At 43.1% G+C, this 72,089-nt stretch overlaps 2 protein-coding genes across 5 annotated transcripts in view; one reads left to right on the top strand and one right to left on the bottom strand.

The window, feature by feature from the left end:
- The window catches only part of LOC110491193 (transcription initiation factor TFIID subunit 6), a 12,043-nt gene extending 3,986 nt beyond the window's left edge, over positions 1-8,057 (bottom strand). Inside the window, exons 1-10 of one of the 3 annotated variants that reach the window (XM_021564551.2) lie at positions 7,836-8,057; positions 3,766-3,926; positions 3,491-3,577; positions 2,932-3,085; positions 2,621-2,677; positions 2,355-2,471; positions 1,975-2,096; positions 1,054-1,131; positions 436-537; positions 41-223 (exon numbers count right to left, since the gene is read on the bottom strand). In XM_021564551.2, coding sequence (XP_021420226.1) covers positions 41-223; positions 436-537; positions 1,054-1,131; positions 1,975-2,096; positions 2,355-2,471; positions 2,621-2,677; positions 2,932-3,085; positions 3,491-3,577; positions 3,766-3,921 — 1,056 coding nt within the window. In that variant the 5' untranslated portion in view covers positions 3,922-3,926; positions 7,836-8,057. Of the gene's footprint in view, positions 1-40; positions 224-435; positions 538-1,053; positions 1,132-1,974; positions 2,097-2,354; positions 2,472-2,620; positions 2,678-2,931; positions 3,086-3,490; positions 3,578-3,765; positions 3,927-6,147; positions 6,203-6,742; positions 7,063-7,835 lie in introns of those variants that run through there. The other 2 variants (XM_021564543.2, XM_036950173.1) reach the window with 2 other exon arrangements.
- A 5,855-nt stretch (positions 8,058-13,912) lies between these two features.
- On the top strand, positions 13,913-61,552 carry LOC110491182 (Krueppel-like factor 5). Of its 2 annotated transcripts, XM_021564533.2 has the most exons (5): positions 13,913-14,233; positions 30,078-30,085; positions 41,833-42,727; positions 43,024-43,083; positions 60,943-61,552. In XM_021564533.2, the coding sequence occupies exons 1-5, from the start codon at positions 14,068-14,070 to the stop codon at positions 61,119-61,121; spliced, it is 1,308 nt and encodes a 435-aa protein (XP_021420208.2). In that variant the 5' UTR covers positions 13,913-14,067; the 3' UTR covers positions 61,122-61,552. The 2 variants fall into 2 exon arrangements, with proteins under 2 accessions (XP_021420208.2, XP_036806059.1); XM_036950164.1 differs by lacking the exon at positions 30,078-30,085 and having other exon boundaries at positions 13,913-14,199.
- Positions 61,553-72,089: the final 10,537 nt, after the last annotated feature.

Raw genomic sequence — 72,089 nt, 5'->3', positions numbered from 1 at the left:
TCCCAGTAAAAGGTGATCAATCGGACGCATCTCCACATACCTTGGTGAAGGTCTTGGTGATGCGTGACTGGATGTTGTTGGTGGTGGTGCTGAAGGTCTTACAGCTCTGGGCCATCAGACGGGCAGCGAAGTCCCTCAGAGCCCAGTGGTTGTCCACGTCAGGCCGCAAACACAGCTGCTTACTCACTATACACGTCACCACCGCTGGGATCAACTCATGCAGCTAGGCCACCACCAGGGAATCAGGGAGAGGAGCAAGAGAGGGACACATCAAATGGCAGGTGTTATGATCAGCAGTTGAGGTCTGTCTGTGTCAAAATGCTCCAGAAATAATTTGGTTTTCAGTTTACTGTGTGTAATATTGACCTGTGTCATGTGTTTAGTTTTAGTTTTCAGTAAACTGTGTATGATATTTAGTTGTGTTAGAACTCTTACATATTTCTCTAGGTAGAGTGTGGGGTTGTCCATGAGGGCCTTGACCATCCTCATCAGGTAGATGAGCAGGGCCAGGTTGTTCTGCACCACGTTCACACGGACCTACAGGAGGAGAGGAGGACGTAACAGAGAAGAACAAGCTAAAGGTCACAGGGCCAGGTTGTTCTGCACCACGTTCACATGGACCTACAGGAGGAGAGGAGGACGTAAGAGAGAAGAACAAGCTAAAGGTCATAGGGCCAGGTTGTTCTGCACCACGTTCACACGGACCTACAGTAGGAGAGGAGGACGTAAGAGAGAAGAACAAGCTAAAGGTCACGGGGCCATGATCCCTACTGCACTGAAACACTTAGGCTCTATCTAAATAACTTGAAAATGTATTCTCCTCATCTCCTTTCTCTCAGCTGCAATGATTGGAAATGATTGGACAGGTGAAAACAATATAGTGTAAGCTCATCATTAGGTTAGCGTTCACCTGGTCAGTTCTTTCAGATCAGTGCAGTGAATAAGATGAGGATGAAGAAAGGGAAGATTCGTTTCGACAATTGAGAAATAGTGTAGAGATTAGAGATTGACAGAGTAGAGACTAGAGATTGACAGGAAGGAAGAGAACCTCACCCCCTCAGAGATAAATGTGCTGAATCTGGGGAGCATCTGGTAGAGCCCAGGGTCTGTAGCAATACTCTGTAGAGCCTCCTGAAGAAGACAAGAGAGACATACTGGGTCAGAGAGATGGCATTATAACGTGGCAACAATAAGAAAACCATACACACAGAAATACAGTCATGACCCAAATGATTGGCACCCTTGATAAAAATGAGCAAAAAAATACTGTATAAAATAAATAATATTCATAATTAGCTATATTGTATGCAAAAAAATGAAATGAAAATGATTTATTATTTATATTAATACAATTTCTCAAATAAAGATATTTTGTTTAACAAGTAAAACGTATTTTCTATCAAAAAGATAGGGGTCCAAATGATGGCACCCGTTTTCAATACACCCTCCCCTTAAGGGCACTATGCCTGTTTCTACCATGTTTTATGAGATTACAGAATTTAGACCATCCCCCCATACATAATCTGTGGACTGCTCTCTTTAATTCAAACCACAGCTTTTCAATGTTGGTTCAAGTCTGGAGATGGCCATTGCAAAATCACATTCTTCTTTCGACGCCAAACCCACTGGTGTGCTTGGACAAAGAGCTCTCTTTTCATGTCATCTGACCATAGCACCGGTTCCAATCTAAGTGCCAATGCCCTTTAGCAAAATGCACGCATTTACATTTGTTGGATGACATTAAAATATAGCTCAATTGGTCACGCACACCTGTGGTGGTTTTGAGAGAAAGATGTGATAAGCAGAAAATAACCCAAAACCTACGATAAAATATGGTGGTGGATCTCTGATGTTATGGGGCTAGTTTGTTTCCACTGGTCCTGGGCCCTTGTTAAGGTCTACAGCATCATGAACTCTACCCAGTACCAGGACATTTTAGCCAGAAACCTGGTTGACTCAAGACACAAAACTCACAGCTCTCTTGGCCTCACAGGACCCGACGCAGGCCTCCGTGATCTCCTTGTAGTAGAGCTGCTGTTCCACTGAGAGCTCGTGAGTACTGCGGGGCTTCATCCTCATCAGACCCTCCTTCTTACCTGGGAGGGACCAAACCAGAGGGACCACAAACATTGATTAAATAAGAATAGCTTTTCTAGTATCCTTTTCACACTACCGTGCTGAGCCAAGCTGCACTTCACTGGCTTAGTTACACATCTACCATAGCGGCTTGAACCGTGCTGGAAAGGACAATGTGAAAAGAAAATATCAGAGCCAACACAGTATGGTTCAGTTTGACATGTTATGTGTCACATACAATTTTAAGATGGCGTACAGACACATCAGAAGCTCCTGACCTTTAGCCTCTGCAGATATAGCTCCCTGGCCCTTCTGGATGGAGCCCTCCTCCTCCTGACCAGGCTTGACCACCTTGAGGGGCTCTGTAGACTCAGCCTTCTGCTGCTCTTTGGGGGCTGAGGGAAAGAGAAGGGGAAAGAAGTGAGATGGTATATACACAGTGACAATATACACATGATGGAAATGTGGTTGTTTAGAGAAGAATGCTGCTTTACTCAAGTAGATGATAGAGAAGGATGGAAACAGACACAGACAGACATCTCACCTGGGGGTGGGTTTTCTGGTATAGCAGGCTGGACACCTTCAATACTTAACCAGTGAGCTGAGGAACAGAAAACAAGAGAGGAGGTACAACCAGAGCTTGTATAACCAACAAACCCAAACACTTGTTTAAAGATAATACCATCATATGACATATGGATAACAATGGAAGTGGATCTAATAAAATACAATCAACATCAAAGTAAGTAGGTGTATACCTTTGAAATGTTTGAATGCGTCAGTATCATTCTGTGTGGAGGTATATGTTTTTGTCAAATCAATACAACATTTTTACAAAACAAAATAGAATTATACCTTTGAGTGAAACGTCAAGTGGGACTCTAGGGAGGGGTGTGTTGATGATGTCACTAAGGTCCACCTCCTTCTCCTCGTAGAAGTGAAGCTCCCTCCCTCCTCCGCTGGCAAAGCGGAACGGGATGAACTCCTGCGACTGGAACCCATACAGAGGCTGTGGAGGAGAGGCCTCTATGAAACCGAGCACTGGGATGACTAATACTGTTCGCATAGATACACACTGAAACTGAAATGGTGCATGTATATGTGCAGTGACTTGAAATGTACAAGTCATGTGTAGTGACTGCCATCAATAAGTATGCCACCAATTGACTGATATCAATACATTCTGTCACACTAGCAACCCAAAACAGGTTAAGTTGAATTTGTAGTGGCTTTAATCATTTATCTGAAGATCGCTTAGCAATTGCTCTACTGACATTTTTAACCAAGTCTGTTTATGTAAATAACATCTAAAATGTTGCTTTCAATAAAGCCTATATATTTCATTGAGATCCTGTGAAATGTTCTCCAAAGAAAGAACCATTTCTCCATGATGACGTAGTATAGTCCCCCTCACCTCTACATTCTTCAGTTTAAGAGCATGATCTATGTCGCTTGTTGTCAGTTTACGTCTCTTTCCGTGGTGCATAAACTTCAACGCGTCCTGGAAGACAAAGGGAGGGGGAAAACAGAAAAGGATCACATTTCATAACATAATTACCCTGTGTACATTGGTATTGATATGAACTGAGATGCAACATGTCAGCGTGAGTCATCCAAAAAGAACAGATTCTCATTTTCCGCAAATCACTTTGCTACGGTGTGCCCTATTGAACTCGGCCCTGCTCTTACCTGGGCGATCTCCTTTATTCTGTAGCTGACCTCCTCGCTCAGGGCGGCACAGCTCTCCTCCTGTAGCTGCCCCACTCCTATGGACTCTGCCATGGCCTTCATGGACTCAGTGGGCAGAACCACAGTGCACTGCTTCGGCCTCCGCTCCTCCGCCATGGTGGCTGTGGGATAGAGGGATAGTTGGGAGGTGAATGAGGGACGTCAAGCTGAAAGAAAACTATTTTTCCTATGTTTTGGGTTCTAATGACCGTGTTATAACTCACTTCCAGCTGCATCTTAGAAAACACACATTCTGATTCATTTAAAACGACTCATCTTGTTTGGGTTCTAATGGCCATGTTATAACTCACTTCCAGCTGCATCTTAGAAAAACAAACATTCTGACTCATTTAAAACGACTCATCTTGTTTTGAACACAAAGCATGCCTCTGAATCCAGGCTATATCCCAGGCTGTCACTGTATCTAATGTTAGGCTTCTGGAAATTCATGAATGGATGGTGAACGCAAGATTGCATCAATAAAACATAAAAACCTCATGATTAGAGATATTACCGATCAGATGACTGACCACCAGCTTTCCCACTCTACTGTAACGTCATTAAAACACATATTTCACCTCTCATTGAAGGCAGCACAAATATACTAGCTGCCAGTCAGCTTATGTTCCCTCATTCTGTCAGAATGGGCAAAAGCTTAGCATGCATGTGTCTTCAACTTTACATAATAATAATAAGACATTTAATTTGTAAAACTGCTTTTCAGTAGAGTTATCTAGTGAAGACATCAACACTATGAAATAACACATATGGAATCATATAACCAAAAAAGTAAAACATTATATACAATAAAAATACCATACATTTAGAATCAATGGAGGTAAAATAGCAATAGTGGGCTAGGTGCGAAATACATTTTACATTGGGTCTAGGACTATGAAAGTCTGTAGTAGTGGGTTTTAAGTCCCGTTTTAAAAGTTCAGTGTGACGGAGCAGCTCTCAGATGGTCAGGGAGAGCATTCCATAGGCGAGGGGCAAGGGAGCAGAAGGCTCGGTCCCCCATAGTTCAGAGACGTGTCTTGGAGACTTGATGCAGCAGGGAGTTGCTGAAGCGGAGAGTGTGAGGTGGCTCGCTGATTGAGATGAGGTCACTGATGTAGGTGCACCTCAATCCATTGAAGGGTTTAAATCCAAGGATGAGGATTTTGAAGTCAATCCTGTAGTTGACCGGTAGCCAGTGGAGTTGGGCCAGGATCGGGGTGATGGAATCTGACTTCTTGGTCCTGGTCAAGTCCCTGGCAGCACTGTTCTGGATTAGTTGGAGCCTCTGTGGTGATTTAGCTGGGAGGCTCCCAAACAACACATTGCCGTAGTCCATCCGAGAGAAGATGAAGGCATGGATTAGGTTATCTGCATCTGGCTGGGAGAGTGAGGGTATGACCAAAAAATATAAATGACTAAAAAATATAAATGCAACATGTAAAGTGTTGGTCCCATGTTTCATGAGCTGAAATAAAAGATTGCAGAAATGTTCCATAGGCAAAAAGCGTATCTCTCTCAAATTTTGAGAGATTTTGTTTACATTCCTGTTAGTGAGCATTTCTCCTTTGCCAAGATAATCCATGCACCTGACAGGTGTGGCATATCAAGAGCTGATTAAACAGCATGATCATTACACAGGTGCACCTTGTGCTGGGGACAACAAAAGGCCACTTTAAAATGTGCTGTTTTGTCACACAACACAATGCCACAGATGTCTCAAGTTGAGGGAGCGTGCAATTGGCATGCTGACTGCAGGAATGTCAGCGAGAGCTGTTGCTAGAGAATTGAATGTTCATTTCTCTACCAACGTCGCTTTATAAAATGTGGCAGTATGTCCAACCGGCCTCACAACCACATGTAACCATCCGGCTTCTTCACTTGCAGGATCGTGTGAGACCAACCACCAAGATAGCTGATAAAACTGGGGGTTTGCACAACCAAAATAATTTCTGCACAAACCGTCTGAGGGAAGCTCATCTGGTCTTGATCTGGTCATCTGGGTCTTGACCTAATTGCAGTTCAGCATCGTAACCAACATCAGAGGGCAAATGCTCACCCACGATGGCCACTGGCACGCTGGAGAAGTGTACTCTTCACAGATGAATCCCAGATTCAACTGTACCGGGCAGATGACAGACGTATGGCGTTGTGGAGACCAGCGATGTCAACATGGTGAACAGAGTGCCCCATGGTGGCGGTGGGGTTATGGTATAGGCAGGCATAAGCTACAGACAACAAACACAATTGCATTATATCAATGGCAATTTGAATGCAGTGATACCGTGATGAGATCCTGAGGCCCATTGTTGTGCCATTCATCCACCACCTGGCCTGCATACTCACCTGACATGTCACTCATTGAGCATGTTTGAGATGCTTTGGATCGATGTGTAAAACAGCGTGTTCCAGTTCCCGCCAATATCCAGCAACTTTGCATAGCCATTGAAGAGGAGTGGGACAACTTTCCACAGGCCACAATCAACAGCCTGATTAACTCTATGAAGGAGATGTGTCGTGCAGCATGATGCAAATGGTGGTCACATCAGATACTGACAGGTTTCCTGATCCACACCCCTACCTTTAAGGTATATGTGACCAACAGATGCAGTCATGTGAAATCCATTGATTAGGGCCTAATTTATTTATTTCAATTGACTGATTTCTTTATATGGACTGTAACTCAGTAAAATCTTAGAAAATGTTGCATTTATATTTGTGTTCAGTGTAAGATGGAAAAATAGTGTTTTAGATATTTGTTTTATGTGGGAATCAAAGGACAGAGACGGATGAAACTTGACTCCTAGGTTGGAGATGACAGAGGACACGTGGATGGCCTGGCCAGTGATTGTAGGGCAGATGTTTGCAGCACTGGTAAACTGTTTGAGTGTCCCAATAAGCAAAGCCTCAGTCTTGCTACTGTTCAATTGGAGAAAGTTACCTTTCATCCATGCCCTGATGTCCTCTAGGCAGCTGCTGAGTTTTGCTTGGGCAGAGATGGTGTCCGGTTTGGTTATCGAAAGCGTGGAAGTCGATGTTATAATCTCTGACGATTTGGCCGAGAGGGAGCATGTAAATTATAAACAGGATTGGCTTGGAGTGGGTCTTGTCAATTGCCTGAGAGTCAGCCTGCAGAACTGGCAAGCGATCTTGGACCCTGGTGTCCATGTTGTACTGCTCGCAGTTCAATTTGCTGATCATTTTCCTACCACCTCGTCTGCATGTTTTCTGTAGACTGAGCTCCTTCCACACACTGTAAAAAAAATACTGTTTTTTTAACGGTAACTTACTTGTAGCCAGTTACCTGTAAGTTCATGTTAAAAAGTACAGTATGTTACCGTAAATTCCAAAGAAACGTTGGTTTAACAGTGCTGTACTGTTAAACCAATGTTTATTTGGAATTTACTGTACTGTTAAACCAAAGTTTATTTGGAATTTAGGGTAACATACTGTACTATTTGTTTACAGTAACTTACAGGTGACTGTCTGCCATTAAGTTACTGTAAAAACAACAGCATTCTTTTTTTTTTACAGTGCAGGGTTGTTCTCATCAGTTCAAAACTCCTTGTGTGTAGTGGAGGAAAATTGCTGCCATTTCTTAATCTTTGAACGAGCCTTCGGTCCAGGAGATAAAATAAAATGAGAAGAAGCTCAAGCCTGGTATTTGAATCCAAACAATTAGCCAATTGATTGATTACATAGGGTCCACAGCCTATAAAGCTACGTTAGGCTTCTTCGTTAAAACTCAAAGAGAGCGAACGGTAGTCATCGAAATGTAATAACAACTTGCAGGCATGCAGGCTAGTTAGCATAGCTAGCTACTAGACCGTTCCAGCCTAAATTACCTACCCGGTCTGAGATTTTACCCGATAGTTTGCAAGCGATTTACATATCAGAACCAAAAACAACATATGCAGCAGATTCTGCGATATGTGTTATTCAAACAATTTGTATACAGTTCCGTGCATGTTGTTGATGTAATGGTTAGCTAATGCTAGCGAGCCAAGTTGATTAGCCTAGCATAGCGCTCTTACCTTCCAAAGTTACCAATACGGTCGTAATACAGCAACAGGAGAAAATACAAAATTATTCAAAACAAACAAATACTATTTAAATATTTGACAGTGGTTCGTTTGCCAACCTAACTAATTACAGTATTTATTTATTTGTAGATTTATTTTTAACTGATTTAGCTATGGTTTGCAGCTCCGAACCCTTTTTCAGAAAATCCGCCATCTTGTTTTGTTTTTCAAGGTCCTCAAACATGTTTACTTGAATGTAATGTCATCCTATATTTTGAACCGTGGTAAATTTGTATCTATGGTGGTATACATTTTTATGAAGTTGGTCTTATTGTAAAATGTAGTTCCAATAATTATTTCCCTAGAATATACTATTTTTTTAAACGATTTTAGAAATATTTCATACTACACATCTGTAAAGATTAGTTGGATGTTTTCACCAATCGGCTAGTTCTGCCTGTCAGTGATGGTTCTAGTTTTATTCTGAGCTATTTGCCCTAAATTTACTTCCTACAACTCATTCCAACACTAATCCACAGGTTTGAAAGGAATGCAATCATAATATTTCTTACACCTATCCACTTCTTTTTAATCTGGGGACCAATCTATAATCCGAATTGGGCTCCCGAGTGGCACAGCGGTCTAAGCCACTGTATCTCAGTACTAGAGGCGTCACTACAGACCCTGGTTTGATTTCAGGCTGTATCACAACAGGCTGTGATTGGCCCAGCATCGTCCGGGTTAGGGTTTGGGCGGGATAGGCCATCATTGTAAATAAGAATTTGTTCTTAGCTGACTTGCCTAGTTAAATAAAGGTTAAATAAAATAAAAAATTCAGTAGAGCTGCTGAGGTGAGGACAGCTCATAATAATGTCTGTAATGGAGTATAATGGCTGGAATGGAGTGAATGGAATGGTATCAATACCATTCCAGTCATTCTGAGCCGCCCTCCCCTCAGCAGCCTCCACTGGTTGAGTTACAGGTAATCTTTATTAATGAACAGGGACATGGGATGTCTCACTCCACAAAAGGGGTGCTACAGGTATAATGGGAACATGAATGTGGTTAGAATATAACAAAGTACAGGTCATACTTTGATGTACAGCAGATGGGCCACTGGCGGTCAACCCAATATGTCCCCCCTTTTGTAGGTCCGCAGACCAATTCCACACAAACAAATACATACATATATATACACCAGTCAAAAGTTTGGACAAACCTACTCATTGAAGGGTTTTTCTTAATTTTTTACTATTTTCTACATTGTAGAATACTAGTGAAGACATCAACACTATGAAATAACACATATGGAATCATATAACCAAAAAAGTGTTAAACAAATATATTTTATTCTTTAAAGTAGCCATCGTTTGCCTTCATGACAGCTTTGCACACTCTCTGCATTCTCTCAACCAGCTTCACCTGGAATACTTTTCCAACAGTCTTGAAGGAGTTCCCACATATGCTGAGCACCTGTTGGCTGCTTTTCCTTCACTCTGCAGTCCAATTCATCCCAAACCATCTCAATTGGGTTGAGGTCAAGTGATTGTGGAGGCCAGGTCATCTGATACAGCACCATCACTCTGCTTCTTGGTCAAATAGCCTTTACACAGCTTGGAGGTGTGTTTGGTCATTGCCCTGTTGAAAAACAAATGATAGTCCCTCTAGTGGTGTGGGGGCTGTACTTTGGCAAAGTGGGTGGGGTTATATCCTGTCTGTTTCTCTCTCTCTCTCTCTCTCTCTCTCTCTCTCTCTCTCTCTCTCTCTCTCTCTCTCTCTCTCTCTCTCTCTCTCTCTCTCTCTCTCTCTCTCTCTCTCTCTCTCTCTCTCTCTCTCTCTCTCTCTCTCTCTCTCTCTCTCTCTCTCTCTCTCTCTCTCTCTCTCTCTCTCTCTCTCTCTCTCTCTCTCTCTCTCTCTCTCTCTCTCTCTCTCTCTCTCTCTCTCTCTCTCTCTCTCTCTCTCTCTCTCTCTCTCTCTCTCTCCACACATAGCCTGGTTCCTCTCTAGGTTTCTTCCTAGGTTTTGGCCTTTCTAGGGAGTTTTTCCTAGCCACCATGCTTCTACACCTGCATTGCTTGCTGTTTGGAGGAAAAAAGTATCTATATCCACAGTAAACCGAGTCCTATATCGACATAACCTGAAAGGCCGCTCAGCAAGGAAGAAGCCACTGTTCCAAAACCGCCATAAAAAAAGGCAAACTACGGTTTGCAACTGCACATGGGGACAAAGATCGTACTTTTTGGAGAAACGTCTTCTGTTCTGATGAAACAAAAATAGAACTGTTTGGCCATAATGACCATTGTTATGTTTGGAGGAAAAAGGGGGAGGCTTGCAAGCTGAAGAATACCATCCCAACCGTGAAGCACGGGGGTGGCAGCATCATGTTGTGGGGGTGCTGTGCTGCAGGAGGGACTGGTGCGCTTCACAAAATAGATGGCATCATAAGGAAGGACAATTAGGTGGTTATATTGAAGCAACATCTCAAGACATCCGTCAGGAAGTTACAGCTTGGTCGCAAGTAGGTCTTCCAAATGGACAATGACCCCAAGCATACTTTCAAAGTTGTGGCAAAAAGGCTTAAGGACAACAAAGTCAAGGTATTGAAGTGGCCATCACAAAGTCCTGAACTCAATCCTATAGAAAATTTGTGGGCAGAACTGAACAAGCGTTTGTGAGCAAGGAGGCCTACAAACCTGATTCAGTTACAGCAGCTCTGTCAGCAGGAATGGGACAAAATTCACCCAACGTATTGTGGGAAGCTAGTGGAAGCCTACCCGAAACGTTAGACCCAAGTTAAACCATTTAAAGGCCATGCTACCAAATACTAATCGAGTGTATGGAAACTTCTGACCCACTGGGAATGTGATGAAAGAAATAAAAGTTTAAATAAATCATTATCTCTACTATTATTCTGACATTTCACATTCTTAAAATAAAGTGGTGATCCTAACTGACCTAAGACTGGGAATTGTTACTAGGATTAAATGTCAGGAATTGTGAAAAACTGAGTTTAAATGTATTTGGCTAAGGTGTATGTAAACTTCTGACTTCAACTGTAGGTATTTGTAGTTGACCAGATATTCAAGGTCAGACCCATCCAGAGTAGTGATGATAGTTGGGCGGGAGGGTGGGGGCAGCAATCGGTTGAAAAGCATGCACTTAGTTTTACTAGCATTTAAAATCAGTTGGAGGCCACGGAAGGAGTGTTGTATGGCATTGAAGCTAGTTTGGAAGTTAGTTAACACAGTGTCCAAAGACGGGCCAGATGTATACAGAATGGTGTCGTCTGCGTAAAGGTGTTTCAGAGAATCACCAGCAGCAAGAGTGACATCATTGAACCCTGTGGCACCCCATAGAGACTGCCAGAGGTCCGGGCAACAGGCCCTCCGATTTGACACACTGAACTCTATCTGAGAAGTAGTTGGTGAACCAGACGAGGCAGTCATTTGAGAAGCCAAGTCTATTGAGTCTGCCGATAAGAATACGGTGATTGACAAGCCAAAGCTATTGAGTCTGCTGATAAGAATACGGTGAGTGAGTCAAAAGCCTTGGCCAGGTCGTTAAAGACAGCTGCACAGTACTGTCTTTTATTGATGGCGGTTATGATATAGTTTGGGACGTTGGGCGTGGCTGAGGTGCAACCATAACCAGCTCGGAAACCAGATTGCATAGTGGAGAAGGTAATGTGGGATTCGAAATGGTCGGGGATCTGTTTGTTAACTTGGCTTTCGAAGATTTTAGAAAGGCAGGGCAGGATGGATATAGGTCTATAACAGTTTGGGTCTGGAGTGTCTCCCCCTTTGAAGAGGGGGATGACCGTGGCAGCTTTTCAATCTTTTGGGATCTTTGACGATAAGAAAGAGAGGTTGAATAGGCTAGTAATAGGGGTTGCAACAATTTTGACAGGTCATTTTAGAAAGACAGGGTTCAGATTGTCTAGCCCAGCTGATTTGTAGGGATCCAGATTTTGTAGCTCTTTCAGAACATCAGCTGTCTGGATTTGGGTGCTCGCTGAAGTGTTTAAGGGAGCGTTTGACAGTGATGAGGGGTGGTCGTTTGACCGCGGACCCATTACGCACGCAGGCAATGATCACTGAGATCCTGGTTGAAGACAGTCAAGGTGTATTTAGAGGGCAAGTTGGTCAGGATGATATCTAAGAGGGTGCCCATGGTTACGGATTTAGGGTTGTACCTGGTAGGTTCCTTGATCATTTGTGTGTGATTGAGGGCATCTAGCTTAGATTGTAGGATGGCCAGAGTGTTAAGCATGTCCCAGTTTAGGTCACCTAACAGTACAAACACTGAAGATAGATGGGGGCAATCAATTCACATATGGTGTCCAGGGCACAGCTGGGGGCTGAAGGGGCTCTATAACCAGTGGCAACGGTGAGAGACTTGTTTCTGGAAAGGTGGATTTTTAAAAGTAGAAGCTTGAATTGTTTGGGCACAGACCTGGATAGTATGACAGAACTCTGCAGGCTATCTCTGCAGTAGATAGTTAGGGATGGACATTTCAGGATTTTTGGTGGCCTTCCTAAGCCAGGATTCAGGACACGGCTAGGACATCTGGGGTGGCAGAGTGTGCTAAAGCAGTGAATAAAAAAACTTAGGGAGGAGGCTTCTAATGTTAACATTCATGAAACCAATTATTTTCCCATTACAGAAGTCAACAAATGAGAGTGCCTATGGGAATGGGAGCTTGGGGCTGCAGGGCCTGGGTTAACCTCCACATCACCAGAGGAACATAGGGGGAGTAGGATAAGAGTATGGCTAAAGGCTACTAAAAGAACTGGTCGTCTAGTGCGTTTGGAACAGAGAGTAAAAGGAGCAGGTTTCTGGGCGTGGAAGAATAGATTCAAGGCATCATGTACAGACAAGGGTACGGTAGGATGTGAGTACAGTGGAGGTAAGCCTAGGCATGGAGTAACGATGAGAGAGGTTTTGTCTGTAGAGGCACCATTTAAGCCAGGTGAGTCACCGCATGTGTGGGGGGTGGAACAAAAGGGCCACCAAAAGCTAAGGCATATTGAGCAGGGCTGGAGGCTCTACAGTGAAATAAGACAAAAATCACTAACCAGAACAGCAATAGACAAGGCATGTTGACATTAGGGAGAGGCATGTGTAGCCGAGTGATCATAGGGTTCAGTGAGTAGCTAGGCGAGCTGGAGGCACGGTGATTCAGACAGCTAGCGGGCCGTGGCTAGCAGATGGTCCTCGTGGGGACGTCGCAACAAGAGTGCCTGTTGAAACCCCCTCGGACGGTTATGTCGGCAGACCAGTCGTGATGGATCGGAGGGGCTCCGGGCCGGCAGCAAAGTGTCCAGGCAATTGGCAAAAGAAGTATTGAAGCCCAGGAATTGTCTGATGGATCTCTTCGGCTAGCCGGGGGATGGGCCTAGCTCGAGGCTAGCTCCAGGCTAACTGGAAGCTAGCTAGCTGCAATGATCCGGAGTAAAGGTTAAGAGCTTGCGGTATGAATCTGAAGATTTGGTAGAGAAATGCAGTCCGATATGCTCTGCGTTGATATCGCGCTGTGCAGACTGGCAGGAATTGCACCAGTTGAGGCTGGCAGATGTCCGAGTTAACGGGGATGACTGCTAGCAGTGGCTAACTGACTAGTAGCTAGTTAGCTGGCTAGCTACTGAGGGGGGTCCGGTTCTAAAGTATAAAGAATAGCAGATCCATACCACATTGGGTGAGGCAAGAAATTGAAATAAAAAATATAAAAAACATATATGAAATATATACAAAGTAAAACGCTATATATATACACATATATATATATATGCACTGGCGGTTCTAGCTTGTATAGCTTATATATATATATATATATATATACATATACATATATATATACATATATATATATACATATATACATATATATATATACATGGAATTCATATATATAAGCTATACAAGCTAGAACCGCCAGTGCTAGCTTCACCAATTGGCACCAAAATTAGCTGTTCGAGTTTCGACGTTTACCCCCCCACCCGCGCCTCCTCGCTTGGATTGGCTAGTGTTCCTGTCAATCATGACTTCCAGGTCTCACTGCCATAGGCTACTTGAGCGCAGGTAAAACGACATATGAGCCAGAGGGAGGCATTTGGAATTACCGGGCGTTCCTGGATCCGATAAAGACGCGCTTATCACGCAGCAGTTGTCAAATCTATATGTACTTTACATAAGTTATATTTATAAATAAAGAGCTATTTGAATACGTTTTATCCAGGAGATAGTTATGGAAACTAGTATAGGACAGGCCATGAATCCGGCACACACAGAAGAGAGCACGGTTTTCACGCAACCTGTGCGGCTGTCTGGAGCGGACGGCGCAGATGACTCGTCCGTTTTTGAAGAAGTGAAACCCCGGGTGAGAATTAGTCGACATCTTAACCCGGTGGAGGGTAGGTCAGGTACGCGGTTCCACCCTATCCCGCTCTTCTCCTGGTTTATATTTTGTAGTCAGTTGGATCGTGGGCACATCCACTCAATAAAATAAACTATGTGTCCCCATCTATTCTCTAACCCCAATAAACATTGTTGTATATACATACATAATAATGAATTCATTATTTCAATGTTCTTGGGAGAAAGAGCACATTCAATATACATGATTTTCCATAAATTGTTAGCCTATAGAAAAGCCTAAAGCGTTATTACCCGTGCATTAGGCTAGTCTTCTCGACCCAAGCATGCTTCCATACTTGGAATAATGTTGTTGAAAGGGCATACAAATTGATTCGTATTTTTTATGTCTTTAGATTTGTTAGTCACTTCGTTATAAATGCATATTTTTTTGTGCATTTAATTCGTTTAAAGATTGTTTTATGAATAGAAGTGGACTAAAGTAGGACCACGACTATCTATTTAGCCGGGACGAACAAGTGTGCATTAAAACAGTGAGTAGCCTACTTCGAATATTATAGCAGAGGATCGAACAAGGGGCAAGTAAACTGTACAGTGTAATATCATTGAACACATCGAAAAATGATTCATTTATGGTTCAAGACAATACGAATGAATTAACCTCAATTTGACCACGTTTTTCTCATTAAAATTCTCATTAAAATGTAATTATAATTAAATAATAATACTATAGACCTCAGTTTTTGCACATGATCTGTCTACTGCTATTTTGCTGCTGATTTTAAGAGGGTGTGTGTGAGGTTCTCCCCAGTTTCCGACCCCCAACTGCAGATAGTTCAGTTTCCTTTCTGGTGTCGTGTTTTATGTTTACCCTGCAACATCTGGCGGAATGCCAACTGTTGAATGGGATCTGACGGTGTCCAATTACTCTTGATGCTCTCTTTTGGTCATGGAAGTTTCTTTGGAATTCACAGCTATTAACTTTGATGTGGATGTATGTGATCTATTTATAGCCTCTGGTGTGTTTATGATAGTCATTTGACTGTCTGTGTTCATGGATGGATTTAGGCTAATGATAGAAAGAATAAGAATAGGGCCCATTTCCTTTCTCTATACAGAGATTCAGGAATTGTTTTAGTAATCAGACTATTGAAAGTTCAAAAAGCCTTCTCTTCTTGATTAGTATTTGTATTTATTAAGGATCCCCATTCCTGGGGTCCAGCAACATTAAAGCAGTTATATAGAATGTAAAATATTACATCACATTTCACAAGACAGTAAGTGTGTTTCCTCAGGCCACTACTCTACTATCACATTATTTACACTACAAAATCCAATTGGCGCGTGTGTAGAGTGCGTGTCTTATCATGTGTATGTGTGTCTGTGCTGTTGTGTGTGTCTCTTCACAGTCCCCGCTGTGTATTTTTAACAGTTTTTAAAATCTGATTCTACTGCTTGCATTCGTTACCTGACGTGGAATAGAGTTCCATGTAGCCATGGCTCTATGTGGTACTGTGCACCTCCCGTAGTCTGTGATTGACTTGGGGATTAGTAATAAACGTGACCCCCCTTCATAGGCCCAGTCAGTATAGTTTAAGTGTCCCCCCAAATATTCCAGAGTGCTATGTTGTTGTCCCCCCCCCCCCCCAATAACAAATCCACCGAATGCCCCGGAGTTTATAGAACCTGGGTTACGCAAGTAACCTCCAATAGCCGCTAAATGTGATTGTGAAAAACAGAGCGGTTTCAGTTTTCTTCCTATAGATTTGGCTCTAACTTTTGAATGGTTGGAGCTAGCTATTATGACCCCATCACTGAGAACTATGACTCTCAAGCCGAAATCACATTGAGAGACGCCCGCCATGGTGGGAAATTTGTGTGCGAGAGTAGCCAGCATCAATTCACATGCACTGCACAGCATATGCCAATGTAATTGTCATGAAAATCCATAGTAAGCAGTTGATTTAGTTTGATATCTAGCCCCTGGGAGTTATTGTTGTGAGATCCTTTCGACTCATCTTAGATGTCCTATGGGAGCCACCATACCTGTGCTAAACGGTTGTTGCTTATAGCTTACAAGGAAGTTGTAGTTAATAAACCCGAGTTGTTCATAAACACCCAAGTCTCTCCTTACAAAAAAAAGATTGACGTTTTGAAACTGCAGTAAAGTACAGTAACTGCAGTCCACTGTGTTATTTTGGATGCAGTAATTGCATAGCACTGCCGTTGAACTGCAGTTATACTGCAGTGTACTGTAATTATACTGCACTCTGACTGAAAGTTTTGTTTTCGTAAGGGTCGTTCTTCTAGATGAACAGTATTCTCTATTGAAATCAGAGTCCCCCAGTTTTCCTGCTGTAGCCTGCTAAGGCTACATACCTAGGGTTGATATCAACACAGGTAGCCTGCCAAGGCTACATGCCTAGGGTTGAAATCAGCACAGGTAGGCTGCCAAGGCTACATGCCTAGGGTTGATATCAACACAGGTAGCCTGCCAAGGCTACATGCCTAGGGTTGAAATCAACACAGGTAGGCTGCCAAGGCTACATGCCTAGGGTTGAAATCAACACAGGTAGCCTGCCAAGGCTACATGCCTAGGGTTGAAATCAACACAGGTAGCCTGCCAAGGCTACATGCCTAGGGTTGAAATCAACACAGGTAGCCTGCCAAGGCTACATGCCTAGGGTTGAAATCAACACAGGTAGCCTGCCAAGGCTACATGCCTAGGGTTGATATCAACACAGGTAGGCTGCAATTGTTTCACATATGTACAGTGGGCATAGAAAATGTACACCTTTTGTTGCCTTACAGCCTGAAATGAAAACACATACAGTTATACCTTTTTCGGCTTTATATACACACAGTAACCCACAATATCCAAGTGAAAAAAATGAAAAACTTCTGAAAATGTAGTAAAACACCTAGACTGTGCAATATTTGCCCTTTCTTCCATGCAGAATTTGAAAGCAGTGTGACTTTCTATTCCCACTGTAGCCTATTTGACTGATACACCTTAGATTACAGCCCAATACATTTTAAACTACATCTTAAATCTACTTATTTTAGGGAAGATCGTAACAATTCCTCTCATACATTTTCTTCAAATGATCGCGGCTTGTCTGTTTTCTCTCATTCACTCATATGCATTTTATTTCCAGTGACAAAATTGCATTTGACAGCAATGCAGATGTACTTTTACACATACACACACTTTTTACCAGATGACCTGAATACCTTTCTTATGCATTTCAGTCACTACAAACCATAGATCCTTCGGATATTTGTGTATCTTTGTTTGTTATTTAGTGCATTTATTGAGGTAATGGCAGTAAGGCCAAATTCAAAATTTTCACCAAATAATCTTTACATATTTGTTTCTAATACACCCAGGTGTCTTAAAATAGAGAATAAAATAGCTTGATTGTGTCGTGGAAATTACGTCCAGGGACACCTGAAGTCAATCTTAAATTAATTTTTATTTATTATCAGCAAGCTGGAGAGGTCACAGTCAACTTAGATGCATAAAGTACCGGTCTGAAGATAGCTCTGCCGTGGCAGTCCCGTTAGTTGTCTTATATACTGCTTACACAGACAAGTAGCATAGGCATAGTTCATAGGGTTGGTTCCTGCATGTGTCTGGCACCGTCTCCTATCTTAACTTATAGAACATGTTCTGGGCGTTCTGCCAAAAAGTCTGAGGAGGGGGTCATGACCGTTTCCCCCTCATATCTCTACCCAGCACCTACAGGAACCAATGATTGTAGGAGACAAGATGTACAATTCAAGGCTGTCCTTCAAGACTATATAGTTTTCCTCCACATTCCCTACTTCTATCTTTTATCACTTCAATGATAGTAATCGTCAAACCCTTCATTCTGGGTGATACAATCTACACTGCCTTCGGAAAGTATTCAGACCCCTGGACTTTTTCCAAATGTTGTTACATTACAGCCTTATTCTATAATTTATTAAATAAAAACATATCCTCTGCAATCTACACACAATACCCCATGATGACATCCCAATACCCCATGATGACAAAGCGAAAACAGGTTTTTAGACATTTTAGCAAATGTATTAAACATAAAAAAAACCAGAAATACCTTATTTACATAAGTATTCAGACCCTTTGCTATGAGACTTGAAATTGAGGTCAGGTGCATCCTGTTTCCATTGATCATCCTTGAGATGTTACTACAACTTGATTGGAGTCCACCTGTGGTAAATTAAATGTATTGGACATGATTTGGAAAGTCTGTAAAAGGTCCCACAGTTGACAGTGCATGTCAGAGCAAAAACCAAGCCATGAGGTTTGAAGGAATTGTCCGTAGTGCTCCGAGGCAGGATTGTGTCGAATCACAGATCTGGGGAAGGGTACCAAAAAAGTCTGCAGCAAACTGAGCAAACCGGGGAGAAGGGCCTTGGTTAAGGGAGGTGACCAAGAACCCTATGGTCACTCTGACAGAGCTCCAGAGTTCCTCTGTGGAAATGGGAGAACCTTCCAGAAGGGCTTTATGGTAGAGGGGCCAGACAGAAGCCACTCCTCAATAAAAGTCACATGACAGCCTGCTTGGAGTTTGCGGGCTGTCATATGTGGCACCTAAAGACTCTCACACTATGAGAAACAAGATTTTCTGGTCTGATGAAACCAAGATTGAACTCTTTGGCCTGAATGCCAAACGTCAAGTCTGGAGGAAACCTGGCACCATGTCACCGGCATCGACTGAGATACTAGTCAGGATCGAGGCAAAGATGAATGGAGCAAAGTACAGAGAGATCCTTGATGAAAACCTGCTCCAGAGCGCTCAGGACCTCAAACTGTTGCACATTTAACATGCTGATAGAAATGAGGTACAACTTATTTAAGGTTGGAGTTTGCGGGCTGTCATATGTGGCACCTAAAGACTCTCACACTATGAGAAACAAGATTTTCTGGTCTGATGAAACCAAGATTGAACTCTTTGGCCTGAATGCCAAACGTCAAGTCTGGAGGAAACCTGGCACCATGTCACCGGCATCGACTGAGATACTAGTCAGGATCGAGGCAAAGATGAATGGAGCAAAGTACAGAGAGATCCTTGATGAAAACCTGCTCCAGAGCGCTCAGGACCTCAAACTGTTGCACATTTAACATGCTGATAGAAATGAGGTACAACTTATTTAAGGTTCCCTGCATTAAAGTCCCCGGCCACTAGGAGCACCGCCTCTGGATGAGCATTTTCCTGTTTGCTTATGGCCGTATACAGCTCATTGAGTGAGGTTTTAGTGCCAGTATCAGTCTGTGGTGGTATGTAGACAGCTACGAAAAATACAGATGAAAACTCTCTAGTTAGATAGTGTGGTCTACAGCTTTTCATGAGATACTCTACCTCAGGCGAGCAACACCTCGAGACTTCCTTAGATATTGTGCACCACCTGTAATTTACATATATGCATAGGCCCCCGCTCTGTGTCTTACCAGAGGCTGCTGTTCTATCCTGCCGATAGAGTGCATAACCCGCCAGCTGTATGTTCTTAATGTTGTCGTTCAGCCACAACTCACACAAGATATTACAGTTTTTAATGTCCTGTTGGTAGGATATACGTGCTTTCAGTACATCCCATTTATATTTCCAGTGATTGAACGTTAGCTAGCAGGACGGAAGGCAAAGGTAGAAATAATAGGTCTCCCCCAGGAAACCTCCTCTGGGTTACCATATTCTGGGCTCCGGTCTCCTTTGGGGAAAAGACCGAGCCCCTCGGTTCTAGCAGACCGTGAGGACGACTATACAGGAGCAACCTTTAACCAGCAGCGTGCAGCGACAGTCTCCCCCTGGTGGCTAATCCATGCTACTCCACACCCCCCAGCCCTAATGGGGAGGACGCTGTATGTCTCCTTTCTCGATGGGGCATCCGCGTTCTCATGCTTTGCCCCTGACCTGTGCACAAAAGAAAAATAGAAGCGTTGAAGGGACAAGAACACCCTGGTGACCCGATCGTTTGTGTCACTTCCCCTGGTAATCCAGACCAGGGGAGCATGGTCTGTGACCAGGGTGAGGTAGGTGCCCAACAGCGCCCACTTCACCGCTCGACACTCTGTCTCGATGATCAAGTACTTTTTTTCTCTAGGTATCAGCTTTCGGGTTATGTACATGATGGGTTGTTCTTCCCAAGGAAGGAAGGACTGGACCTGTGTTTTAGTGCGTGGATGGGCCAATCACGTACCACGTGGACCTTCCTCTCCTAGGGCTTGACGTTCCCCTGTCCGATCAAATACCCCAGGTACTCCACCTCCTCAAACACCATCTTGCATTTATTGGGGTTTTCTGTCAACAGGGCATGCCTGAGCTCGTCCAGTACCGCCTGGAGGCACATCAGGTGCTCTTCCCAACCTTGGCTATGGATGATGATATCATCCAAATAGGCCACTGTGTACCTTCGGGCCTCTGGGATCCGGTATGGCCTCTTTCATAACGTTTTCCCGGGCTGGGTGTGGACTTGGTGTTCGATGTTCTCGGCAAATACGGCCGTGTTCCGATCAATGAACTCCCGGAGCTCTTGCTTCTGGGCCGGGCCGAGGTCCTCATTGCTCGGGACAACCACTGGTACCCTTGGCGTCCTGGGTCTTGACCATAACACAGCCAAGGCTGTCCTCACGTGCCACCTCTTCAATAGGTTCACGTAGTAAATATGTTGGGGTTTCCATCTTCCTGGCTGCCGTATGTGGTAATTGACAGGTCCCAGCTTCTCGATCACCTCATACGGCCCGTGCCATGTTGCCAAGAACTTACATGGGGGATGAAGACCAGCACCTTGTCAACCACCTGGAACTCTCGGGGTTAGGTTCCCGATTGTAGACCTTGACTTGGGCGCGTTTGGCCTTCTCCATTTCTTCCCTTACCACTGGCCATACTGCTGTCATTCGCTCACTTATAGTCTCCATGTGTTCCACCACGCTGCGTAAGGGGTTTGGCTGGGATACCCACACGTCCCTGGCGAGGTTCAGTAGGATGTGTTATCTCCTCCCGTAGAGGAGTTTGAAAGTGGAAAAAACATTGGAGGACTGGGGTACTTCTCAGACCGAGAACATTAGGTGGGGTAGTAGCTGATTCCAGTTATTCCTGTCCTGCTCAATGACCTTCTGCAGCATTAGCTTGAGCATTATAGTGAAACATTCAACAAGCCCATCCATCTGTGGGTGAAAGACCAGAATGTACTGGTGTCCTCGTGCCGTTTTTACCAGGGAACCCACAATGTCCATGGCGATGTGCTCAAATGGCACCCAATGATCGATAAGGGATACCAGCGGGTTTTGGAATGTGCTTTTGGGGCGGTGATTTGACACTCCGGACATCTGCGGCTATAGTCTTCCACGGCCAGTGGAACTGGGCCGCGATCTGTTCCCAGGTTTTCTCCATTCCCAGGTGTGCCCCCATTAACAGCACCTCTCGACATTCCCCCTGTTTGTGCGACATCTGAAACGAAAGGTTAATCTTGATTTGGAAATTGGTGTATCGCCAGTCATCCACTGCTATCCTCCCACTGGGTGGTCCTGAACTGTCCCCTCATTTGGCCCATAGTAGGTGTCTCAGTTGGTCCCTCAAAATAGATGAGGGGGAGAATGAGCTCCTCCTCCGGTTGTTCACTAGGGGAGTTTGGTTCCGGTGCCCCTGCCTCCACAGTGCCGCGAACAGTGGACAATCTCGTCCCACGAGGATGGGTACCAGCAACTCGGGTACAGCACTGACAACAACATCATCCAGCAGCTTCCTTGTGGTGTCACGATGTTGGCCTGTACGGTCGGATACTGCTTGGTGTTGCTGTGGACACAGGAGACGGACATCTCCTGGGCCAGCAGGCACGTGTTTGCAAGCGTAACCATACTCCTGGAGTCCAACAGAACTTGGGTGTTGTGTCCGTCGACTTTCACCATGACCATGGGTGGGCCCAAGAGGAGATGACGTAGTTTAGTGCGTGACCCGTCTCGTCTCCGGGGCTCTCTGATGGCATTGACTCGTCTCGACCCAAGCAATTCCATGGGAGGTGTCTCAGGCCGCCACACTCAAAACACCTCCTTTGGTCTCCATTCACCTGTGGTTGTCAGCGGCGGGTCGGCTCTCACCCGGCTGTTTTTCCGATGGTCTGTGGCCCTTTAGCCTGGCTGATTGTTGGTCCGGGGAATACTGCGGTGGGGGTGTCCTTCCATCCACTCAAACGGTTCCCCAACTCGGCCCGGCTCCCCTTCAGCAGAGCATCTGTGTTCTGATGCATCGCTAATGCTCCCAGGAGGTCCTCCAAGGTCTAGGGCTCGCATAGACTCATCACACTCTTCATGTCATGGGGTAGTGCCCTTAAGAAGCGATCCGTGACCACTCTGTCTATCATGGAGAGGGTGGCATCATTGGTTAGAAGCCATGCCCTGGTGATGCGCAATAGGTCGCTCATCTAGGCTTGGGGGGAGGTGTCGGCCACGAACCTCCAGTTGTGGACCAGTTGGGCCTGACGGGCCAGGTTGTACCCGTAATGGCTGAGTATCTCCCGTTTGAGATCGTCATAGTTAGCCGCCTGTTCAGCGTTGAGGTCAGAATATGCCTTTAGGGTGTTACCGAATCGCATCCAAACCTGTTTTTAATAAAGCTAATGGAGGACAACGACATCAAAACCTACCTTTGCACATTTGAACGGACCAAAGTACAAGTGGGCGGAGAGGAACGGGTACGGACAGGAACGGGGACAGTCAGGTTTTGATGATGTTGTTTTCCATTAGCTTTATTAAAAACTGGTTTGGGGGGGGGATGAAAATGGTGCCGTAGAGAGAACACGGTGTTTCAGCGAGCTCTCGTGGCATTCGTAAATTTATATTTTTACATTAATCTCCTAGCTTGAAAAAGTGGTAGAATTGGCTAAATAAGTTACCATATAATGAGTCTTGACGGCTTTTCCGCAAAAATCTCCGACAACATGCCCAACAGAACTACTAAGAAGTCGACCAAAATCACCACCCCTGTGGATGTGCATGAGGAGCTAGCTAACGTTAGCGAGGCTAGCACCATTGCGGATACAGGCACAATGGACCTGGTGATTCAAAAGATGACTGATAACATTACTAAAGTGATCGATGCTAAGATAAGAACGGTCTTGGAAGCAATAGCAGGCCATTCAGCTGAACTACAGAGGGTTGTGGAACGTGTTGTTGAGGCGGAAGGAAGAATTGATGCAGTGGAAACTTCAACTACATCTATGGACGCTAAGATAAAAGCACTTGAGAAACAGGTGCGCGAAATGGCGGAGCACATTGACGACTTGGATAATCGAGGACGCAGATGCAATATTCGTGTTGTGGGACTCCCGGGAAATTCTGAAGGGACACGTTCAGTAAAATTCTTTGAGGAATGGATCCCTGGCTACCTACAAATGGACACTAAGGCTGGCCGTGTGAAGCTGGACAGGGCCCATCGCTCTCAAGCACCGATACCCGGTCCCAATCAGCGCCCACGGCCGGTGGTTATAAAGTTCCACAACTTCACCGACAAGCAGCGCGTCATGGATGCGGCTAGAAACATCGGCTCTGATGGTAGTCAACGTAAAAGTCTTAAAGTCTCATTCTTCAATGATTATTCCACTGCGGTTGTATGAAGACGCAAAGCGTTTGATGAGACGAAGGCTCGACTCAGGAGAATGAAGATGGATTACGCACTGTTATACCTGGCCACATTGAAGATTATGGTCAACGGATTACCTAAAAAGCTCTACACACCTGAAGAGGCTGCTGCGTTTATTGACTCTCTCGGGTAAATAACTTTTAAGCTGCACCTCAGCAGCATTGGATAACTTTGTTTATTTTTGGTTGAATCTGATCATGAAACAGTGACGTGAGTCCTCACGTACTCCGGCTCAGTAATATTCGTATCTTATCTTATTTTTCTTGCTAAAGTAATAGCCGCTATAGCTCAGGCTGAGATATGTGTGAATCCATATTGGTGCCCAGGTTTGGTTTTAGGTGGAAGAGCCTCAATATTCTCCTATTGATTTTATGTTCTATACATATAAAGGAAGAGGCTATGGAGCGGCGATGCAGACATAAGAGTCTACATTGGAGAGTTGAAATCCCCTGCATGTTAGCTAGTGGGAAAAAACCCTTTTGGATCTTTACATGTTTAATTTTTGGGTTTAGTATAGTTCGAGTTCAGGGTTCATATCGTTTGTTTATGCTCGGTGAGATAGAGGAGAGTTCAACACATGGAAAAAGGTAGCACCCCACTTTTACAGTGGGATCCAGCCTGGATATTGAATGGTCAAGATACAATGGCAGGTAACGGACTGCGTGTATGTACATGGAACATTAGAGGGAGCCATAACCCCATTAAGAGGAAGAAGGTACTATCTTTTTTGAAAAAAGAAAATATTGATATTGCCCTGTTGCAAGAAACTCATTTGGATGATAAGGAGCACCTGAAATTACAACAAGGGGGGTTTGGTCAAGTGTTTTTCTCATCATTTACATCCAGAAGTAGAGGTGTAGCAATTCTGGTGAAAAAGAACTTACCACTTAAGGTCTTGAATTGTGTGAAAGATACATTTGGTCGCTTTGTTATAATTAATGGTACTTTACAAGGGCAGAACATTTCTATAATGAATATTTACTTCCCCCCTGCTCACCCCCCTGATTTCCTCACTAAGGTTTTTCTAGACTTTTCAGAATTAAACTCGGACACTGCAGTGGTTGGAGGAGATTTTACTGCTTGTTGAACCCCCTTATTGATAGGTTCCCCAGCGGTATAGCTTCACTCTCTCCTCAAGCTAAGTCACTTAAAGCTATTTGTGATGATCTGGGGTATGCGGATGTCTGGAGAGCTTTTCATCCCTCCAACAGAGAGTTCACTTTTTTCTCTGCACCTCATGGATGTCAGACTAGAATAGATTATTTTTTTGTGCCCAGGACGTCTCTGCAGTCTGTTTTATCCGCTAGGATAGGAAGCATAGTCATATCTGATCATGCTGAGGTGATCCTGGACATAAAACTCAACGGGGCATTCAATCGGTCAAGACATTGGAGGTTTAACACAACCATTCTTAAAGACCATAAATTCACATCATATTTCATTACAGAGTTTAAAGCATTTTTCTCTATTAACTCTCAATCAACAGATAACCCCTCGCTCCTTTGGGAGACCTGTAAAGCGTATACCAGGGGTCTGATTATGTCATACACAGCTACTAAGAGACGGAAAAAGCGTGAAAAGCAAAAAATGTTAGAGGGTGAATTAGGAACTAAAGAGAAGGACTACATTAAAACGCCCACTCCTGCCCTATTAAAGGAAATATCAGTCATTAGATCAACGTTAGACTCTCTCCTAACACAGGACGCTGAAAAGAAAATGAGATTTGTCAGGCAAAAGCTATATGAACATGGCGATAAGCCAGGAAAGTACTTGGCATACCTAGCTAAAAAGAGAGCTGACTCTCAGTCAATTGCTACTATTACTGACTCTGATGGTAATCATTTATATGAAAATAAATTGATAAGTGACTCATTTAAGAAATTTTATACAAATCTTTATGCCTCAGAACTGCCAAATGATGCACCCAAATTAATGGAGAACTTATTTTGTAAGATTGAGCTCCCTACTATCTCCGAAGAGCAGCGGTCCCTCCTTAATGCCCCTATTACCAAGGAAGAGATAATGTTCGCAATTAAGAATCTGCAAAATGGTAAGGCCCCAGGACCAGACGGGTTTTGTAGTGAGTTCTATAAAGAGTTCCATGGCCTGATCCTTGAGCCATTGCATGATATGTTTAATCACTAATTTTCAAATGACCAACTCCCTCAAACGCTGAGAGAAGCCAACATTTCACTTATTCTCAAAAAGGGAAAATGTCCAGAGTCTTGTTCCTCATACAGACCAATTTCCCTTCTGAATGTGGATAGAAAATTGCTTTCTAAAGTTCTAGCCACAAGATTAGAGGACTCACTGCCACTAATTGTGAAAGGAGACCAAACTGGCTTCATTAAGGGCCGTAAGTCATGCAAGAATGTCAGGCGGCTTCTTAATGTAATTCAAGCTTACCAACAAAGTGCTGTGGATGGTCTTGTGCTCTCCCTAGATGCTGAGAAAGCATTTGATCGTGTGGAGTGGTCTTACCTATTATTTGCTCTAAATAAATTTGGTCTGGGTGACAACTTTATAAAATGGGTGAAAGTTTTATATGATGATCCTTAGGCTGCTGTCCTTACTAATGGGCTAAGGTCAAATAGCTTTTCTATACACAGAGGTACCAGACAGGGCTGTCCTTTATCCCCCCTCCTCTTTGCACTCGTTATGGAACCACTGGCCGAGGCCATCAGGGTAACGCCTGCTATACAGGGGCTGCTCACTGGTGATGTTCACCATAAAATAAGCTTGTATGCTGATGATGTCCTGATATTCATCTCTAGTCCCGAGACTTCAATTACAGCTCTTATTAATATTATTGAATTATTCAGCGAATTCTCAGGCTACAAGATTAACCTAACTAAGTCAGAGGCTATGCCACTTGGTAGCCTGCACTCTGTACCTAATACTTCTCCCCCCTTCCCTTTTAAATGGTCTCCCTCAGGTTTCATGTATCTGGGTATATTTGTTACTCCTAAATTCCAGCAAATGTACAAAGCCAATTGTGTTCCCTTGTTTGATACAATAAGACAGGATCTGGAGCGCTGGAACTCTCTCCTGATTTCTTGGTTGGGTAGAATATCCCTCTTGAAAATGAACATTTTACCTAGACTACTTTACCCAATCCAAATGATCCCAGTATTACTCTCCAATAAGGTAATAAAGGATGTAAATGGATGGTTAAGTTCCTTTATATGGAGTAAACACAAGCCAAGACTTAAGATGGCAATATTGCAGCTGCCAAGTTCTATGGGCGGCTTGGACCTGCCCAATATCAGGTTCTATCAATGGTGTGCCCACCTTTGTTATATTTCTGACTGGATCACAAATGATGACTCCTCTATTTGGTTAGACATTGAAACTTCTCTTACCCCTTACAGGATCTTTTATTTTTCAGAAGTTTCAAGTCCGTAGAAGATCACTGCAATAATCCCGTTACACTTAACACACTCAAAGTATGGAGGTCAGTTCAACGCTTCCTGGGAAGGTCCAAACTAACCTCTGCTCTTACCCCAATTCTTAACAATCCAGATTTCAGTCCAGGATTGCTGGATGCCGGCTTTAACTTTTGGCTTAATAAGGGCATACGCAGGCTAAATGACTTATTTGTTGATAAGATTTTGTTGTCATTTGAGCAGATGGTCGAGAAACATCGACTCCCAAAGCAGAACTTTTTCCGCTTCCTACAAGTAAGACATTATATCCTGAAGATCACCACCTTAATTGGTAACCCTGATGTGTCTGTCATTGAAAGAATGCTTTTTTTCCCACAAAGGAAAATGTCTGTAAGTCTGTTTTATGATAATTTAAGGTCCCTTTCTGCTGTCAACACACAGAGGGTGAAACAAGTGTGGGAGAAAGAATTGTCTGTTACTATTGACGAAGAGATGTGGGAGGACATTTGGAGATATGCAAAAACAATATCTATATGTAATCGTACTAGAGCAATCCAATTAAGAATAATACACAGATTGCATATATCCCCAAATCGCAGACATGCTTTTAGCCCCACTTCCTCTTCCCCTCAGTGTCTTAAATGCAAGACTGATACAGGCACTCTAACACATTGTTTATGGTCATGTACCAAAATACAAAGATACTGGTCTGGTGTTCTGCAAGAAATTGAAAAGATCCTAGGGGTAGATCTAGAATTGGACCCAGTTTCTTTACTGTTAGGTCTCCCTAGTAGGCAGGTTACTTCTGTGGGTAAAAGGAGGCTTTACAACATCCTTACCTTCGCAGCGAGGAAAAACATCATTTTACAGTGGATTAGTGATAAGGTTCCTTCTATTAAAGATTGGCATAAGATACTATTTGAATGTGTGCCTCTGGAATATCTGACATGTATATTGCATTCTAAAACAGACCGGTTCTACAAAGTATTCTACAAAGGTTCTACAAACCTTATCTAAATTACCTAGAACCTGAGGTATCAGCTATTATGCTGCAAGGATTCTCGTAGAATGACGGGGATGTATGTATTTCAGAACTACACTGTACGTTCCATGTGGGGAACCCAACCTCTTGGTTTAAACTGAGCTTTTTTGTTTAATTTCTGTTTGTAAGTTTGTTAAAATTGTGAAATTCTAATAAAAATACTGTTTAAAAAAAAAAAAAAAAAAAACTGGTTTGGATGCGATTCGGTAGACGTTCCTCCTTGCAGCTTCCTGATTTCCTCAACCAGGCGGACATTTTGTAGGCATTGTTCCTCCAGCATTCGTTCCTGAACCGCCTGTTGCGCTTGTTGGGCCCGGACGAACTGAGCTATCAACTCGTCCATACTGATGCGCCGTAAATGTCAACCCTGATCTGACCACGTTGTCAAATGCCCGCATTCTCCACCACTTGTGGCAGACAAGGGTGGTGGATACAAATGTTTACACTGATCAGACACAAGTGTGATAGTTTCAAGGGTGCCTATTAAAACAATAAAGAAAAAGAAAATAATTGGTCTCTACAAGGAGACCTCCTCCAGGTTACCGTCTTCTTGGCTCCTGGGTATTGCTGTCTCCTTTGGGGAAAAGACCTGTTGACCCGTTCTAGCAGACCGTGAGGAGGACTATAAAGAATCAATCTCTCTCCCTGAAAAAAACCCCTGTGTGCTACCCTTATGGCAGCTTTATGGGACTCGTATGGTTGGTGAGCAATCTGCCCCTTGATCACTCAACAGCCTCAATCATCCCCAACTAATCCTGGCCGGAGGGCCCGTCGAGACCAGGCACGTCCAGCAGAGGGAACCAGAGCCGCGTGATGTATACTCCGTCTGCAGTGGTGGAAAAAGAACCCCAAATAAATTTGAATACAAGTGTAGACCTTACAGTGAAATGCTTACTTTACGAGCCCCTAACCATCCAGGCAGTTAAAAAAAAATATGGATATGAATAAGATAACAATAGCGAGACTATATCGGCACCGGTTAGTTGAGATAGAATGTACACATAGGTAAAGTTATTAAAGTGACTATGCATAGATGACAACAGAGAGTAGCAGTGGTGTAAAGATGGGGTGAGGGGGAGGCACTGCAAATAGTCTTGGTAGCCATTTGTCTAGATATACCGAGAGTTTTCATCTGTATTATTTGTAGCTGTCAATATTCAACACCAGTCAGAGGATGGCACTAAGACAGCATTGAATGAGCTGTATTCCGCCATAAGCCATCAAGAAAACGCTCACCCAGAGGTGGCGCTGAAAAAAGTCTGGGTAGCCATTTGTTTTCTTGTTCAGGAGTCTTATAGCTTGGGGGTAGAAGCTGTTTAGAAGCCTCTTGGACCTAGTTGTCCTACTTGAGTAATAGTAAAGATACCTTAATATGAAATGACTCAAGTAAAAGTTAAAGTCAACCAGTAAAATACTACTTGATTAAAAGTCTAAAAGTATTTGGTTTTAAATATACTTAAGTATTAAAAGTATAAATCATTTAAAATTCCTTATATTAAGCCAACCAGACCACGATTCTCTTGTTTTTTAAATGTGTGGATAGCCATGGTCACAATCCATAGCTAAGACCTCATTTACATGCAAAGCATTTGTGTTTAGTGATAGAGAAAATCTCTGGTCATCCCTACACTAAGTGCATGATGTTCAACTAGATGGCGCCGGAGAAGGGTTTAGTGAGTGTTTAGTGAATGTTTTGTCCCAAATACAATGCTTTTAGTTTTAGAAATATTTTGGGCTAACTTATTCATTTCCACCCACTCTGAAAATAACTGCAGCTCTTCGTTAAGTGTTGCAGTCACTTCAGTCACTGTAGTAGCTGACGTGTATAGTGTTGAGTCATCCGCATACATAGACACGTGGCCTTACTCAAAGTCAGTGGCATGTCGTTAGTAAAAAGTTTAAAAAGTAAGGGGCCTAAACAGCTACCCTGGGAATTTCTGATTCTACCTGGATTATGTTTGTGAGGCTTCCATTAAAGAACACCCTTTGTGTTTCGCTAGACAAGTAACTCTTTATCCACATTATAGCAGGGGGTGTAAAGCCATAACACACGTTTTTCCAGAAACAGACTATCATCGAAAATGTCAAAAGCTGCACTGAAGTCTAGTGTAGGGTTTCCGGGATGATCGTGTTGATGTGAGCCGTGACGAGCCTTTGAAAGCACTTCATGGCCACCAACATGAGTGCTACGGGGCGGTAGTCATTTAAGCATCTTACTTACGCATTCTTGGGCACAGGGACTAAGGTGGTCTGCTTGAAACGTGGGTTTTACAGACTCGGTCAGGGAGAGGTTGAAAATGGCAGTGAAGGCACTTGCCAATTGGTCCTCGCATGCTCTGAGTACATGTCCTGGTTATCCGTCTGGCCCTGCAGCATTGTGAATGTGGACCTGTTTAAAGATCTTGCTCACATCGGATACGGAGATAGTGATCACAGAGTCATCCTGAAAAGCTAGTGCTCTCATGCGTGCTCCAGTGTTGCTGGCCTCGCAGCGAGCATAAAAGGCATTTCGCTCGTCTGGTAGGCTCACGTCACTGGGCAGCTCGCGGCTGGATTTCCCTTTGTAGTCTGTAATAGTTTGTAATAGATATTACAGTTTTTTGCCACATCCGGCGAGCGTCAGAGCCGGCATAGTAGGATTCAATCTTAGTCCTGTATTGACGCTTTGCCTGTTTAATGGTTCGTCTGAGGGAATAGCGGGATTTCTTATAAGTGTCCAGATTAGTGTCCCGCTCCTTGAAAGTGGCAGCTCTAGCCTTTACCTCAGTGCGGACGTTGCCTCTAATCCATGGCTTCTGGTTGGGATATGTGGGGACGATGTCGACAATGCACTTATTGATGAAGCTAGTGACTGAGGTGGTTTACTCCTCAATGCCATTGGATCAATCACAGAACATATTCCAGTCTGTGTTATCAAAACAGTCCTGCAGCGTAGCATCCGCGTCATCTGACCACTTCCATATCGAACGAGTCACTGGTACTTCCTGCTTTTAGTTTTTGCTTGTGTAAGAAGGAATCAGAAGGAAAGAGTTATGGTCATATTTGCCAAGTGGAGGGCAAATGAGAGCTTTGTATGCATCTCTGTGTGTGGAGTAAAGGTGGTCTAGAGTTTTTTTCCTTTTCCTTTTTTCTCTGGTTGCACATGTGACATGCTGGTAGAAATGAGGTAAAACAGATTTAAGTTTGACTGCGTTAAATTCCCCGGCCACTAGGCGGGATGAGCATTTTCTTATTTGATTATGGCCTTATACAGCTCGTTGAGTGCGGTCTTAGTGCCAGCATCGGTTTGTGGTGGTAAATAGACGGCTATGAATAATATAGATAAGAACTCTCTTGGTAGATAGTGTGGTCTACAGCTTATCATTAGGTACACAACCTCAGGCGAGCAATACCTCCAGACTTCTTTAATATTAGACATCGCTCACCATCTGTTATTGACAAATAGACACCACCCCCAGCCCCTTGTCTCACCAGACGTAGCTGCTCTGTCCTGCTGATGCACCGAAAACCCAGCCAACTCTATATTATCCGTGTCGTCATTGAGCCACGTCTCAGTGAAACGCAAGATATTACAGTTTGTAATGTCCCGTTGGTAGGACAGTCTCGACTGTAGATCATCGAGTTTGTTTTACAGTGATTGCACTTTGGCCAATAGAACCGATGGTAATGGCGATTTACTCACTCGCCTACAAATCCTAACAAGAAACCCCAAATTTCTCCCTCTGCTCCGCCTTTTCTTCACGCAACTGACAGGGATTTGGGCCTGGTCTCCGGAGAGCCTTATATCCTTCACATCAGACTCATTAAAGAAAGAATCTTTGTCCAGTTCGAATTGAGTAATTGCTGTCGAGATGCTCTTTTCAGTCATAAGAGACGCTAGCAGCAACTATATGTACAAAATAAGTTACAAACAAACAAAATAGCACAGTTGGTTAGGAGGCTGTAAAACGGCAGCCATCTCCTCCGGTGCTATCTTGGCCTTCCAATGACACCGGGTGCTGTAATTGTCCTGGAGGGGAGGCAGTGTGCCCACAGGGATGCATTGGGCTGACCGCACAACCCTCTGGAGAGACCTGCGGTTGCGGATAGTGCAATTGCCGTACCAGGAGAGGATACAGCCCGACAGGATGCTCTCAATGATGCATCTTTAGAAGTTTGTGAGGGTCTTAGGGGCGAAGCCAAATATCTTTATCCTTCTGAGGTTGAAGAGTAGCTGTTGCACCGTCTTCACCCCACTCTTTGTGTGAATTTATCATTTAAGGTACGCCGAGTAACTTGAAGCTTTTTACCACTGCGGCCCCGTCAATGTGGGTTGGGGCGTGCTCTGTCTGCTGTCTCCTGAAGTCCACCATCAGCGCCTTAATTGTGTTGATGTTGAGGAAGAGGTTATTTTCCTGGCACCAAATCAAATACAATTGTCACTTACTTACGCATGGTTAGCAGATGTTATTGCAAGTGTAGCGAAATGCTTGGGCTTCTAGTTCCTGACAGTGCAACAATATCTAACATGTAATCTAATAATTCCACAACAACTGCCTAATACACACAAATCGAAGTAAAGGGATGGAATAAGAATATGTAAATATAAATATATGGATGGGCCATGACCGACCGGCATAGACGAGATGCAATAGATGGTATAAAATACAGTATATACATCTGGGATGAGTAGTGCAAGGTACAGTGCCTTGCGAAAGTATTCGGCCCCCTTGAACTTTGCGAACTTTTGCCACATTTCAGGCTTCAAACATAAAGATATAAAACTGTATTTTTTTGTGAAGAATCAACAACAAGTGGGACACAATCATGAAGTGGAACGACATTTATTGGATATTTCAAACTTTTTCAACAAATCAAAAACTGAAAAATTGGGCGTGCAAAATTATTCAGCCCCCTTAAGTTAATACTTTGTAGCGCCACCTTTTGCTGTGATTACAGCTGTAAGTCGCTTGGGGTATGTCTCTATCAGTTTTGCACATCGAGAGACTGAAATTTTTTCCCATTCCTCCTTGCAAAACAGCTCGAGTTCAGTGAGGTTGGATGGAGAGCATTTGTGAACAGCAGTTTTCAGTTCTTTCCACAGATTCTCGATTGGATTCAGGTCTGGACTTTGACTTGGCCATTCTAACACCTGGATATGTTTATTTTTGAACCATTCCATTGTAGATTTTGCTTTATGTTTTGGATCATTGTCTTGTTGGAAGACAAATCTCTGTCCCAGTCTCAGGTCTTTTGCAGACTCCATCAGGTTCCAGAATGGTCCTGTATTTGGCTCCATCCATCTTCCCATCAATTTAACCATCTTCCCTGTCCCTGCTGAAGAAAAGCAGGCCCAAACCATGATGCTGCCACCACCATGTTTGACAGTGGGGATGGTGTGTTCAGCTGTGTTGCTTTTACGCCAAACATAACGTTTTGCATTGTTGCCAAAAAGTTCAATTTTGGTTTCATCTGACCAGAGCACCTTCTTCCACATGTTTGGTGTGTCTCCCAGGTGGCTTGTGGCAAACTTTAAACAACACTTTTTATGGATATTTTTAAGAAATGGCTTTCTTCTTGCCACTCTTCCATAAAGGCCAGATTTGTGCAATATACGACTGATTGTTGTCTTATGGACAGAGTCTCCCACCTCAGCTGTAGATCTCTGCAGTTCATCCAGAGTGATCATGGGCCTCTTGGCTGCATCTCTGATCAGTCTTCTCCTTGTATGAGCTGAAAGTTTAGAGGGACGGCCAGGTCTTGGTAGATTTGCAGTGGTCTGATACTCCTTCCATTTCAATATTATCGCTTGCACAGTGCTCCTTGGGATGTTTAAAGCTTGGGAAATCTTTTTGTATCCAAATCCGGCTTTAAAGTTCTTCACAACAGTATCTCGGACCTGCCTGGTGTGTTCCTTGTTCTTCATGATGCTCTATGCGCTTTTGACGGACCTCTGAGACTATCACAGTGCAGGTGCATTTATACGGAGACTTGATTACACACAGGTGGATTGTATTTATCATCATTAGTCATTTAGGTCAACATTGGATCATTCAGAGATCCTCACTGAACTTCTGGAGAGAGTTTGCTGCACTGAAAGTAAAGGGGCTGAATAATTTTGCACACGCAATTTTTCAGTTTTTGATTTGTTAAAAAAGTTTGAAATATCCAATAAATGTCGTTCCACTTCATGATTGTGTCCCACTTGTTGTTGATTCTTCACAAAAAAATACAGTTTTATATCTTTATGTTTGAAGCCTGAAATGTGGCAAAAGGTTGCAAAGTTCAAGGGGGCCAAATACTTTCGCAAGGCACTGTATGTAAAGATCATTTTTAAAGTGGCATTAATAAAGTGACTAACTATCAATTTGTTTGAGTGGCTAATGATTTCAACTCTGTATGTAGGCAGCAGCCTCTCTGTGTTAGTGAAGGCTGTTTAACAGTCTGATGGCCTTGAGATAGAATATATTTCTCAGTCTCCTGTGACATTGGATGCTGTAGGTGTCCTGGAAGGCAGGTAGTTTGCCCCCGGTGATGAGTTGTGCAGACCTCACTACCCTCTGGAGAGCCCTACGGTTGTGGGCGGTGCATTTGCCGTACCAGGTGGTGAAACAGCCCGACAGGATGCTCTCAATTGTGGATAGGGGGGTCCGCTCTCTGCTGTTTCCATGATCCTCTCCTTTGTTTTGTTGAGTGAGGTTGTTTTCCTGACACCACAATCCAAGTGCCTTCACCTCCTCCCTATGGGCTGTCTCGTCGTTGTTGGTGATCAAGTTGGAGGCGTGCATGACCACTCAGTCATGGGTGAACAGGGAGTACAGGAGGGGGCTGAGCACACACCCTTATTGTGCCCCAGTGTTGAGGATCAGCGAAGTGGGGATGTTGTTTCCTACCTTCACAACCCGGGGGTGTCCTGTCAGGAAGTCCAGGACCCAATCACACAGGGTAGGGTTGTGACCCAGGGCCTCAAGCTTAATGATGAGCTTGGAGTGTACTATGGTGTTGAAGGCTGAGCTGTAGTCAATGAACTGCATTCTTACATAGGTATATTTTCACACCCTGATCTGTTTCACCTGTCCTTGTTATTGTCTCCACCCCCTCCAGGTGTTGCTTATTTTCCCTGGTGTATTTATCCCTGTGTTTCCTGTCTCGTCGTGTATGTTCCAAGTCAACCAGCGTGTTTTTCCCGTGCTCCTGCCTTTTCTAATCTCTTTTACTAGTCCTCCCGGTTTTGACACAATTATTATTACAATTACACCATGAGTCGTTAATCATGAAACATACACCCCCACCTTTCTTCTTCCCTGAGAGATGTTTATTCCTGTCTGCGTGACGCATAAAGAATCCAGGTGGCTGTTTCGACTCCGACAGCATGTCCCAAGCGAGCCATGTTTCCGTGAAACAGAGTTTGTTAAAGTCCCTGATGTCTCTCTGGAAAGCAACACTAGCCTTAATTTCGTCTACCTTGTTATCTAGAGACTGGACATTAGTAATTGCGGCGACATTGTTCTGGGTCAGCCTCTGGAAACAGTTTGAATGCCTTGGGTGGTTCGAACAAAGAATCCTCTTCGGGAAAGCAGTATTCCTGGTCGTAGTGCTGGTAAGTTGACGTCGCTCTGATATCCAATAGTTCTTCCCGGATGTATGTATTAACACTTAGGATTTTTCTGGGCAAACAATGTAAGAAATAATACATAATCAACTAAATAATGTAGAGTTTCCTTAGGACTAGAAATGAGGGAACCCTTTCTGTCGGCACCATCTTGTCATCTGTGTTGATAGATCCTAACTCCACTCCACCAGGGCCCTCACCTCCTCCCTGTAGGCTGTCTCGTCGTTGTTAGTAATCAGGTCTACCACGGTTGAGTCATCAGCAAACTTGATTATTGTGTTGGAAACATGCGTGTCCACGCAGTCATGGGTGAACATGGAGCTGAGGGCTGAGCACACACTGTTGTGGATCCCCGGTTTTGAGGATCAGCGTGGCGCAGGTGTTGTTTTCTACCTTCACCACCTGGGGTTGGCCCATCAGGAAGTCCAGGACCTAGTTTACGTGTGTGTACATTGCGTATGCTAACGTATGTATTATTATGCGTGTGTGTTCCTGTGTGTGTCTCTTCTCAGTCCATGATGTTCCATAAGGTGTAGCTTTATCTGTTTTTTAAATCAGATTTTACTGCTTGCATGAGTTACTTGATGTGGAATAGAGTTCCATGTAGTCATGGCTCTGTGTAGTACGGTATGTTTCCCGAGTCTGTTCTGGACTTGGGGACTGTGAAAAGACCCCTTTTGGCATATCTTGTGGGGTATGCATGGGTGTCTGAGCTTGGTGCTAGTCTTTTGAAAAGACCGCTCAGTGGTTTTAACATGTAAATACCTCTCACAAAGACAAGTAGTGATGCAGTCAATCTCTCCTCTACTTTGAGCCAGGAGAGATTGACATGTACAGTATTTGCATGGCTAACCATGGACAAAGGATTTTTTATTGCATTATTGTATTGTTGGACAACAAAAGTTTCTTATTGGACCAATCCAGGTAGTCCATGGGCACTCAGGCAAGAGGGAGGACTCTGCCAAGTACTCGGTTAAGCTGCTTGCCAGAACATAATCAACCAACACAAGACCTGTTTGTGCCCTGTTTTGAAAGCAGCAGCTTCATACAGGAGGATCTCGCAATAAAAAATCTAAATAAGGAATTTTCCAAGTATTATTGACCTCACACACAGGTTGAAGTGCCCTTCAAGAGAGGTAGAGATACTCTGAATGATCGGCTATGAAAAGCCAACTGACATTTACTTCTGAGGTGCTGACTTGCTGCACCCTCGACAACCACTGTGATTATTATTATTTGACCATGTTGGTCATCTATGAACATTTGAACATCTTGGCCATGTTCTGTTAAAATCTCCACCCGGCACAGCCAGAAGAGGACTGGCCACCCCTCATATCCTGGTTCCTCTGTAGGTTTCTTCCTAGGTTCTGGCCTTTTTAGGGAGTTTTTCCTAGCCACTGTGCTTCTACACCTGCATTGCTTGCTGTTTGGGGTTTTAGGCTGGGTTCCTGTACAGCACTTTGTGACATCAGCTGATGTAAGAAGGGCTTTATTTACAAATACATTTGATTGAATTTGATTGAAAAGCACATCAACACTAGAGTTGCTAGGGAAGAGATTTGGAAATATACTGTACAGACATAGCTGGCACTTCAAATAGCTGTGGAGGCATAATAGGCCTGATGAATTATTTTCTTCCCTCCTTTGTATCTGATGTTGGGGAAGCCATTGTGCACAGCTGGATAGGGCTTAAGTATATCAACAGCTCAGTGAATTATTTTTACACAACTGATTGGCTGGGCTTTGGCTTGGATTAACTCCCTGTGCCCTAGCGTTTGGCCTCAGTAACTCACAGTTAAAGTTGCGGCTGATTTGTTTTGGGCTGCATTTCCATATTTATCCGGCATGACGGACCTCTGAGACTATCACAGTGCAGGTGCATTTATACGGAGACTTGATTACACACAGGTGGATTGTATTTATCATCATTAGTCATTTAGGTCAACATTGGATCATTCAGAGATCCTCACTGAACTTCTGGAGAGAGTTTGCTGCACTGAAAGTAAAGGGGCTGAATAATTTTGCACACGCAATTTTTCAGTTTTTGATTTGTTAAAAAAGTTTGAAATATCCAATAAATGTCATTCCACTTCATGATTGTGTCCCACTTGTTGTTGATTCTTCACAAAAAAATACAGTTTTATATCTTTATGTTTGAAGCCTGAAATGTGGCAAAAGGTTGCAAAGTTCAAGGGGGCCAAATACTTTCGCAAGGCACTGTATGTAAAGATCATTTTTAAAGTGGCATTAATAAAGTGACTAACTATCAATTTGTTTGAGTGGCTAATGATTTCAACTCTGTATGTAGGCAGCAGCCTCTCTGTGTTAGTGAAGGCTGTTTAACAGTCTGATGGCCTTGAGATAGAATATATTTCTCAGTCTCCTGTGACATTGGATGCTGTAGGTGTCCTGGAAGGCAGGTAGTTTGCCCCCGGTGATGAGTTGTGCAGACCTCACTACCCTCTGGAGAGCCCTACGGTTGTGGGCGGTGCATTTGCCGTACCAGGTGGTGAAACAGCCCGACAGGATGCTCTCAATTGTGGATAGGGGGGTCCGCTCTCTGCTGTTTCCATGATCCTCTCCTTTGTTTTGTTGAGTGAGGTTGTTTTCCTGACACCACAATCCAAGTGCCTTCACCTCCTCCCTATGGGCTGTCTCGTCGTTGTTGGTGATCAAGTTGGAGGCGTGCATGACCACTCAGTCATGGGTGAACAGGGAGTACAGGAGGGGGCTGAGCACACACCCTTATTGTGCCCCAGTGTTGAGGATCAGCGAAGTGGGGATGTTGTTTCCTACCTTCACAACCCGGGGGTGTCCTGTCAGGAAGTCCAGGACCCAATCACACAGGGTAGGGTTGTGACCCAGGGCCTCAAGCTTAATGATGAGCTTGGAGTGTACTATGGTGTTGAAGGCTGAGCTGTAGTCAATGAACTGCATTCTTACATAGGTATATTTTCACACCCTGATCTGTTTCACCTGTCCTTGTTATTGTCTCCACCCCCTCCAGGTGTTGCTTATTTTCCCTGGTGTATTTATCCCTGTGTTTCCTGTCTCGTCGTGTATGTTCCAAGTCAACCAGCGTGTTTTTCCCGTGCTCCTGCCTTTTCTAATCTCTTTTACTAGTCCTCCCGGTTTTGACACAATTATTATTACAATTACACCATGAGTCGTTAATCATGAAACATACACCCCCACCTTTCTTCTTCCCTGAGAGATGTTTATTCCTGTCTGCGTGACGCATAAAGAATCCAGGTGGCTGTTTCGACTCCGACAGCATGTCCCAAGCGAGCCATGTTTCCGTGAAACAGAGTTTGTTAAAGTCCCTGATGTCTCTCTGGAAAGCAACACTAGCCTTAATTTCGTCTACCTTGTTATCTAGAGACTGGACATTAGTAATTGCGGCGACATTGTTCTGGGTCAGCCTCTGGAAACAGTTTGAATGCCTTGGGTGGTTCGAACAAAGAATCCTCTTCGGGAAAGCAGTATTCCTGGTCGTAGTGCTGGTAAGTTGACGTCGCTCTGATATCCAATAGTTCTTCCCGGATGTATGTATTAACACTTAGGATTTTTCTGGGCAAACAATGTAAGAAATAATACATAATCAACTAAATAATGTAGAGTTTCCTTAGGACTAGAAATGAGGGAACCCTTTCTGTCGGCACCATCTTGTCATCTGTGTTGATAGATCCTAACTCCACTCCACCAGGGCCCTCACCTCCTCCCTGTAGGCTGTCTCGTCGTTGTTAGTAATCAGGTCTACCACGGTTGAGTCATCAGCAAACTTGATTATTGTGTTGGAAACATGCGTGTCCACGCAGTCATGGGTGAACATGGAGCTGAGGGCTGAGCACACACTGTTGTGGATCCCCGGTTTTGAGGATCAGCGTGGCGCAGGTGTTGTTTTCTACCTTCACCACCTGGGGTTGGCCCATCAGGAAGTCCAGGACCTAGTTTACGTGTGTGTACATTGCGTATGCTAACGTATGTATTATTATGCGTGTGTGTTCCTGTGTGTGTCTCTTCTCAGTCCATGATGTTCCATAAGGTGTAGCTTTATCTGTTTTTTAAATCAGATTTTACTGCTTGCATGAGTTACTTGATGTGGAATAGAGTTCCATGTAGTCATGGCTCTGTGTAGTACGGTATGTTTCCCGAGTCTGTTCTGGACTTGGGGACTGTGAAAAGACCCCTTTTGGCATATCTTGTGGGGTATGCATGGGTGTCTGAGCTTGGTGCTAGTCTTTTGAAAAGACCGCTCAGTGGTTTTAACATGTAAATACCTCTCACAAAGACAAGTAGTGATGCAGTCAATCTCTCCTCTACTTTGAGCCAGGAGAGATTGACATGTACAGTATTTGCATGGCTAACCATGGACAAAGGATTTTTTATTGCATTATTGTATTGTTGGACAACAAAAGTTTCTTATTGGACCAATCCAGGTAGTCCATGGGCACTCAGGCAAGAGGGAGGACTCTGCCAAGTACTCGGTTAAGCTGCTTGCCAGAACATAATCAACCAACACAAGACCTGTTTGTGCCCTGTTTTGAAAGCAGCAGCTTCATACAGGAGGATCTCGCAATAAAAAATCTAAATAAGGAATTTTCCAAGTATTATTGACCTCACACACAGGTTGAAGTGCCCTTCAAGAGAGGTAGAGATACTCTGAATGATCGGCTATGAAAAGCCAACTGACATTTACTTCTGAGGTGCTGACTTGCTGCACCCTCGACAACCACTGTGATTATTATTATTTGACCATGTTGGTCATCTATGAACATTTGAACATCTTGGCCATGTTCTGTTAAAATCTCCACCCGGCACAGCCAGAAGAGGACTGGCCACCCCTCATATCCTGGTTCCTCTGTAGGTTTCTTCCTAGGTTCTGGCCTTTTTAGGGAGTTTTTCCTAGCCACTGTGCTTCTACACCTGCATTGCTTGCTGTTTGGGGTTTTAGGCTGGGTTCCTGTACAGCACTTTGTGACATCAGCTGATGTAAGAAGGGCTTTATTTACAAATACATTTGATTGAATTTGATTGAAAAGCACATCAACACTAGAGTTGCTAGGGAAGAGATTTGGAAATATACTGTACAGACATAGCTGGCACTTCAAATAGCTGTGGAGGCATAATAGGCCTGATGAATTATTTTCTTCCCTCCTTTGTATCTGATGTTGGGGAAGCCATTGTGCACAGCTGGATAGGGCTTAAGTATATCAACAGCTCAGTGAATTATTTTTACACAACTGATTGGCTGGGCTTTGGCTTGGATTAACTCCCTGTGCCCTAGCGTTTGGCCTCAGTAACTCACAGTTAAAGTTGCGGCTGATTTGTTTTGGGCTGCATTTCCATATTTATCCGGCATTAACTTTCCTAGAAAAAATAACAATAGCTTAATATGTCCCATTTTTGCTTCTAGGGATTCAATTAAACACAGTTTAAAAAAAGAACCTAGTTTGTAAATGAAAAGCAAGTCAATGTCACGTGTCTCCCTCTCCGGTCTCTAAGTCACCAGGCTTCTAGTTATGGCGTACACCTGTCACCATTGTTGCGCGCACCTGCACGTCTTCACTCACCTGGACTCCATCACCTCCTTGATTACCTGCCCTATATATGTCACTTCCTTAAGCTCCTTCCCCAGGCCTTACTGTTTCTGTTCCAGTGTCATGTATGTGTGTTGTTTGTGGTTCTTGTTTTGTATTGAGATGCGTTTATTTATTAAAACACTCACTCCCTGAACTTGCTTCCTGACTCTCAGCGCACATCATGAATCCATAAAAAAAACTTCTGTCTGAACATTTCAACAAATGATCTAAAAGTGAGCAGCAGATATTCTTCTTTGGAAACACATTCCCAACACAGCTACAAGAGACTCTTCCTAGATACACAACATTGCACTAGGAAGTGTCCCCATCTAATCTAATCTCTCTCCCTCCATCCCTCCCCATCTATCCCACTTCCTCCTCCTCCCTCTCTCTAGACCCAGTTGGAGATGGAAAAGTTCCTCCCCCAGACCACAAGCAGTCTCCTCCATCCTCCATCCATGGCCCACACAGACAAGAAGAACTGCGGAGAGAGCGCCTCATTGGTGGACAAGTACTTCTCAGAGGAGAAGCACAACACAGCTCCCTACAGCATCAACATCAACCTCATCCTCCCCAACACCACCCACCTCTGCACCGGCCTGAACCGGCCCAACAAGCCCCAGCAGCACCACCTGACCCATCTCCTCCCGCACATCAAGACAGAGCCTCGGTTGGACGTCCCAGTGTCCTGCTCCATCCAGACCCTGCCTGACTTCATGTCTGTCTTCAGCATTCCCCAGACCGTCAACACTATGTTTATCAAACCCGATATGGCCACCAGCGGACACCCAGTTTCAGATACCGAGCTGCATATTGGCCCCCAACAACTGCAGGTCTACCAGATGCCCATCCCCGTCAGCGGAGCTGACCTCACAATGACACTCTCCCGCAGCAACCAATCAGGGACCAGCGGAGCCGGCAACGGTAGAACCATGCTCAACCTGAACAGTGTCTCCTTGACAACGGTGGGTCATGGCGGTGGTGACTCGTTGTTTGCAATGCCGGAGCATTTCTACCACCACCACGCCAAGGTGTCGCCCCAGTCACAGCCCCACAGCCTACCTCCCTCACCCCCCAACTCGCAGCCGGGTAGTCCTGAGAACCAGGCTGAGCTGCTGACCACTCCACCGCCCTTCCAGGCCTCTAGCAGACTGGGGTTAAAGGTCACTCAGATGTCCCACCACTCCATGCGTATGGCCCACGGACAATGGGTGCTGACAGGACCCAGGTACAACCGACGGAACAACCCTGAGCTCGAGAAGAGACGGATCCACTTCTGTGACTTTCCTGGTGAGCCTCCTGATTCTGGATGGATAGATGAATAAATGAATGGATGGATTGATGAATGCATGAATGCATGAATGAATGCACCCACAGTGCCATTTAGACCATTGATATAGATACTTTGCAGGCTAATGTGGTAAAGGCTAAAGCGTGTTTGGTCAAAGATACAGAAGATGCGTTTCATGATGCTGTTTGTTTGCTTACCGAGACGTGCTGGAAATAAATACCTCAGGAGGCCAATGTTGAGTACTTCTCCATGGTATCCATTCAGTGATACTAACATCCATTTTCTCTCCTTGTAGGCTGCTCAAAGGTTTACACAAAGAGCTCTCACTTGAAAGCACACCAAAGGACACACACAGGTAAGAAAGAGTAACTTCCTCTGTACAATTACACAAATAGAAATGTACAGACTATAACTACTCTTCTCTGAAGATGGGAAACGAGGTACAACACAGCTATGGAAAGTTTAGGCACTAGTGCCCTCTACTGAAGAACATGAGAATCAAGCCTGACAAGGACAATGAGGTAAGGTTGAGGTGAGGTTTATCCTCAGGTGATAAACTCGAGGCACAGATTCATTCCTTCAATTCAGTATCACTCTTCACTGGGGGCAGTCACATCCAAGCAATAAAAAAATCTGTCACATAATTGAAGCCATTAGATACAGTTTATCATAGCACACTGCTCTTTATTACGGGCGACAATTTTAGTACTCATCACTGCATTCTCTACCAGAAAGTTGGTTGGCCCTCTTTGATGTCATGTAGGTTGATGCTATGTTTTAATTTATACATTTTACAAAAAGTCCCACTCTACCTAAAACTAAACTTTAGATATACGAGTTGCCACACCCAGTCTCTGGAATATCCTTTAGTCTCTACTGAGTTAAGCTTAGACTGACACACAGATTAATCAATAGACTCTTAAAATAAAATTCCACCCCAAAACAATATTTTGCTATTTGTTTCATTAGTCCATTGTTGACATTGTCCCAAAATATTTTCCTTGTCAGCAATCGAATTTAAGATATGTAACTTTCAAAATACAGAAATCATCCCCCATATGATGCAAAAAGCAGAATCATATGAAAAAGGCAAACAATATCCTCAAACCAAGGTTGTTTGGGCCAACGGCAAGCCCTCCCAACTCACCTTAACCAGTGTGGGCTGAATAAGGTACACAGAGGGAAACGCATAAAGGAGGGTCTGAGGCCACTGGTGCGTGAGAGCTTCCGCTCCCAACTGAGCCAGCAATGCGTGTTTTCTCGCGATGTGTAAAGCGTTACATCGAACATTTCCCATACAGTGGGGCAAAAAAAGTATTTAGTCAGCCACCAATTGTGCAAGTACTCCCACTTAAAAAGATGAGAGATGCCTGTAATTTTCATCATAGGTACACCAACTATGACAGACAAAATGAGAAAAAAAAATCCAGAAAATCACATTGTAGGATTTTTAATTATTTTATTTGCAAATTATGGTGGAAAATAAGTATTTGGTCACCTACAAACAAGCAAGATTTCTGGCTCTCACAGACCTTTAACTTGTTCTTTAAGATGCTCCTCTGTCCTCCACTCGTTACCTGTATTAATGGCACCTGTTTGAACTTGTTATCAGTATAAAAGGCACCTGTCCACAATCTCAAACAGTCACACTCCAAACTCCACTATGGCCAAGACCAAAGAGCTGTCAAAGGACACCAGAAACAAAATTGTAGACCTGTACCAGGCTGGGAAGAATGAATCTGCAATAGGTAAGCAGCTTGGTTTGAAGAAATCAACTGTGGGAGCAATTATTAGGAAATGGAAGACATACAAGACCACTGATAATCTCCCGAGGTCTGGGGCTCCACGAAAGATCTCACCCCGTGGGGTCAAAATGATCACAAGAACGGTGAGCAAAAATCCCAGAACCACACGGGGGGACCTAGTGAATGACCTGCAGAGAGCTGGGACCAAAGTAACAAAGCCTACCATCAGTAACACACTACGCCGCCAGGGACTCAAATCCTGCAGTACCAGACGTGTCCCCCTGCTTAAGCCAGTACAAGCCAGGCCCGTCTGAAGTTTGCTAGAGAGCATTTGGATGATCCAGAAGAAGATTGGGTGAATGTCAAATGGTCAGATGAAACCAAAATATAACTTTTTGGTAAAAACTCAACTCGTCGTGTTTGGAGGACAAAGAATGCTGAGTTGTATCCAAAGAACACCATACCTACTGTGAAGCATGGGGGTGGAAACATCATGCTTTGGGGCTGTTTTTCTGCAAAGGGACCAGGACGACTGATCTGTGTAAAGGAAAGAATTATTGGGGCCATGAATCGTGATATTTTGAGTGAAAACCTCCTTCCATCAGCAAGGGCATTGAAGATGAAACGTGGCTGGGTCTTTCAGCATGACAATGATCCCAAACACATCGCCCGGGCAAAGAAGGAGTGGCTTTGTAAGAAGCATTTCAAGATCCTGGAGTGTCCTAGCCAGTCTCCAGATCTCAACCTCATAGAAAATCTTTGGAGGGAGTTGAAAGTCCGTGTTGCCCAGCAACAGCCCCAAAACATCACTGCTCTAGAGGAGATCTGCATGGAGGAATGGGCCAAAATACCAGCAACAGTGTGTGAAAACCTTGTGAAGACTTACAGAAAACGTTTGACCTCTGTCATTGCCAACAAAGGGAATATAACAAAGTATTTATAAACTTTTGTTATTGACCAAATACTTATTTTCCACCATAATTTGCAAATAATTTAATTAAAAATCCTACAATGTGATTTTCTGGAGAAAAAAATCTCATTTTGTCTGTCATAGTTGGTGTACCTATGATGAAAATTACAGGCCTCTCTCATCTTTTTAAGTGGGAGAACTTGCACAATTGGTGGCTGACTAAATACTTTTTTGCCCCACTGTATATGTTTGACCGAAGTTAAACCATTGAAAGGCAATGCTACCAAATACTAATTGACTTCTGTCCGACTTGGAATGTGATGAAAGAAATAAAAGCTGAAATAAATCATTCTCTCTACTATTATTCACTATTTCATATTCTTAAAATAAAGTGGTGATCCAGGTAATTTTTACTATGATTAAATGTCAGGAATTGTGAAAAACTGAGTTTAAATGTATTTGGCTAAGGTGTATGTAAACTTCCGACTTCAACTGTATATACACTTGGGTCAATCGTTTCGGGTAGCCTTCCACAAGCTCCCCACAATAAGTTGGTGAATTTTTTCGCATTCCTCCTGACAGAGCTGGTGTAACTGAGTCAGGTTTGTAGGCCTCCTTGCTCGCACACGCTTTTTCAGTTCTGCCCTGATTGAGGTCAGGGCTTTGTGATGGCCACTCCAGTACGTTGACTTTGTTGTCCTTAAGCCATTTTGCCACAACTTTGGAGGTATGCTTGGGTCATTGTCCATTTGGAAGACCCATTTGTGACCAAGCTTTAACTTCCTGACTGATGTCTTGATATGTTGCTTCAATATATACACATCTTTTTCCTGCCTCATGATGCCATCTATTTTACGAAGTGCACCAGTCCCTCCTGCAGCAAAGCACATAACAACATAATTGCTGCCTCCCCCGTGCTTCATGGTTGGGATGATGTTTTTTGGATTGCAAGCCCTCCCCTTTTTCCTCCAAACATAACAATGGTCATTATGGCCAAAAAGTTATATTTTTGTTTCATGAAACCAGAGGGCATTTCTCCAAAAAGTACTATCTTTGTCCCCATGTGCAGTTGCAAATCATAGTCTGCCGTTTTTATGGCGTTTTTGGAGCAGTCCTTGCTAAGCGGCCTTTCAGGTTATGTCGATTTAGGACTCGGTTTACTGTGGATATAGATACTTTTGTACCTATTTCCTCCAGCATCTTCACAAGTTCCTTTGCTGTTGTTCTGAGATTGATTTGCACTTTTCCCACCAAAATACTTCATCTCTAGGAGACTGAACGCGTCTCCTTCCTGAGCGGTATGATGGCTGCGTGGTCCCATGGTGATTATACTTGCATACTATTGTTTGCACAGATGAACGTGGTACCTTCAGGCGTTTGGAAATTGCTCCCAAGGATGAACCAGACTTGTAGAGGTCTACAATTGTTTTTCAGAGGTCTTGGCTGATTTCTTTTGATTTTTCCCATGATGTCAAGGAAAGAGACACTGAGTTTGAAGGTAGGCCTTGAAATACATCCACAGGTATCCCTCCAATTGACTCAAATGACGTCAATTAGCCAAACAGAAGTTTCTAAAGCCATGACATCATTTTCTGGAATTTTCCAAGCTGTTTAATGGTACAGTCCACTTAGTGTATGTAAAGTTCTGACTCACTGGAATTTAGAAACAGTGAATTACAAGTGAAATCGGCCTGTAAACAATTGCTGTAAAAATGACTTGTGTCATGCACAAAGTAGATGTCCTAACCGACTTGCCAAAATTATAGTTTGTTAACAAGAAATTTGTGGAGTGGTTGAAAAACGAGTTTTAATGACTCCAACCTAACTTTATGTAAACTTCTGACTTCAACTGTAACTGTCCGATAGAGGGCATCCTTGTCTAATGCCCTGTCTCACCCAGACTGGCCTACTGAGCCCCCCTCCCACCTTGACCATATATGACGCCCCAGCATACAACATCTTCACACAGGTCAAAATCCTTTCCCCAAACCCAAACACATACATTAAACAGATACTCATGGCCCACTCTATCAAAAGCCTTACCTTGATCTAAAGAGACCAGTGAAAAAAGTTAACATTAGAACCTCTCGACAAGTCTCGACAAGTCCAACTAGTCCCTGATTAAGAACAAGTTGTCCGTGATTGAGCGTCCCGGTACGCAATATGTCTGGTCCTTGTGTACTATAGAGTCCAGATGGTACAGTGCCTTGCGAAAGTATTCGGCCCCCTTGAACTTTGCGACCTTTTGCCACATTTCAGGCTTCTAACATAAAGATATAAAACTGTATTTTTTTGTGAAGAATCAACAACAAGTGGGACACAATCATGAAGTGGAACGACATTTATTGGATATTTCAAACTTTTTTAACAAATCAAAAACTGAAAAATTGGGCGTGCAAAATTATTCAGCCCCCTTAAGTTAATACTTTGTAGCGCCACCTTTTACTGTGATTACAGCTGTAAGTCGCTTGGGGTATGTCTCTATCTTTTGCACATCGAGAGACTGAATTTTTTTCCCATTCCTCCTTGCAAAACAGCTCGAGCTCAGTGAGGTTGGATGGAGAGCATTTGTGAACAGCAGTTTTCAGTTCTTTCCACAGATTCTCGATTGGATTCAGGTCTGGACTTTGACTTGGCCATTCTAACACCTGGATATGTTTATTTTTGATCCATTCCATTGTAGATTTTGCTTTATGTTTTGGATCATTGTCTTGTTGGAAGACAAATCTTCGTCCCAGTCTCAGGTCTTTTGCAGACTCCACCAGGTTTTCTTCCAGAATGGTCCTGTATTTGGCTCCATCCATCTCCCCATCAATTTTAACCATCTTCCCTGTCCTTGCTGAAGAAAAGCAGGCCCAAACCATGATGCTGCCACCACCATGTTTGACAGTGGGTATGGTGTGTTCAGGGTGATGAGCTGTGTTGCTTTTACGCCAAACATAACGTTTTGCATTGTTGCCAAAAAGTTCAATTTTGGTTTCATCTGACCAGAGCACCTTCTTCCACATGTTTGGTGTGTCTCCCAGGTGGCTTGTGGCAAACTTTAAACGACACTTTTTATGGATATCTTTAAGAAATGGCTTTCTTCTTGCCACTCTTCCATAAAGGCCAGATTTGTGCAATATACGACTGATTGTTGTCCTATGGACAGAGTCTCCCACCTCAGCTTTAGATCTCTGCAGTTCATCCAGAGTGATCATGGGCCTCTTGGCTGCATCTCTGATCAGTCTTCTCCTTGTATGAGCTGAAAGTTTAGAGGGACGGCCAGGTCTTGGTAGATTTGCAGTGGTCTGATACTCCTTCCATTTCAATATTATCGCTTGCACAGTGCTCCTTGGGATGTTTAAAGCTTGGGAAATCTTTTTGTATCCAAATCTGGCTTTAAACTTCTTCACAACAGTATCTCGGACCTGCCTGGTGTGTTCCTTGTTCTTCATGATGCTCTCTGCGCTTTTGACGGACCTCTGAGACTATCACAGTGCAGGTGCATTTATACGGAGACTTGATTACACACAGGTGGATTGTATTTATCATCATTAGTCATTTAGGTCAACATTGGATCATTCAGAGATCCTCACTGAACTTCTGGAGAGAGTTTGCTGCACTGAAAGTAAAGGGGCTGAATAATTTTGCACGCCTAATTTTTCAGTTTTTGATTTGTTAAAAAAGTTTGAAATATCCAATAAATGTCGTTCCACTTCATGATTGTGTTCCACTTGTTGTTGATTCTTCACAAAAAAAAGGTCACCCGCACATCCGAAAGCCGTAGGCAACACTCACCCTTGGCTTCACCACTCTGTCTTTCCAAACTGAAGGAAGAGGAGGAGCTGGGAGCATTTCATATAAATTAGCCTGGAGGCCTACATTGCCTTGCCCCACCAGCTCTACCTCCATCTCACTAATACTATGCTCGAGTTCCCCCAAAACTCTCCTAGCCTCTGAGGATGAGAGAGCTGTATACTGTTGACAGAAAAGCCCAATTTGGACTTTTCCCAGCCTGAGAAAAAAGTGGCATCTGGGAGACCACCTAGGGGTGCAGCCTCCACTCCCGAGTGCGGGCGCCCCCACTGGATATTAGATTCACACCTGTGTTCAGGCGCCCGGGAGATTAGTCACCCGGAGCGAGGGAAAGTGTGCATTGCTCTACAGCAGTACAGAGTCCTCACAAGCACATGCTGGCCTGCTATGTACACCTCCAACAGCTCCATGTAACTGATGTGAAACTGTCGACAACTCCCGAATTCAGCTGCCCACGCACAACGCACCCTCTGGGGGATGCGTCTGTCGTGATCGGCCTGCGGGATATAACTTGACCCATGGGGGTCCCCAGAGACAAATGCTGCGGGTCCCTCCACTGAGCCAGAGTCGGAAGGGGAGACAGGGACACCCTGAGTGACCGGTTTAGGTGGAGCAAGTGCGTCCAAGCTATTGTCTATCACCCACTGCTGGAAAGGTCGCAGTGGGTGATAGAAGCGAAGGGAAAAGCTCTTCTCTTGATTCACAATAAACCCAGAGACTGAACATGGGATACCAGCATGTGTGGAACTCCACCTGCTCCCTCGGCCCGGCTAGCACCTGCCAGTCATCCAGGTAGTCCAATATCCTGAGCCCACAACTTTGGAGCCACTCATTCAATTGGCTCAATCATCCAACCTCCTCTGCCATGAACTATTCACCAGGTCATTGCTATAAATTACAATGGTTCCTCAATCAACTTCCCTGGTATAATAAGGGTAAAATAAAAAACATTAAGTGCGAGTAAAGAGGGAAAGCCCAAAAGGGAGGACCAGAAACTTGAAGGCTAGAGCCTCAAAATGTAAACTCAGGAACTTTCTGTGAGGGAGATATATGGTCATATGAAAGTATGCGTCTCTCGGTCCCAGCTTTGATGCACTTGTACTAACCTCACCTTCTGGATAATAGCGGGGTGAATAGGCCATGGATAGGGTGGTTAATGTCGGATCTTTTTGGCCTTCTTATGACATCGGGTACTGTAGGTGTCCTGGAGGGCAGGCAGTGTGCCCACAGTTGATGCGTTGGCCAGACTGCACCACCTTCTGGAGAGCCCTGGGGTTGCAGACGGTGCAGTTGCCATACCAGGCGGTGACATAGTCTGACAGGATGCTCTCTATGGTGCATCTGTAAAAGTTTGTGAGGGTCATAGGGGCCAAGTCGTATTTCTTCAGCCTCCTGAGGTTGAAGAGAGGCTGTTGAGCCTTCTTCACCACACTCTCTGTGTGGGTGGACCATTTCAGATTGTCAGGTAGGTGTATGCAGAGGATCTTTCATTTTCCACCTTCTCCACTGCGGTCCTGTCGATGTGGATAGGGGCATGCTCCCTCTGCTGTTTCCTGAAGTATGCCATCATCTCCTTCGTTTTGTTGACGTTGAGGGAGAGGTTATTTTCTTTGCACCACTCTGCCAGGGCCAACAACTCCTCCCTGTAGGCTGTCTCATCATTGTTGGTAATCAGGCCTACTACTGTTGTGTCATCCGCAAACTTGATGATTGAGTGTGAGGTATGCGTGGCCACGCAGTCATGTGTTTACAGGGAGTACGGGAGGGGGCTAAGCACGCACCCTTGTGGGGTCCCTGTGTTGAGGATCAGCAAAGTGGTGTTTCCTACCTTCACCACCTGGGGGCAGCCCGTCAGGAAGTCCAGGGCCTGAGCTTAATGATGAGCTTGCGGTAAACTGAGGGTCTAGGGTGTCAGGTAAGGTGGAGATTATATGATCGGTGGCACTGTGTTATCCTCAAAGCGGGCAATAGTGTTAAGCTTGTCCGGGAGCAAGACAACGGTATCCGCGACATGGCTGGTTTTCCCTTTGTAATCCGTGATTGTTTGTAAACCCTGCCACATACATCTTGTGTCTGAGCTGTTGAATTACGACTCCACTTTGTCTTGGTACTGGCATTTTTCCTGTTTGATTGCCTAATAGAGGGAATAACTACACTGTATGTATTCAAACATATTCCCAGTCATCTTGCCATGGTTAAATGCGGTGGTTTGCGCTTTCAGTTTTGTGTGAATGGTGCCATCTATCTACGGTTTCTGGTTTTGGTAGGCTTTAATAATCACAGTGGGAACAACATCCCATATACAGTTCCTGATGAACTCAGTCACCGTGTCCGTGTATACGTCAATGTTATTCTCAGAGGCTACCCGGTACATTTCCCAGTCAGCATGATCAAAACAATCTTGACGCATGGATTCCGATTGGTCAGACTATATCACGGGTACTTCCTGTTTGAGTTTCTTCCTATAGGAAGGGAAGAACAAAATGGAGTCGTGATCTGATTTGCCGAAGGGAGGGTGGGGGAGGGCCTTGTAGGCATATTGAAAGGGGGAGTAGCAGTGGTCGAGTGTTTTACAAGTGTGAGTACTACAGTTAATGTGTTGATAGAACTTCGTGAGTGTTTTCCTCAAATTTGCTTTGTTAAAATCCCCCAGCTACTATAAATGCAGCCTCGGGATATGTGGTTTCCAGTTTGCATAAAGTCCAGTGTAGTTCTTTAAGGGCCGTCGTGGTATCGGCTTGATGGGGAATATACAAGGCTGTGACTATAACCGAAAATAGTTATCTTGGGAGGTAATACAGTCAGGATTTGATTGTGAGGTATTCTAGGTCGGGTGAACAAAAGGACTTGAGTTTCTGTATGTTATCACAATCACACCATAAGTAGTTCATCATGAAACATACAGCCTTCTTCTTCCCGGAGAGGTCTTTATTCCTGTCTGCAAGATGTACTGTGAACCCAGCTGGCTGTATGGATGGGGACAGTATATCCCTAGAGAGCCATCATTCCTTTAAAGTCATGGCTGCCTCATGTATTTTACAGTCCCCGATGTGTCTCTGGAAGGAGACACTTGCCCAGAGACTGAATATTAGCGAGTAATATACTCTGAAGCAATTTGTCGGACTAGTCCACTCCGAATACCTCTTCTCCACTGGCAGAGCGGCTTCTTGGAGCAGCCTCTGGGTTAAGTTCAATTGCCCTGAGGGTTACGAACAAAGAATCAAATTCTGGAAAGTAGTATTCCTGGTTGTAATGCTGGTGAGTTACCGCCGCTCTGATATCCAATAGTTTCCAGCTGTATGTAATAACACAAAAAATGTTCTGGGCTAATAATGTAAGAAATAACACACACACAAATAAAAATACTGCAAAGTTGCTTAGGAGCTAAAAGCAAATCTGCCATGTCTGTCTGTCGGCGCCATCTTGGCAGTAAAACAGCGCCTGTGCCAAGCAGACTGGCACTGCTCTTGTGTAACAGGACAAACAGGAGCAGACTTTGGGGTGGCCCTGGAAGCCAGGGAAGCCTGCTTAGCTGCTTGGTCTGCTTCTGCAGACCCTCTAGAAGACGATGCAGCAGCAAAAGTTCTCCAAGGAAGAAAGACGCACAGCGCCGCATTCTGCTTCTTTTTCTCCTCATAACGAGACTGCATAGACTACAGGGCCAAGCCGAACAAATGGGCAGAGGAGCAGAGCAAGGTGGATCGCGCTCTGATCCAGATGCGGCAACATCGTTGAATGAACGCCTCAGCTGATGGCACCCCCACATCAGCCTCTTGTTCAGGATACGGGAGGGCAAACCCGAACTGACACTTGAACAGCAACACTCCAGTGGACGAGTTTGGCAGTGTGTTGTGAGCATCCTCCGCCCAGATGAGGATCTTGCTCCAATTGCTGGCCTGGGTGGAGACGAAACAGCAGTGATTTCTCCAGCTCCAGGTTGGCCCGCTGTATTTTCCCACTTAACCGCCAAGAGCTCCCAGTAGCCTACATCGTAGTTGCGTTCCATTGGCGAGAACCGCTTGGAGAGAAAGGCACATGGGTGCAATTTCTTGTCCTATTCGTTCCGCTGTGAAAGGACCGCCCCTGCTCCGGTGTCTGAGGCATCCACCTCTACCACAAAGAGATGAGTAGGATTAGTATGAATGAGGATGGGTCCAGAGGTGAAATGTCCCTTGAGCACCATGAATGCCCTGTCAGCCTCGGGAGTCCGGCAAAAACGGGTCTAGAACTTGTGGGCTAGGACTGTGGGAGGCGCTGTCACCGCACCAATGTTGCGTATAAAAATGGGCAAAGCCGAGGAACCGTTACACCTGCTTGAGTGAGGTGGGACAGGACTAGTCGGCGACCACCTGAATCTTTATGGGGTCCATTTGGATGCCTGCAGTAGAGATAATTTGACCCAGGAAGGAAACTTGGGATACATGGCACTCACACTTCTCTATCTTGACATATAGTTGGCTCTGCAGGAGGCGTCTCAGGACTCGGCGGACAGGCAGTATGTATTCCAGAAGGGTTTTGGAATTAATCAGGATGTTGTCGAGGTAAACAAAGATGAACAGATTCGACATATCCCTAAGAGTGTCATTGACCAATGCTTGAAAGACTGCCGGTAAGTTCGATATTTCGAAGGGCATGACTAAATACTCAGTGGGGTGTTAAAGGCAGTTTTCCCCTCATCTCCTTCTCTGATTCTCGCCAGATTGTAATTGTTGCAGAGGTCTAATTTGGTGAAGAATTGGGCCTCCATCCTTCTTACCAACGAAGAAGAAGCCTCCACTAGCTGGGGATATAGAGGGCTGAATGAAACCTGCCTCCAGTGACTCACGGATGTAATTGTCCATTGCTGCTTCAGGGGTCAAATGCCCCAGAGAGGTGTGGAGCCGGGTAGGAGTTATATGGCACAGTCGAGGGAAGGGATGCTGGAGGACACGGCAAGGCTCTTGGTTGGGGTCTTAGACATTTAGTCTGGCAGTCCTTACCACAGTCTAGTAGGTGTCTCATGGACCAGGAGACTAGTGGGTTTGTAGCACTAGCCAGGGGTACCCCAGGATAAGGGGGTTCTCAAGAGCAGTGATCAAAAGAAAACTAAGTCTCTAAGTGGTTCACCCCAGCCTGTAGTAGAATGGGGTTGGTCTGATTTTCCACCTGACTGGAGCCAATGGGCTGTCCCTCAACGGCTTGAATATGCAGAGGGATGGGACACTTCATGCAGGGGAGTTGTAATTCTCTGGCGAAATCATGATCAATGAATATATCTGCGGCCCCGGAGTCCACGAAGGCTTGAGAATGGTGCCTACAGTTTTCCCAGTGGAGGATTGCGGGCAGTGACAGATGGTGACTGGGTAGTCGGGAGGTCACTGCACAGCTCGTCAGGGTCTCCCCTTGACCTGGCGAGCCCTGGTGTTTCCCGTCAGCTCTGGGCATGTAGTACAGAGATGGCCGAGACCTCCGCAGTAGAAGCGGCAGCCTTCGCATGCGCTTGTCACGCACCTGTTTGCTATGAAGTGTGCGTCCCAGCTGCATGGGCTCCTTAATGCTGGGTTCTGGGGGCTTGGGGTCCTCAGGAAACCGGGATACTGGGGTGGTGTCAAAAAGGCGCTGTCTCATGTGTTCTCAGAGGCGGTTGTTGATCCTGATTGCAAGCATTTTAGGGACGAGGTCCTCTCCTAGTTCCCGAGAGGCCAGTTCCTCCATGATGGAATTAGACAAACCCTGGTGACCTGGGCCTCCGTATTCCACCCACTCTCAGCGGCGAGGGTGCAGAACTCAATGGCGAAGTCAGCCACTGGTCTGGCCCCCTGGCGGATGTTGAACAGTCGACTGGCCGCTTCTCGTCCACTGACGGAGTGGTCGAAGACTTGTCGTAGCTCGGCAATGAAGGCTAATATGGAGCTGCTGGATGGTGGCTGCTGTTCCCACACTGACATTGCCCAAGCCAGGGCCTTGCCCGAGAGTAGAGAGATGATTTAGGTGATCATGGCCCGATCGATGTGGAATAAGGAGGACTGTAGCTCGAACACCAGTGAATACTGAATGAGAAACCCCTTGCATCCTCCTGGGTGGCCGTCATACTCCCGGGCTGGGATCTTGGGTTCCCGGTGCAGGTTCCCTGGAGGAACTACGGTGACACCTGTAGCACTGGGCGGTGAGACTTGGACATTGGCTCCTCCTGGGTTGAGGTTGAACTTTGGTTGGAGTCGGTAAGGGCCTAGAGGGTCTCTGATACAGTGCCTTGGGAAAGTATTCGGCCCCCTTGAACTTTGCAAACTTTTGCCACATTTCAGGCTTCAAACATAAAGATATAAAACTGTATTTTTTTGTGAAGAATCAACAACAAGTGGGACACAATCATGAAGTGGAACGACATTTATTGGATATTTCAAACTTTTTTAACAAATCAAAAACTGAAAAATTGGGCGTGCAAAATTATTCAGCCCCTTTACTTTCAGTGCAGCAAACTCTCTCCAGAAGTTCAGTGAGGATCTCTGAATGATCCAATGTTGACCTAAATGACTAATGATGATAAATACAATCCACCTGTGTGTAATCAAGTCTCCGTATAAATGCACCTGCACTGTGATAGTCTCAGAGGTCCGTCAAAAGCGCAGAGAGCATCATGAAGAACAAGGAACACACCAGGCAGGTCCGAGATACTGTTGTGAAGAAGTTTAAAGCCGGATTTGGATACAAAAAGATTTCCCAAGCTTTAAACATCCCAAGGAGCACTGTGCAAGCGATAATATTGAAATGGAAGGAGTATCAGACCACTGCAAATCTACCAAGACCTGGCCGTCCCTCTAAACTTTCAGCTCATACAAGGAGAAGACTGATCAGAGATGCAGCCAAGAGGCCCATGATCACTCTGGATGAACTGCAGAGATCTACAGCTGAGGTGGGAGACTCTGTCCATAGGACAACAATCAGTCGTATATTGCACAATTCTGGCCTTTATGGAAGAGTGGCAAGAAGAAAGCCATTTCTTAAAGATATCCATAAAAAGTGTCATTTAAAGTTTGCCACAAGCCACCTGGGAGACACACCAAACATGTGGAAGAAGGTGCTCTGGTCAGATGAAACCAAAATTGAACTTTTTGGCAACAATGCAAAACATTATGTTTGGCGTAAAAGCAACACAGCTGAACACACCATCCCCACTGTCAAACATGGTGGTGGCAGCATCATGGTTTGGGCCTGCTTTTCTTCAGCAGGGACAGGGAAGATGGTTAAAATTGATGGGAAGATGGATGGAGCCAAATACAGGACCATTCTGGAAGAAAACCTGATGGAGTCTGCAAAAGACCTGAGACTGGGACGGAGATTTGTCTTCCAACAAGACAATGATCCAAAACATAAAGCAAAATCTACAATGGAATGGTTCAAAAATAAACATATCCAGGTGTTAGAATGGCCAAGTCAAAGTCCAGACCTGAATCCAATCGGGAATCTGTGGAAAGAACTGAAAACTGCTGTTCACAAATGCTCTCCATCCAACCTCACTGAGCTCGAGCTGTTTTGCAAGGAGGAATGGGAAACAATTTCAGTCTCTTGATGTGCAAAACTGATAGAGACATACCCCAAGCGACTTACAGCTGTAATCGCAGCAAAAGGTGGCGCTTCAAAGTATTAATTTAAGGGGGTTGAATAATTTTGCACACCCAATTTTTCAGTTTTTGATTTGTTAAAAAAGTTTGAAATATCCAATAAATGTCGTTCCACTTCATGATTGTGTCCCACTTGTTGTTGATTCTTCACAAAAAAACACTTTTATATCTTTATGTTTGAAGCCTGAAATGTGGCAAAAGGTCGCAAAGTTCAAGGGGGCCGAATACTTTCGCAAGGCACTGTATTTGGGAGAGTTGTTCTTGCTGCTGCCTCATCAGTGCTCCTTGGTGGGTTACAACATTCTTGATCTGGTCTTTGCTGGATCAGCTAAATATTGCGGAAAGAATATTGGTTCCATCAATGTAATTGTCTGCATCATATATTTTTGGGGTAAATATATATATCCATACATACATGCATACATATACACATACACATACCTATATAGACATACATACTTTTTTTAAAGAATATACCTTTATTAATATTCCCCGCAAACCCTACCACCGATCCCCCAATTGGAGTAAACTAATAAACATTTCGGGTTTTATCTTAAATTTATACATCTTATACACATTTTACATTCACAGTTTATTTTTTTGTTTGTTTTTAGTCCTTCCTCTATTTCTGATGTTCGTCCAGTTTGATTTATATTTGTAACTGTGCTATTTCACAAAAGTTCTGAACATATATACATTTTACAGACCCCGTATGTACTACATGTTTTATCTTGCTATTAGTCCCACCCTTCAGCTCCATTCAACCTCTCCCATCTATCTCTCAACATCATCCATTTTGGATTTCTATTTGCCATATATTTTTCAACTGTGCTGTGATGCCTCACAAACAACTTGAACATTTCTATTCTCATAGCTTCTACAGATTGTAAATTAAAAATAAACATTTTTGCTAAAATAATAATTATATTATTGATTGATTGACTATGGCTTTTCAAATCACCCAGTATTGCTGCCTGCAGCGTTAGTTCTAGGCAAATGTTGCAATTCTTCAGCCATTCCTGGACCTGTGACCAAAAATGAGCTACATATGGACAATACCAAAATAAATGATCTAAAGACTCCTCACAGCAGAATCTGCAGAGCTGGGAAGATTGTATCCCCCATATATATAACATTCTATTAGTTGCAAGAATTTTGTATAGTAATTTAAATTGAAAAATGTGAAGTTTTGCATCCGGCGTTGTTTTGCGTATCAATTCATAAACCATGTGCCATGGAATGGGTACATCGCAAATCTCTTCCCAACTATTTTGCAATTTATTTGGCACAGCTGTCAGTTTTTGGTCCTTAAATGTGAAATAGGTATATGTTTTTATTTATCACACTTTTCTTTAACCATTTATATTCTTTAATACAGGGCCGACATACAAGTTCCTTACTTTTTTCCCCTTCTACTTGCCTCCAATTAATTGGTTGTAATTTTGGGTGGGGCAGACATCTCCATATGTCTGTGTTAGCTGCATGTGTGACATAACTCCACTAGTCATATTTATGATATCATTCACAAAAAATATACCTTTTTTTAAACATTTCTTTGATTTTTAATTTTTTTTTTTATCAATAAATATATTTGAATTTAACCACAATATTTGTTGCATTATTTGTTCTGTCTTTTCAGGTGGATTAAACTGAAATTGCAACCAACTTTCTAAGGCTTGTTTAAAAGAAGAAAGATTTTGGAGATTATTTCCTTTTCAAACAATCGAAAGTGGGCCGGTGTAATCTGAATAAAGGGGAAAAGGCCCTTCTTGAACATAGGATGAGACATTCGTACCAATTTACTAGAGACCCCGTTTGGATTTAAGTATAACTTTTATATGACTGATGCCTTTAGTGAGAGGTCTAATGCTTTAATATTTAATCATTTCTGCCCTCCTAATTCATATTCGTTAAATAAATAGGCCCTTTTAATTTTATCTGGCTTGCCTATCCAAATAAAATGGAATATTTTATGTTCATATAATTTAAAAAGCAGGTCACTAGGTGTAGGCAAAACCATAAGCAAATAGGTAAACTGTGATATGACTAAAGAGTTAATCAGGGTGATTTTTCCACAAATAGACAGGTATTTTCCTTTCCATGGTAGCAAGATCTCATCTATTTTTGCTAACTTTCTATAAAAATGTATTGGATGTATTGGAGATCATTTCTTTCTTTTGAGATTTGTATACCGAGTATGTCCACATCTCCTTCACACCATTTAATTGGTAAACTACATGGTAATGTAAAATGTGTATTTTTTAGTGATCCAATACGTAATATAGTACACTCATAATTTGGTTTTAATCCTGAGAGAATAGCAAAAGTGTCTAGATCCTCTATGAGGCCATGGAGAGACTCTAATTGTGCTTTTAAAAGAACATGAATCATCAGCGTACAGTGACACCTTTAGTTTTTAAGCCACGGATTTCTAATCCCTTAATATTATTGTTTGATCTAATCTTAACAGCTAATATTTCGATGGCAATAATACATAGATATGCCGACAGTGGACAACCTTGTTATACTCCTCTAGAGAGTTTAAAACTTTCTGAGATGTAGCCATTATTTACAATTTTACACCTAGGTTTGCTATATATAATTTTAACCCATTTTATAAGAGATTCCCCAAAATTGAAATATTCTAGGCATTTATATATAAACTCCAGTCGTACTTTATCAAAAGCCTTTTCAAAATCAGCTATGAAAACCAGGCCTGGTGTCCCCAATAATTCATAGTATTCTATTGTTTCCAGTACTTGTCTTATATTATCTCCAAAGTATCGTCCATGTAAAAAACCTGTCTGATTAGGATGAATAATATCTGACAATACTTTTTTAATTCTATGCGCCAAGCATTTTGCTACGATTTTTAATCACAACACTGAAGTGTTAGAGGTCTCGTATTTTTTAAATGGACTGGATCTTTATATATATACCCCTTGGGTCCTGTTTCAGTAATAATGATATCAGAACTTCTTGTTGCGTGTCTGATAATCTACCAGTTATGTAGGAGTGGTTAAAACATGCTAATAATTGTCTTGTGAGGCACAATAAGTTAGAGGAAAAACAAAAAGAAATGGAGGAACTTATTCTAGAAAGATTCAGTGTAATAGATTATAAAAATAAAGCAAACTGGATGGAATATGGGGAAAAATGCACCAAATTCGTTTTCAATCTTCAATATAGAAATGCTACCAAAATGTTTTTATTAAAACTTGTTACAAATGACAGAGTCACGCATGATTCACCAAATTATATTTTGAAAGGGGAAGTAAAGTACTTTAAGAATATGGTTTCATTTCAGGTTCCTCCATCTCCTCTAACTGAAACTAATTGTATGGATTTTTTTCCTAATAATATTGTAAAATTAACATCTGTACAGAAAGACTCATGTGAAGGCCAAATGACAGAGGAGGAACTGCTTGATGCAATTGGGGCCTTTATGGTTGGGAAAACTCCAGGGCTGGATGGCATACCAGTGGAAGTATACAAAAAATATATATATACTCAAAGGACCATTATTAGCATGTTTTAAGCCACAAGAGTTGATTTCATATACAGTACCAGTCAAAAGTTTGGACACATCTAGACATTTGCGGGTTTTTCTTAATTTTTTATACTATGTTCTACATTGTACACAAAGGACCCCAGGAAGACTTGCAGGAGAGAGGAGAAGAAGGTTCCTATTTGAAAGCTTGACATTTTTTTTAGCTCACGACATGTTTTATTTTTGAAAGCCATGCTAGAAAGGTTTGGAGACCCCTGGTTTATGGGCTTCACAGAGTTGGTATTGTTTGCTGGCTTTTAGTAAAACCATGTAGATACCTCATAAAACAGGCATGTGTTTGTGCATGCGCGTGTGTTGTACATGCGTGCATAATTTGAGGCAGTTTTATTTTAAAGTGTATTCACATCCCTATCTAACAGCCACACAGGCCTCACCAATTGAACCCATACTAATAGGTATTTTATAGTGTATTTACATCCCTGTCTAACAGCCACACAGGCCTCACCAATTGTAACCCATACTGATAGGTATTTTACAGTGTATTCACATCCCTGTCTAACAGCCACACAGGCCTCACCAATTGTAACCCATACTATTAGGTATTTTACAGTGTATTTACATCCCTGGTCTCTCTCTGTGTGTGTTTCAGGAGAGAAACCATACTCTTGCAACTGGGAGGGCTGTGACTGGCGTTTCGCCCGCTCTGACGAGCTGACACGACACTATCGTAAACACACGGGAGCCAAGCCCTTCAAGTGTGTAGCCTGCAGGCGCTGTTTCTCCCGGTCCGATCACCTTGCCCTACACATGAAGCGCCACCAGAACTAAACTCACGCGCACGCTACGACCACCTGAAATGTCACCAGAACTAAACACGCACACATACGTACATGCACGTGAGCATGTGCACCGGCATAAACACCCAACCACCAACACATCCACCCACACACATGCTACGACCACCTGAAGCGTCACCAGAAGAGAGGGACACATGACCACCATCCTGAAGCCCCAGAATGCATTGCACTGCATGAGGGCCAACACAAAGATCAAAATGTCTGCTCCTCCTTTCAAAGAAATAGGGGACCATGGACACCTGCCTCCAATTGCTCCATGTATTAATGCATGCACATTGTATACCTGTCTGTCTGTATATACAGTTGAAGTTGGAAGTTTACATACACTTAGGTCGTTTTTCAACCACTCCACAAATTTCTTGTTAACAAACTATAGTTTTGGCAAGTCGGTTAGGACATCTACTTTGTGCATGACACAAGTAATTATGCCAACAGTTGTTTACAGACAGATTATTTCACTTATAATTCACTGTATCACAAATCCAGTGGGTCAGAAGTTTACACACACTGAGTTGACATTGCCTTTAAACAGCTTGGAAAATTACAGAAAATTATGTCATGGCTTTATAAGCTTCTGATAATTTGAATCAATTGGAGGTGTACCTGTGGATGTATTTCAAGACCTACGTTCAAACTCAATGCCTCTTTGCTTGACATCATGGGAAAATCAAAGTAATCAGCCAAGACCTCAGAAAAAAAATGTAGACCACAAGTCTGGTTCATCCTTGGGAGCAATCACCACATTCAACTGTACAAACAATAGTACGCAAGTATAAACACCATGGGACCACGCAGCCGTCATACCGCTTAGGAAGGAGACGCATTCTGTCTCCTCGAGATGAACGTACTTCGGTGCGAAAAGTGAAAATCAATTCCACAACAACAGCAAAGGACCTTGTGTAGATGCCGGAGGAAACAGGTACAAAATTATCTATATCCACAGTAAAACAAGTCCTATATTGAATTACCCTGAAAGGGCTCTCAGCAAGGAAGAAGCCACTTTTCCAAAACCGCTATAAAAAAGCCAGACTACGGTTTTCAACTGCACATCGGGACAAAGATCATACATTTTGGAGAAATGTCCTCTGAACTGTTTGGCAAGAATGTCCGTCATTATGTTTGGGGAAAAAGGGGGAGGATTGCAAGCCAAAAACACCATCCCAACCGTGAAGAACAGGGGTGGCAGCATCATGTTGTGGGGGTGCTTTGCTGCAGGAGGGACTGGTGCACTTCACAAAATAGATGGCATCATGAGGATGGACAATTATGTGGATATATTGAAGCAATATCTCAAGACATCAGTCAGGAAGTTAAAGCTTGGTCGCAAATGTTTCTTCCAAATGGACAATGAACAAAGCATACTTCCAAAGTTGTGGCATAATGGCTTAAGGACAACAAAGTCAAGGTATTGGAGTGGTCATCACAAAGCCCTGACCTCAATCCTATAGAAAATTTGTGGGCAGAACTGAAAAAGCGTGTGGTCAGGCCTACACACCTGACTTAGTTACACCAGCTCTGTCAGGAGGAATGGGCAAAAATTCACCAATTTATTGTGGGAAGCTTGTGGAAGGCTACCCAAAACGTTTGACCCAAGTTAAACAATTTGAAGGCAATGCTTCCAAATACTATTTGAGTTTGTAAACTTCTGACCCACTGGGAATGTGATGAAAGAAATAAAAGCTGAAATAAATCCTTCACTCAACTATTATTCTGACATTTCACATTCTTAAAATAAAGTGGTGACCCTAACTGACCTAAGACAGGGAATTTGTACTAGGATTAAATGTCAGGCATTGTGAAAACTAAGTTTTAATGTATATTCTAAGGTGTATGTAAACTTCCGACTTCAACTGTATATACAGGTTAAAATTCAGACTACTAGGATTGCCCACAAATGTTATATATACAGTTGAACTTCAACTGTGGAACTTCAGCTGTGGCACCAGGGCCTTCCACTGTGGAGTGGGAGGCCCTGGTGCGCAAATGAGCAAGAGGACATTAGTGTCTAGTTTAAGAAACCGATTCCTCACGAGTCCTCAACTGGCAGCTTCATTAAATAGTACCCCCAAAACACCAGTCTCAACGTCAACAGTGAAGAGGCGAATCCGGCCAATAAAATAAAAGATTATGATGGGCAAAAGAACACAGACACTGGACAGAGGAACTCTGCCTAGAGGGCCAGCATCCTGGAGTTGCCTCTTCACTATTTAAGTTGAGACTGATGTTGTCCACTTGCTCAGTTGGGCACCGGGGCCTCCCACTCCTCTTTCTATTTTGGTTAGAGCCTGTTTGTGCTGTTCTGTGAAGGGAGTTACGCCATCCCATCTGGTTTGCCCTTTGTCGGACCATAATTTGTTTTTCAACAGGACAATTACCCAAAACACACTTCCTGGCTGTGTAAGGAGAGAGTGATGGTGCTGCATCAGATGACTTGGCCTCCACATTCAATAGAATCTTTCGGAAGTAATGTTTATATTTAGAAACAGTCATGTAATGTTTATTATTATTCCATATCACTATCTATGTATAAATGAAGAGTTTCATTCCAAAATCCTGTGTGTATATATATATACATTTTCAGAAATGTTGGTAAATTAGCTTTCATTGTTTACAGAAATTATGAAAGAGATGGGTGTGTTTTTTCACTATCTAATCATGGCATGGGGTTGTTCAATGACAGACATCTATAAAATATATTACTTGATAATAATAATGTTTTTTGGCTAAATGAAATATATGTGCCCCACTCTCAGCGTAATAAGTAGTACTGCTAGGTTTTACATAGTCAAGCGTAACAAATAACATATTTTTTTTATAAAGAATTGTACAAATTATACATTATAAAAAGTAGCAAATACGGTAATATGAGATCTGTATGTAAAACATTTACACTTGTAATTTAGCAGGCGCTATTATCCAGGGCGACTTACAGTAAGTGCATTCATCTTAAGATGGTCAGGTGAGAACACCACATATCAGTCAAATGCTGTAGGATATGAGCATTCCATTCCAGCTAAACAATGGTTGTATAGTGTTTTGTAAAAATGTATTCATAAAAAAATCGGAGAACATTCATATTTTACACACACATGAAGGTACCCATAAGCAATCATGATGAAGTCAATTCTGATGAAAAAACACAGATGTGAAAAATTGGTCAATAGTGTTTTTTTAGATAAACTCTAAATTTATTGAGTTCAACCTACTACAGCTCAAAATACATTCTATAGCCATATACATTTTTTTTTACCTTAATACATTTTGAAAATAGAATCGTCCCATACAGACTTTGATATTTACAAATCTGTTTTTATATTATGTATTGTAGCCTGATGAGAGTTTATCTTTTTCTAGTGTGTGTGCCAATGTGATTCGTTCAGGTTACCATGTTCAAAGATATTGGCAGCAGGGTATGAGACGATGCCCAACCACTCCATGGAAATGTCACTTTTTTTACACTATTGGTCACAATAATTATTCATTAACGTAATGATGTTGGATGGACACATTTTTGGTATATATAGTACAATGTATACATATTGGTCAAAGCAGAGTACATTTAGGGATGGGTTCCCAGGAAACCACCCCTGTATGCTGTGAATTGTTTTCACCTGCAAGTGACGATTGGCTGACCTTTGAAAGAGGGCTGGTAACTGTTCACCCTAAGTTGCCCTTATACCTATGTAACTACTTAGTAATAACTGAACTAAAGGGCTTAAGTCATATCTGTTTGGGCAAAACCCACAAATGGTTTTATACTGTGTGTCTGTCATTCTGTCTTTATGAATGGAATCTGTCTGTCTCCTCTGTTATGACCTTATCAATGTTTATACCATAAAGCATTCTTCCAGTTTATACCATAAAATCCATTCTTCCAGCCAGTACCGTAGGCTACCTATCCCTGACTTCCCACTAGGACTGAGTGTCTGTACCTGTGTTGAAACATGAAGGCACAATTTCCTTGACACCGCTTAAGTTAAAACATCAATAGGCCTCCCGAGTGGCACAGCTGTCTAAGGCACTGCATCGCAGTCTGGGTTAGGGGAGGGTTTGGCCGGCATGTCCCATCGCGCTCTAGCGACTCCTTGTGGTGGGACGAGGGCATGCACGCTAACTTCGGTCGTCAGCTGTACAGTGTTTTCTCCAACACATTGGTGTGGCTGGCTTCCGGGTTGAGCAAGCCGTTTGTCAAGTGCTTCTTGGCAGGGTTGTGTTTCGGAGGACGCATGGCTCTCGTCGTTCGCCTCTCCTGAGTCCGTACGGGAGTTGCAGCGATGGAACAAGACTGTGACTAACAATTATAGTCACATTGTCTGTCATCATGGATCAAACTCTATGAACTTGACAATGACATACTCAAACCCTTTCAGTGGAGGGAAAGGTGTTTGGCCATGGTTTCATTTATGTGGCCATGCAGAGCAGACGGGGCCGGGATGAGTAACCTGACAGAAAATGGCATATAGGCAACTACAATATTTGGTGCATGTTGGATAGGACAGAATGTTACTCTGCTAAACACAGAATTGCGAAATTGAAGGATGAACTAATTTCACTAGCAACATACACTTTGAAAGCTAGCTAGCTAATTTAAACATCATTATGTTTTGTCCTAAAACTTTTACCTGAATTGTATTTCCTTTGACAGCTAGGTTTATTATTGTAGAGACACCTTTGCGTTGGTAACAAAACTAAGGTCATGCAGCAGCATTAGTACTGGTAAAGCAGTGATTTACTCACTGAGCTACATAATAACTTATTTCAAATGGATTTGCTTCACTGCACAGTTAGCTATGCTAGCTATAGCTAGATAGCCAGCCAAACTTGTATAGTTATTGAGCAACTGCTACTTGTTAGCTAGCTAGCTACACTCTTGCTGTAGCGCCGCCGTGCACGTCTCCAGAAACAACGGTGTCCCAGCTGCATTAACATTTACCTATCCACTCAGAATAATATAGCTGATTTCTACCGTTTCACCAGCGTCAGCCCAGCCAACATCTCTTAACAGTTTAAGTGAATTTCAGACCGCAGTAAGCTACAGTAGCAACAGGTTGGTAACAGAATACCTATACAGATTTTTTTTAATTAAAATACATTTTTGGGATGCAAAAACGGGATAAATAATTTATTTTTTATGCATTTTTAAAATGTATTTTCATGTGTGACATACATCTGTAAATGTATTTGGAATACATATATGTGTGGAAATAAATTATTTATATTTCACATATATTAAACATTTTCACATGCATTTTTCTCTGTATATAAGGAGCCCATACTTGTTAGCTCGAAAATGTTTGTAAGGAAGGTAGTTCCAAATTGACTAAAGCCTGCCCCATAACTGTCACGTAAGTCAAAGGACTTACACGTCATTGACACGGATTTCCACAAAGTTCCCACTTCGTATTTCCCACTTCAAACCCAAATATATCATACTTTGACTTAAACAATCAATTATTGATTTGCATCGTTGCAAAAATCATGGGTAAGCTCTGCTGGCATCTTCCAGTTGGATTTTCGCTGGTGTGGGCTTTTAATATCTATTTATTATATAATGTTCTTTATGTGACCATTAGTTGAAAAACAATTCTTCTGAGGATACATTTTCATCAAGCGATCTAAGGAAAGTCTGCTCACATCATTCAGAATGCTATTGGAGCAATATATTAGGGCTATTGGAGAATTTTATGCATCTCTCATATGAAAAAGATGCTTTCTACTGTGTGGCTGTAGCCTGTATCTGCTGTTCCCTACTGAACATGTCTATGGCTGGGATTCAATCCAAGACGCACTAAAAAGCAGCATGTTGCTGTTGACTTTTAAAGGTACATTACGCTTGAGCCGACATGCGTAGCATTTACCATTAATGTGATAACTGCAAACGTTTGGGAAATGTCCTTTATAGGGCACATGGTCAGCTGTCTAATGCGCTGCTATATAAGACGACTTGGAGAATCCCGGCCTCTGAACTGTTCTCAGTTCATGGCCATTTCTCTTCCGAAGAGTAGAACCTATTGATTTTGGTTTCCATGGAAGTGGAATAGAAGTCCACGGAACTATTAACCCAATTTCTGATGTCAGGTTTGATTGCTAAATAGTCACTCCTCCTACAATATCTCATAGCAGATAACACTTAGATAAGTAACAGAGAAATCATATCCAGCTTTAAAAATGAAGGAACATCAACACGAAAACTGTATCTAGTTGAAATCTCTTTATTCATTCTCAGGATTTCACAACAACAAAAATAATACAATACACAAAAAAGTTAAACAGGTAAACAATGCTACCACTGGTGACAGAACAAATAAGTTACAGAGGTAACAAGATAAATAGCACTACCAACGTATCAGTAGCATGCAGTGAACATCCACAATGATCCCCAACAATATAAACCCACAGACTGACAGTGCAGATGTAACAAGATAAATAGCACTACCAATGTATCAGTAGCATGCAGTAAACATCCACAATGATCACCAACAATATAAACCCAGACTTACAGTGCAGATGTAACAAGATAAATAGCACTACCAACGTATCAGTAGCATGCAGTAAACATCCACAATGATCCCCAACAATATAAACCCACAGGCTGACAGTGCAGATGTAACAAGATAAATAGCACTACCAACGTATCAGTAGCATGCAGTAAACATCCACAATGATCCCCAACAATATAAACCCACAGGCTGACAGTGCAGATGTAACAAGATAAATAGCACTACCAACGTATCAGTAGCATGCAGTAAACATCCACAATGATCCCCAACAATATAAACCCACAGGCTGACAGTGCAGATATAACAAGATAAATAGCACTACCAACGTATCAGTAGCATGCAGTAAACATCCACAATGATCCCCAACAATATAAACCCACAGACTGACAGTGCAGATGTAACAAGATAAATAGCACTACCAACGTATCAGTAGCATGCAGTAAACATCCACAATGATCCCCAACAATATAAACCCACAGGCTGACAGTGCAGATGTAACAAGATAAATAGCACTACCAACGTATCAGTAGCATGCAGTAAACATCCACAATGATCCCCAACAATATAAACCCACAGGCTGACAGTGCAGATGTAACAAGATAAATAGCACTACCAACGTATCAGTAGCATGCAGTAAACATCCACAATGATCCCCAACAATATAAACCCACAGGCTGACGGTGCAGATGTAACAAGATAAATAGCACTACCAACGTATCAGTAGCATGCAGTAAACATCCACAATGATCCCCAACAATATAAACCCACAGGCTGACAGTGCAGATGTAACAAGATAAATAGCACTACCAACGTATCAGTAGCATGCAGTAAACATCCACAATGATCCCCAACAATATAAACCCACAGGCTGACGGTGCAGATGTAACAAGATAAATAGCACTACCAACGGATCAGTAGCATGCAGTAAACATCCACAATGATCCCCAACAATATAAACCCACAGACTTACATTGCAGATGCACGTATGATAAAGCATTGATTGTTCTACATAAATGATAACACACATTTTTTAAAACATTTGAACTTGACAGAGGAATCTACAGGATGAAGCAGGTCTGGCTGGAAACATTGAGGACTCATAATACAAGAAACTAAACCAAGGGACCTGAAGAATTGTCAATACTGTGGACAGAGAAGAATTTATGCAGCAACATTTGGCTTCAATTGAATGACAAGAGATTTATACGTTTACATGTTGAAATGGTATGTTTTAGTTTTTGTTGTTTTTTGTGTGGGACATTTAGACCACTTTTTGACAGATAATGAATGCAATGTACATCCTCACCAGACATTCCTGCCGGATCAAGCCACGCACCCTCCCTATGTAGCTAAATGGTCTCTTTCCAAATTAACTCCACAGGGAGATGATGTCACTATAGATATCTAAAATACTCTATTGTTTACTTACGTCTGAGGTGGTAAAGGTGCTTATATCACTGAAAGTGTTAAATTGAAATTCATTGCTGAGAATGTCCAAAATCCAACAGAGTATATTAATTTAATTTCACCGCTGCTCTTTCACTGTAAATGTCCATTAATATGTTATTAACACTTTTGTTTGCATTTATTTGCACCAAAGAAAACAATTGATAGACAACAATACAGATATCTTTTTTTTTTTTAAACGATGTGCAGGTGTGTTTGGAAGCCCAAGGGCTTACATGAAAAACACACCACAAAAAAACAATATATAATACATCAGTACAAAATAAAAAAGGTTTGTTAAAACATAACGAAACCTACTAATTATCCATGTATAAATTAATTGAACCGTAATATTTGTTTTGTTTAAATGTGCGTGCCTGTGAGTGCTAGGCTATATGGAGAAGATTACTGAGGAGTTTTGTTCATCAGGCTGACCCCCAGTCTTCACTTGTAGTTATTGAGGGATAATGATGTTTTGGCAATGTGAAGATAAGAATTCCAGAGTATGGTACCTCTGTATCTGATAGTCAGTTCTCTATGTGAGGTTTGGCAGTTGGGAGGGTGAAGGTTATCACAGTGTCTTGTATTACACTGAAAAACTCAATAAGTTCTGAGAACTCTTTTTTTTTTTTAGGAAAACGATCACCTAAAAGAAACGTCTGTTAAAGTTAAAAGTAAGGTCACACCTAATTAGTATGCATGATCTATTGACACAAGGGGGTTGGGTGGATATACTGTAGTACCTTGTTTGAGTGTGTATTGATGGGAACAAAGTGGGTCAACATTGACTACTATGTGTCCTACACACTAATGCTGCTGATGACCTAGACACCAGCTTTAGTAGTATAGATCCCGTAGACCCATTGGATGAAAGCTTTCAGCCGGGAACAAGCTCAACATCCTCTGACTCGGAAAAGACTGCACAGGGCTGGCAAGACCCAAAGTGTGTATGAGTCCAGAGTCATGGAGCTCATGCAGTTCTGCCAGACCAGCTACCATTACCCAACACAAAAAGAGGTTCACCAGCTGAAGAACATTCTGGATCCTGTCTGGAACATTCAACCAACAACATCCATATTGAGATAGACTGATGTTGTAGTATAATATGTAATGCCTAGTATGCTCGCAACTGCATTGTGGTATAGATATTGCTAGCTGTTGTAAATATGTATATAATGGGGTTTCATATCCTATTTTTTTTTTATTTTTTACAAGTGCACTAACAAGTGACTAAATGATTCCAGCTGTATCAGAAACCAATACAAGTGTTGACTTCAACTTCAGGATCAATTAATTGTTCCTAGCCACCGTGCTTCTACACCTGCATTGCTTTCTGTTTGGGGTTTTAGGCTGGGTTTCTGTACAGCATTTTGAGATATCAGCTGATGTACGAAGGGCTATATAAATACATTTGATTTTTTGATTTGATGATTGGAACATCTGGGATATTCAATCAACACAACATCCATGTTCAGTTAGAGTGATGTTGTAGTATACTATGGAATGCCTAGTATGCTCACAAACTGCATTGTGGTATAGAAACCAATAAAGTGTTGACTTCAACAGGATCATTTGGTTGTGATATTCATGAAATCTTACAACTAAAACAAATGATGCAGAGAGTTGGTGTATCATTTCAAAGTAAACATGTTTCAATAAAATAGTAGATTAGTCTGTCAATGTAGCAAATAGGTAGACATGGATTGTACTCAAGACTAAGTGTATTTGCTCTGGAGACCAAGGTGAGTTTACACAGCAATATGCAGGAACGATTTTGGCAATGTATGACATATACTGTATACCGTAGAAGAAAAATATACTGTTTTTTATTTGACCTTTATTTAACCAGGTAAGCTAGTTGAGAACAAGTTCTCATTTACAACTGCAACCTGGCCAAGATAAAGCAAAGCAGTGCGACACAAACAACAACACAGAGTTACACATGGAATAAACAAGCATACAGTCAATAACAGAAAATAATAGAAGAAAAGAAAGTCTATATACAGTGTATGCAAATGGCATGAGGAGGTAAGGCAATAAATAGGCCATAGTAGCGAAGTAATTACAATTTAGCAAATTAACACTGGAGTGATAGATGAGCAGATGGTGATGTGCAAGTAGAAATACTGGTGTGCAAAAGAGCAGAAAAGTAAATAAAAACAATATGGGGATGAGGTAGGTAGATTGGGTGGGCTATTTACAGATGAACTATGTACAGCTGCAGCGATCAGTTAGCTGCTCAGATACCTGATGTTTAAAGTTAGTGAGGGAAATATAAGTCTCCAGCTTCAGAGATTTTTGCAATTAGTTCCAGTCATTGGCAGCAGATAACTGTAAGGAAAGGCGGCCAAAGGAGGTGTTGGCTTTGGGGATGACCAGTGAGATATACCTGCTGGAGCGCGTGCTACAGGTGGGTGTTGTTATCGTGACCAGTAAGCTGAGATAAGGCAAAGCTTTACCTAGCATAGACTTATAGATTACCTAGAGCCAGTGGGTCTGCCGATGAATATGTAGCGAGGGCCAGCCAACTAGAGCATACAGGTCGCAGTGGTGGGTGGTATATGGGGCTAACGCCTATAATAAATACAACGCTTATACAAAGGGAATACTTGCATATAGGTGTGTTTGGTGGGTGGAGTGAGGTATCCAGAGTCACTTTGATACAAGGAGATTGTTGTTATGGACATTTCACATCTCCTCTAGTCATTAACTTATTTTATCCAACATATCGTTTGCGGGATAAATTGCTTGAATGGCCCCAACAGCGCACTCAGGCATTTGGCGTCCTGTGCCTGGCTTCTCCCCACGTAGAACAAAATGCAAAAAATAATGTGTAGGCCACCAAGTGGTATTGTCTGTATGACAAAAACACTATTGGACTTTCATGGGCAATCATTGTGTACTGTCTGTATTCGTACTGTAGCAGCATGATGCAGAATACACATCTCACAGACACATGTTAGCTAGACACTTGCTAGCTAGCTACAACACAT

The sequence above is a fragment of the Oncorhynchus mykiss genome, chromosome 2, assembly GCF_013265735.2.
Source record: "Oncorhynchus mykiss isolate Arlee chromosome 2, USDA_OmykA_1.1, whole genome shotgun sequence".
NCBI classification, from domain to species: Eukaryota; Metazoa; Chordata; class Actinopteri; order Salmoniformes; family Salmonidae; genus Oncorhynchus; species Oncorhynchus mykiss.
This window is presented reverse-complemented; position numbering and strand designations above follow the sequence as displayed.

Bases quoted from the DNA above. Each gene is read 5' to 3' on its own strand.
- LOC110491182 (XM_021564533.2), top strand. From the start codon at position 14,068: ATGGAAACTAGTATAGGACAGGCCATGAATCCGGCACACACAGAAGAG. The intron at 42,728-43,023 runs GTGAGCCTCCTG...CTCTCCTTGTAG, and splicing joins CCACTTCTGTGACTTTCCTG to GCTGCTCAAAGGTTTACACA. The intron at 43,084-60,942 runs GTAAGAAAGAGT...TGTGTGTTTCAG, and splicing joins ACACCAAAGGACACACACAG to GAGAGAAACCATACTCTTGC.